General features: G+C 40.8%; 1 protein-coding gene across 4 annotated transcripts; it reads right to left on the reverse strand.

The window, feature by feature from the left end:
- Nucleotides 1-11712: 11712 nt before the first annotated feature.
- LOC109901012 (serine/threonine-protein kinase STK11) lies at nucleotides 11713-60579 on the reverse strand. Of its 4 annotated transcripts, none has more exons than XR_002256670.2 (11): nucleotides 60397-60579; nucleotides 58873-59363; nucleotides 43568-43651; nucleotides 37124-37213; nucleotides 30433-30565; nucleotides 30132-30268; nucleotides 25519-25646; nucleotides 21706-21763; nucleotides 17117-17310; nucleotides 13683-13926; nucleotides 11713-13109 (listed from the first exon to the last, which is right to left on the reverse strand). XR_002256670.2 is itself a non-coding variant. In XM_020496981.2 (11 exons), exons 2-10 carry the CDS (start codon nucleotides 59154-59156, stop codon nucleotides 13733-13735), a joined length of 1302 nt encoding a protein of 433 aa, XP_020352570.1. In that variant the 5' UTR covers nucleotides 59157-59363; nucleotides 60397-60579; the 3' UTR covers nucleotides 11713-13109; nucleotides 13711-13732. The 4 variants fall into 4 exon arrangements, 3 of the variants coding, with proteins under 3 accessions (XP_020352570.1, XP_020352571.1, XP_031663235.1); XM_020496981.2 differs by having other exon boundaries at nucleotides 13711-13926; XM_020496982.2 differs by having other exon boundaries at nucleotides 13702-13926.
- Nucleotides 60580-60835: the final 256 nt, after the last annotated feature.

Here is a 60835-nt window from a genome sequence, read left to right on the forward strand (position 1 = left end):
ATGTAAAGTAACTTTTTGCAAAACTGTTTATCCTAAGCTGGTAGGAACACTGTGGACAATTTTCAGCAAGTTGCAAGATTTGAAATGCAGAAACAAACACTTTTCCATAAACAAGCACTAAATTATGTTTGATGCACTCTGGATGTCCAATTTCTGCTGTGCTGAACACTGTAGAGTGTTTTCAGCAAGTTGCAAGATTGAAATACAGAAATAAACACTTTCCATAAACAAGCACTAAATCATGTTTGATGCAATGTAAAGTAACTTTTTGCAAAACTGTTTATCCTAAGCTGGTAGGGAACACTGTGGACAATTTTCAGCAAGTTGCAATATTTGAAATGCAGAAATAAACACTTTCCATAAACAAGGTCTAAATCATGTTTGATGCAATTGTAAGTAACTTTTTGCAGAACTGTTTATCCTAGCTTGTAGGAACATCGTGGACAATTTTCAGCAAGTTGCAAGATTGAAATACAATAATAAACCATTTCCATAAACAAGCACTAAATTATGTTTGATGCACTCTGGATGCCCAATTTTTGCTGTGCTGAACACTGTAGACTGTTATCAGCAAGTTGCAACATTGAAATACAGAAATAAACACTTTTCCATAAACAAGCTCTAAAATCATGTTTGATAGACTCTAGATTAAAACATTTTTTGTTACGTTTATTCGAGATGTTATGAACTCTGTAGACTGTTTTCAGCAAGTTGCAACATTGAAATACAGAAATAAACACTTTTCCATAAACAAGCACTAAATTATATTTGATGCACTCTGGATGTCCAATTTTTGCTGTGCTGAACACTGTAGAGTGGTTTCAGCAAGTTGCAACATTGAAATACAGAAATAAACACTTTCCATAAACAAGGTCTAAATCATGTTTGGTGCAATTGTAAGTAACTTTTTGCAGAACTGTTTATCCTAGCTTGTAGGAACACTGTGGACTATTTTCAGCAAGTTGCAAGATTTGAAATGCAGAAATAAACACTTTTCCATAAACAAGCACCAAATTATGTTTGATGCAGTCTGAATGTCCAATTTTTGCTGTGCTGAACACTGTAGAGTGTTTTCAGCAAGTTGCAAGATTGAAATACAGAAATAAACACTTTCCATAAACAAGCACTAAATCATGTTTGATGCAATTGTAAGTAACTTTATGCAAAACTGTTTATCCTAAGCTGGTAGGAACACTGTGGAAAATTTTCAGCAAGTTGCAAGATTTGAAATGCAGAAATAAACACTTTCCATAAACAAGGTCTAAATCATGTTTGATGCACTCTGGATGTCCAATTTTTGCTGTGCTGAACACTGTAGACTGTTTTCAGCAAGTTGCAACATTGAAATACAGAAATAAACACTTTTCCATAAACAAGCACTAAATTATATTTGATGCACTCTGGATGTCCAATTTTTGCTGTGCTGAATACTGTAGACAATTGTCAGCAAGTTGCAAGATTTCAAATGCAGAAATAAACACTTTCCATAAACAAGCACTAAATCATGTTTGATGCACTCTGGATGTCCAATTTCTGCTGTGCTGAACACTGTAGACTGTTTTCAGCAAGTTGCAACATTGAAATACAGAAATAAACACTTTCCATAAACAAGCACTAAATCATGTTTGATGCAATGTAAAGTAACTTTTTGCAAAACTGTTTATCCTATGCTGGTAGGAACACTGTGGACAATTTTCAGCAAGTTGCAAGATTGAAATACAGAAATAAACACTTTCCATAAACAAGGTCTAAATCATGTTTGATGCAATTGTAAGTAACTTTTTGCAGAACTGTTTATCCTATGCTGGTAGGAACACTGTGGACAATTTTCAGCAAGTTGCAAGATTTGAAATGCAGAAATAAACACTTTCCATAAACAAGGTCTAAATCATGTTTGATGCACTCTGGATGGCCAATTTTTGCTGTGCTGAACACTGTAAACTGTTATCAGCAAGTTGCAACATTGAAATACAGAAATAAACACTTTTCCATAAACAAGCTCTAAAATCATGTTTGATAGACTCTAGATTTTTTAAAAAATTGTTACGTTTATTCGAGATGTTATGAACACTGTAGACTGTTTTCAGCAAGTTGCAACATTGAAATACAAGAAAAAAACACTTTCCATAAACAAGGTCTAAATCATGTTTGATGCAATTGTAAGTAACTTTTTGCAGAACTGTTTATCCTAGCCTTGTAGGAACACTGTGGACAATTTTCAGCAAGTTGCAAGATTTGAAATGCAGAAATACACACTTTCCATAAACAAGCACTAAATTATGTTTGATGCACTCTGGATGTCCAATTTTTGCCGTGCTGAACACTGTAGACAATTTTCAGCAAGTTGCAAGATTTGAAATGCAGAAATAAACACTTTCCATAAACAAGCACTAAATCATGTTTGATGCACTCTGGATGTCCAATTTTTGCTGTGCTGAACACTGTAGACTGTTTTCAGCAAGTTGCAACATTGAAATACAGAAATAAACACTTTCCATAAACAAGGTCTAAATCATGTTTGATGCAATTGTAAGTAACTTTTTGCAGAACTGTTTTATCCTAGCTTGTAGGAACATCGTGGACAATTTTCAGCAAGTTGCAAGATTGAAATACAGAAATAAACACTTTCCATAAACAAGCACTATATCATGTTTGATGCAAATGTAAAGTAACTTTTTGCAAAACTGTTTATCCTAAGCTGGTAGGAACACTGTGGACAATTTTCAGCAAGTTGCAAGATTTGAAATGCAGAAATAAGCAATTTTCCATAAACAAGCACTAAATCATGTTTGATGCACTCTGGATGTCCAATTTTTGCTGTGCTGAACACTGTAGACTGTTTTCAGCAAGTTGCAAGATTATTTCTGTATTTCAATCTTGCAACTTGCTGAAAACAGTCTACAGTGTTCAGCACAGCAAAAATTGGACATCCAGAGTGCATCAAACATGATTTAGTGCTTGTTTATGGAAAATTGCTTATTTCTGCATTTCAAATCTTGCAACTTGCTGAAAATTGTCCACAGTGTTCCTACCAGCTTAGGATAAACAGTTTTGCAAAAAGTTACTTTACATTTGCATCAAACATGATATAGTGCTTGTTTATGGAAAGTGTTTATTTCTGTATTTCAAACTCTTTCCATAAACAAGCACTAAATCATGTTTGATGCAATGTAACTTTTTGCAGAACTGTTTATCCTAGCTTGTAGGAACATCGTGGACAATTGTCAGCAAGTTGCAAGATTTAAAATACAGAAATAAACACTTTCCATAAACAAGCACTAAATCATGTTTGATGCAAATGTAAAGTAACTTTTTGCAAAACTGTTTATCCTAAGCTGGTAGGAACACTGTGGACAATTTTCAGCAAGTTGCAAGATTTAAAATACAGAAATAAACACTTTCCATAAACAAGGTCTAAATCATGTTTGATGCAATTGTAAGTAACTTTTTGCAGAACTGTTTATCCTAGCCTTGTAGGAACACTGTGGACAATTTTCAGCAAGTTGCAAGATTTGAAATGCAGAAATAAGCAATTTTCCATAAACGAGCACTAAATCATGTTTGATGCACTCTGGATGTCCAATTTTTGCTGTGCTGAACACTGTAGACTGTTTTCAGCAAGTTGCAAGATTGAAATACAGAAATAAACACTTTCCATAAACAAGCACTAAATCATGTTTGATGCAAATGTAAAGTAACTTTTTGCAAAACTGTTTATCCTAAGCTGGTAGGAACACTGTAGACAATTTTCAGCAAGTTGCAAGATTTGAAATGCAGAAATAAACACTTTCCATAAACAAGCACTAAATCATGTTTGATGCACTCTAGATGTCCAATTTTTGCTGTGCTGAACACTGTAGACTGTTTTCAGCAAGTTGCAACATTGAAATACAGAAATAAACACATTCCATAAACAAGCACTAAATCATGTTTGATGCAATGTAACTTTTTGCAGAACTGTTTATCCTAGCTTGTAGGAACATCGTGGACAATTGTCAGCAAGTTGCAAGATTTAAAATACAGAAATAAACACTTTCCATAAACAAGCACTAAATCATGTTTGATGCAAATGTAAAGTAACTTTTTGCAAAACTGTTTATCCTAAGCTGGTAGGAACACTGTGGACAATATTCAGCAAGTTGCAAGATTTGAAATGCAGAAATAAGCACTTTTCCATAAACAAGCACTAAATTATGTTTGATGCACTCTGGATGTCCAATTTTTGCTGTGCTGTGCTGAACACTGTAGACTGTTTTCAGCAAGTTGCAAGATTTGAAATGCAGAAATAAGCACTTTTCCATAAACAAGCTCTAAATGATGTTTGATAGACTCTAGATTAAAATATTTTTTGTTACGTTTATTCGAGATGTTATGAACACTGTAGACTGTTTTCAGCAAGTTGCAACATTGAAATACAAGAAATAAACACTTTCCATAAACAAGCACTAAATTATGTTTGATGCACTCTGGATGTCCAATTTTTGCTGTGCTGAACACTGTAGACAATTTTCAGCAAGTTGCAAGATTTGAAATGCAGAAATAAACACTTTCCATAAACAACCACTAAATCATGTTTGATGCAAATGTAAAGGAACTTTTTGCAGAACTGTTTATCCTAGCTTGTAGGAACACTGTGGACAATTTTCAGCAAGTTGCAAGATTTGAAATGCAGAAATAAACACTTTCCATAAACAAGCACTAAATTATGTTTGATGCAAATGTAAAGGAACTTTTTGCAGAACTGTTTATCCTAAGCTGGTAGGAACACTGTGGACAATTTTCAGCAAGTTGCAAGATTTGAAATGCAGAAATAGACACTTTCCATAAACAAGGTCTAAATCATGTTTGATGCACTCTGGATGTCCAATTTTTGCTCTGCTGAACACTGTAGACTGTTTTCAGCAAGTTGCAACATTGAAATACAGAAATAAACACTTTCCATAAACAAGGTCTAAATCATGTTTGATGCAATTGTAAGTAACTTTTTGCAGAACTGTTTATAGCTTGTAGGAACACTGTGGACAATTTTCAGCAAGTTGCAACATTAAAATACAGAAATAAACACTTTCCATAAACAAGGTCTAAATCATGTTTGATGCAATTGTAAGTAACCTTTTGCAGAACTGTTTTATCCTAGCTTGTAGGAACATCGTGGACAATTTTCAGCAAGTTGCAAGATTGAAATACAGAAATAAACTCTTTCCATAAACAAGGTCTAAATCATGTTTGATGCACTCTGGATGTCCAATTTTTGCTGTGCTGAACACTGTAGACAATTTTCAGCAAGTTGCAAGATTTGAAATACAGAAATAAACTCTTTCTATAAACAAGCACTAAATCATGTTTGATGCAATGTAACTTTTTGCAAAACTGTTTATCCTATGCTGGTAGGAACACTGTGGACAATTTTCAGCAAGTTGCAAGATTGAAATACAGAAATAAACACTCTCCATAAACAAGGTCTAAATCATGTTTGATAGACTCTAGATTTAAAAAAAAAAATGTTACGCTTATTCGAGATGTTATGAACACTGTAGACTGTTTTCAGCAAGTTGCAACATTGAAATACAAGAAATAAACACTTTCCATAAACAAGGTCTAAATTATGTTTGATGCAATGTAAAGTAACTTTTTGCAAAACTGTTTATCCTAAGCTGGTAGGAACACTGGACAATTTTCAGCAAGTTGCAAGATTTGAAATGCAGAAATAAACACTTTCCCATAAACAAGCACTAAATTATGTTTGATGCACTCTGGATGTCCAATTTTTGCTGTGCTGAATACTGTAGACTGTTTTCAGCAAGTTGCAAGATTTGAAATGCAGAAATAAGCACTTTTCAATAAACAAGCTCTAAATTATGTTTGATAGACTCTAGATGAAAACATTTTTTGTTACGTTTATTCGAGATGTTATGAACACTGTAGACTGTTTTCAGCAAGTTGCAACATTGAAATACAAGAAATAAACACTTTCCATCAACAAGGTCTAAATCATGTTTGATGCAATTGTAACTTTTTGCAGAACTGTTTATCCTAGCTTGTAGGAACATCGTGGACAATTTTCAGCAAGTTGCAAGATTGAAATACAGAAATAAACACTTTCCATAAACAAGGTTTAAATCATGTTTGATGCAATTGTAACTTTTTGCAGAACTGTTTATCCTAGCTTGTAGGAACATCGTGGACAATTGTCAGCAAGTTGCAAGATTTAAAATACAGAAATAAACACTTTCCATAAACAAGCACTAAATCATGTTTGATGCAATGTAACTTTTTGCAAAACTGTTTATCCTAGCTGGTAAGAACACTGTGGACAATTTTCAGCAAGTTGCAAGATTTGAAATGCAGAAATAAGCCATTTTCCATAAACAAGCACTAAATCATGTTTGATGCACTCTCGATGTCCAATTTTTGCTGTGCTGAACACTGTATACTGTTTTCAGCAAGTTGCAACATTGAAATACAGAAATAAACACTTTTCCATAAGGTTCATGTTTGATGCACTCTGTAGTAGGTGCCATTTTTGCCTTACTGTTTAAACTAGCTTAAATGTTTAAATCACGTTTAATGTATTCTGTAAGTCTACTTTTTTGAAGTACTGTTTAAATTGTTCTCTTGACCCACTCCACTGCAGCCCTGTTGATGTGGATGGTGGCTTGTTCTTCCCACATTCTCCTCTAGTCCACGGTCTTACTGATGTTGAGGGAGAGGATTGTTGTCCTTGAACAACACAGCCAGGTCGCTGGGTTTAAGCACACACCCCTGGGGGGCCCACTGTTTTGAGGGTCAGAGCGACAGAGGGGCTGTTTGCCTACCCTCACCACCATTGGCTGGCCCGTCACGAAGTCAAGGATCCAGCTACAATAGGGTTTTGTAGGCTACAGTACAAGCTATGTCTTCCAATGGTGCGACTGCTGTCGATATCCAAAGATTGTTAAACTTGAATAAACGCAAGGAGGCAAGGATGACAGCAGTGGTGTAGTCTCCTGCAATACAGGATAGCGATACAGATAGCGCAGATATCTACATATCGCATTGATGTGAATCACACTCTCATTTAGCTATTTTGCACCTTACGGATTGTGGTCATTGTGGATGGCTGTTCACAAGTGTGTATTTGAACCCAATAATTTTTTTAATCAAAAAGTTTAAGATGCCTATCAATCATTGTTTTGAAACCAGTGGACAAGACAGTGAAAAATGCGTTCTTGCAACATCTGCATAGTGCGGATCCCAGCCTATGGGATAAAAGTGGGGATTTAATTGCTAAATGTAATTCATGCTGATAAATAAAATAAAAAATCCATAGGCCTAATGGACACATGCTCAAACTCGCAAACTTTTGATATACTTACTATTCTGTAGTTGCTACATATATTTTTGGATTTATACAATATCTATATGTAAAGAAATAACACATGTGGCTTGAAGACTGAAGAAGCCAGTGAGAGAATCTACAGTCTTAACTTTTTGTCTTTCTTTTAATTTTTATTATTATTATTTTTATTATATGTAGTAGAAAGTGTTGTGAGTTATAGACGAAGCTCACATAACCAACCCATAAAGTAAAATGTAACATCCATATGGCCAGCTATGTAAACTTTAACATTGATTTATCTTGAAATATAGATGTCGTTCAACATTTGTCTTATCTAATGCCTCTTAATTAAGGGGAAAGTAAATCTAAAAGTAACGGAATATTACGTTATGGGGTTTGGGTAATCCAAAAGTTACATTACTGATTACAATTTGACAGGTAAACTAGTTAACTGTAATGAATTACATTTACAAAGTAACCTACCCAACCCTGGTCATCTTTGGATATGTTGGGGTGGTTGGCAAATTGGAGTGAAGGGTAAAGGGTGTCTGGGATGAAAATGTTGATGACCAACCTTTCATAGCACTTCAAGATTACAGATGTGAGTTCTATGTGACGATAGTCATATTTAGGCAGGTTATCTCGGAGTACTTGGGAACAATGACAATGGTGGTCAGTTTGAAAACATGTTGGGATTATATGGACAGGGCCAAGGCGAGATTGTAAAAACACTGTAAAGACACTTGACAGATGGTCTGTATATGCTCTGAGAATGCGGGGTGGCAGGTTAGCCTCGTGGTTAGAGTGTTGGACTAGTAACCCGAAAGGTTGCAAGTTCAAATCTCGAGCTGACCAGGTACAAATCTGTTTTACTGTTCCTAGTCCGTCATTGAAAATAAGAATTTCATTGAGCCACAAACCATGTTGTCTGGAACAGTAGTCTGGAACAGCAGGGGCGGCTAGCATGCATAACTCAGTGTTTCTTTCTTTCGAGTGAGCACAAAAGGCATTTAGTTAGTTTGGGAGTTTGTCACTGGGCTACTCTAGACTGGGTTTCCCTTTGTAAATCGTTATCGTCTGCAAGCCCTACCACAGAACAATTAAGCATCAGAGCCACTGTAATGAGAATCCACCCTCCTCTTTTATTCTCCTTTTTTATGTTTGATGGCTCGTTGGAGGTCGTAGTAGAAGTTCTTGTATATACATCCAGGTCTGTGTCCGTTCCTTGTAAAGGAATAGCTCTAGCCTTTAGCCCAACGGAATTATTGCCTGTAAATCCATGTTTTTTAGTTTGGATACATTCGCACGGTGGAGACGATGTCGTCGATGCACTTATTGATGAAGCCTTTGACGAATATAGTAAACTGCTCAATGCTATCAGATGAATCCTTGAACATATCCCAGTCTGTACCACAAAAATAGTCTAGTAGCTTCGTGTATGTTTCATCGGAGCACTTCTGTACTAAACGCGACACCGTTTGTGCTTTTGTTTGTAAACAGGAAGCATGAGGATAGAGTTGTGGTATATATTCCGAAGGGAGGGCCTTTGTCTGCGTTTCTGTGGGTAGAATAAAAGTGGTCCAGAGTTTTAGCGCCCCTTGAGGCGCAAGGAGACGGGTTGGTAGATTTAAGGTAGATTGGATTTCAGCCTCCCCGCATTAAAGTAAGTAAGTTCCCCTCAGGGAACTCCACCCCCCCATTCAGCTGAAAAGGTGGAGTAAATATTCTTTACTTTAACTTTAAATTGAACTTTCACACATTAACAAGTCCAATACCTCAAATGAAAGATAAACATCTTGTCATCTACCCATCATGTCCGATTTTTAAAATGTTTTACAGCGAAAACACAACATGTATTTATGTTAGACCACCACCAAATCAAAGGGAAAACGCAGCCATTTTTTCCAGCCAAATAGAGAGTCACAAAAGCAGGATTAGTGATAAAATGAATCACTAACCTTCATCAGATGACACTCATGACTGGTTTACACAATACATTTATGTTTTGTTCGATAATATGCAATTTATAACCACAAATCACGGTTTACATTGACGCCATTGACGCCGTTCAGAACTGCCTCAAAACTTTCCGGAGGAATTATAGAAAGCTACGCCAGATAACAGAAATACTCATCATAAACTTTGACTATGTTCTACATATAATTAAAAATACACTGGTTCTTAATTGCTTATAGTGTCAGATTATTTAAAAACGTTACGGAAAGAGCCTGACTTTGCAATAATCTGAGACAGACGTAAAAATATTTCTCCGCGATGTTGGAGAAATACGAAATTACAACATAAATACCCTTACCTTTGATGATCTTTCATCAGAATGCAGTGCAAGGAGTCCTAGTTCCACAATAAATCGTTGTTTTGTTCCATAATGTCCAATACTAGTGTCCAATTAGCTGCATTTGCTATCACTTTCAGCTCACATGCCCAAAAACTGACTGCTGGTCCAGGATAACTCGCACGAAAACTTCAAAAATATATATTCCAGGTCGAATAAACTGGTCAAACTAAGTAGAGAATCAGATCTTCAGGATGTTATTATCATATATATCCAATAACGTTCCAACAGGATCATACGTTTTTAGCTGCATATTCTTATTAAATGTTTTTTTCTTTACATAGTTGAATGTGCTTACAACAAAATCACACAAAAATGATCAATGGAAAGGTCAAGAGGGAATTAATGATCAATGGAAATAGTAGTTTTTCTGTAATAGGGAATTAATGATTTATGGGTCAGAGACACGGGAGGAATTTCAGTCCCGGATGCATGTTCCGAATTGTCTATATTTGTCTATACAGTAATCTAACAATTCCCAACAACTACCTAATACACACATCTGAAGAGATGGAATAAGAATATGTACATATAAATATATGGATGAGCGATGGCAAAGGCATAGGCAAGGTGCAATAGAGGGTATAAGGTACAGTATATACGTATGAGATGAGTTTAATATGTTAATATTAAAGTGGCTAGTGATCCATTTATTAAAGTGGCCAGTGATTTGAGCCCATTGTAGGCAGCAGACTGAGTGAATGATTGCTGTTTAGCAGTCTGATGGTCTTGAGCTGTTTTTCAGCCTCTCGGTCCCAGCTTTGATGCACCTGTACTGACCTTGCCTTCTGGATGGTAGCGTGGTGAACAGGCAGTGGTTCAGGTGGTTGTTGTCCTTGATGATCTTTTTGGCCTTCCTATGACATTGGGTGCTGTAGGTGTCCTAGAGGGCAGGTGGTTTCCCCCCAGTGATGTGTCGTGCAGACAGCACCGACCTCTGGAGAGCCTTGCGGTAAAAGGGTGGTGTAGTTGCTGTACCAGGCATCGATACAAGCTACATTTCTTCAGCCTCCTGAGGTTGAAGTGGCTCTGTTGCGCCTTCATCTGTCCACTGGGTGGACAGTTTGATTGTGATGTGTCCATCGGCCAGTTAACTTTCCACCTTCTCCACTACATCTTGTGGCTGAATGGAAGCAAGTCTCTGAAGCAATGTTCCAACATCTTAGTGGAAACCCTTCACAGAAGAGTGGAGGCTGTTATAGCAGCAAAGGGGACCGACTCCATATTAACGCCCATGATTTTGGAATGAATGTTCGAGAAAGGACAAAGGACAGAGAAAGACAGAGAAAGAGGGGGAAATCTCAATTGCATACTTCTTGCATCCTCATCTTCTTAAAACCCATTGGAGAAGGGACCTCTGGCTTCCTCATCCAATGAGTTTTGAGGAGACAAGGAGAGAGAGGAATCAAGGAGTAATGCAACAGATCGTCCCAAGGTGAGGGGAGAGAGAGGACAGGGAAAGAAATGAGAGAGCAGGGGACTGGGGGAAGGAGAACTTGGGATTTGGTTTGGTTTCTAACCTGTCATGTTAACTGCTTCTACTAACAGTATTAGTCATTAGTTCAGAATATAATTCTAAGTATTAATCTACTGTTTCTAATCTAATTTTTGACTGAACTAAATGCTTGGAATTGATTAAATGCTTCCAGTACAGTAGTTTGACCCTGCATATGCTAATGCAGGGATGGGTAAACTCAAGTAGCCTTCCACGAGCGAATCTGTACAGAGTAGAAATCCTTAACGTTTTGTAAATGCCCGTGATTCCTAGACTTCCAGGGACTAAGCAATGTACATATTTCTTTGAGAGAAAAAAAAAGACAGAAAGAAGAACCTGTGTTCACTTCACTTCCGTCATTGTATAAATTCAAGGTGGCTTTGCAGGGGAGCAGACTGAACGTGGAAACAAAATAGCGATGACAGCAATAGATGACTGGTAAACCACAGAGGATGCAGGGCAGACATACACATTGTCAGAGATGCTATCAGCACAATCATGGGGATGGGTTCATTCCAACAGTTAAGAAATAAACTAAGAATGAGGTCAGAAAAGCAGGAATTCTTTATTAATCAAAAGGTATATTGCTGAGGATTCCCCACTGAGTTTTGCCTGGTCTGGGCTCTGCCAGAGATTCTCTCAGTGCTGGGCTGACGTAGACAGTGTTTGTCTCTCTCCATCTTACGCAATTAGCTGCCCCCATCAGGCCAGCACTAAGAATAGAATACAGAGCAGGTGAGTCATAGCACAGGGAGGGAGGAGAGGGGGCGCAAAAGAGAGAGAGCAGAGGAGATGAGTTGGAGGGATGGAGAGAAGGGGAAAGAGGGGGATGGAGGGCAAAGGAGATAGCAGGTAAGTCAGAAGAGAGAGGGAAAAAGAGGGCGAAAGACAGCAGAGGAAAGTGCAGGTGAGTCAGACCAGAGAGCAAGGGAGAAATGGAAAGATGGAGGTGGAAGAGAAGTTTCCAGGGATGTGATCAGGGAACAATAAGACGAACAGAGGGGAAAAAAGGCTAGCAGTGCATCTTTTAACACACAGATGCCCGACAACATATTACTCCAGTTTTTCTGTGGTCTGAAGAATCCCATTTGACATTTTCTGATCCCCTCTTCAGTTTTAAAGTTTCAAAATCGCCCTCGATCTCCCTTCCCCCTCCATGGAAATGTAATGTTCCCACTAACATCGTGTTGGTATGAAATAAAACCACAAGGGTAATTCATATGTATAAATAAAACCCTGCAGTATAATGACCATGTGCACCGTCAGAAAAGAAAAAAATGGGAGCCAGACAACAAATAGGGTTTGGTTGGGACATGTTTTACATAAATAATTACAAAATATTTATTGGAAAAAAAAATCAAAACAAAAACTCATGGAAACAAAACACCCCCCCCCCCCCCCAACTCACCATCAGCGGTGGTTGTCAAGGTTTTCGTCCATTTGTCTGTCCTTAACCAAGTAGTTTTCCTTACTCAAAGCTCCGTACAGCATGCAGTTTTACATGGGTAGCACTATCATCATCGTCACCATAGTTTAAATATATACGTGTTCTTTATCAACGTCATTCTTTTTACACATGTGCATCTTTAAAAACTGCAGTTAGGTTCTGTAAAATAAAAGATGGTCTATAAACTAAAACAAACTGGGGCAGGACTCAGAAAAGGTGGGTCTCACACGGCCAGGCCACGCCTCCTCTGGGACAGCCAGACAACGGAGGGAGTGAAGGGAAACACAAGCACTTCACACCAAGACCCTCGAGGGTAGTCTCTGAGCGGTCTCCATTTCTCTCCTTCTCCCCCTTTCCCGCTCTCTGTCAAGCGCATGGCATCCTTGAAGAAGAGTTTGTAGCCGAATGGTTCAGGAGGAAACGTGGGGCACCGCATCAGCAGGCTTCTCTCACCATTGCCAAGCACTCCAAAAACAGAAGGACGGGAAAGATGAACCTGGGAGGACAGAGAGAGAGAGAGAGAGTTAAAGAGAGGAAGGGCAAGCTTCATGTAGTTCATTTTATTGTACGAGACTATGGCATGACAAATAGGATTATTTATGACATACGGCGACTTAAATATCCTTTTTAAGGGCACACTTTTCCTTATATGAGCATCAAAGGCTTATTTGTCAAACCCGCCCGCACACACAAAGTGATCGAGACTTCCCTCTGCCTCCAGCAGCACACAGATAAAGCAGCTGAATGATGGCAGACCCTACATGGAGAATGAATAGGGGTTATTTAGGAGAGAGCCGGGCAGGCGGGATCACAGAGAAAATACAGCTGACAGGGAGAGAGGTAGCGACGGACAGAGGGAAACAATATCCTGCCTGCACCCCACTCCATCTAGACCAACGTGAGTCATCTCTGGAACAAATTAATACAGACACTGCTGCACATCCTACCAAGTAGCTCTGCAGTCTGTGTGTGTGTGCCCCCCCCCAGCACACATGTCTCATTCACAATTCTCTCCATCACTCAGAGGAGTAAATGCTTTTTGAGAGAGTGCAAAAAATATTACACCTACCACATCCAGAATGACATACCCTTCTCACCAGGTGGGTTGTTGAGGTGCAGTCATTGCTGTTTGCAGTTGGAGAGCTTGCGTATCTTGCTGGCTGTGGATACTCCTTTGCGGGAGGGGTTGGATGAGGACGAGGACCTGCACTCTGGCTTGGCCTTGCTCTCTGTTCCATTCACACAAACAGGCTTGGCCTGGGCCCGGCTCCGATCCACCTCACCCTCGTCTAAGTCCTCCTCTGGCACCTGGCCTGTTGGACAGAGAGAGAGAGAGGGAATAGAGACTGGTCAACACAGAACACCGTGACAGTCACAAACACATAGTTCCAGACACACACACAGAGAGACATATACAGACCAAGAGCGCTTCTCTTTGTAAACAGCCGATAGGCATTTTCCTAATATTTGAGACTTGTTATAGATTTTTTTACCCGTTACATTCTGAAACTGTCGTAGTTGTACTGAGCCACGTAAAACTATGGAGGCCCATCCCCACCACAAAAAACGTTAAAACTATTTTATCATACAAATAGGATATGTTTTTTTATTTTGTAACATTGTGTGGTGATTTCAGAGGTGGCAACACAGGTCCCACAGAGGCCGGGGGATGGGAATTGTTTTTCTAGGGCCCAGAGTTTCCTGGTGTGGTACTAGGCTAAACTAACAAACTCAGGACCCTAGCTGTAGGGTATGACATAGTAATCAATCAGCTGAAGAAAAAAAAACTGACGGGCTATGATGGGACCAGATTATTTGTGTAATCAGGTCATATGGTTTTAAAAATTCCTTGCTCATATGAGATGAGTAATGTAGGGTATGCAAACATGATATGAAGTGGTACTGTTTAAAGTGGCTAGTGGTACATTTATTACATACATTTTTGGAGTTGAGTCAGTATGTTGGCAGCAGCCACTTGATGTTAGTGATGGCTGTTTATAGAAGCTGTTTTTCAGTATCTCGGTCCCCGCTTTGATGCACCTGTACTGACCTCGCCTTCTGGATGATAGCGGGGTGAACAGGCAGTGGCTCGGATTGTTGTTGTCCTTGATCTTTTTGGCCTTCCTGTGACATCGGGTGGTGTAGATGTCCTGGAGGGGAGGTAGTTTGCCCCCGGTGATGGTAGTGAGGTCTGCACAACACCTCTGGAGAGCCTTATGGTTATGGGCGGTGCAGTTGCCATACCAGGCGGTGATACAAACCGAAAGGATGCTCTCAATTGTGCATCTGTAAAAGTTTGTGAGGGTTTTAGGGGCCAAGCCAAATTTCTTCAGCCTCCTGAGGTTGAAGACGCGCTGTTGCGCCGCCTTCATCACACTGTGTGTGTGGGTAGACCAATTCAGATCGTCAGTGATGTGTACGTCGAGGAACTTGAAGTTCTCCATCTTCTCTACTGCGGTCACGTCGATGTGGATAGGGGCGTGCACCCTCTGCTGTTTCCTGAAGTCCACAATCAGCTCCTTTGTTGACGTTGAGTGAGAGGTTATTTTCCTGGCAGCAATCTCCCAGGGCCCTCACCTCCTCCCTATAAGCTGTCTCGTCATTGTTGGTAATCAGGCCAAATACTGTTGTGTCATCTGCAAACTCCTCTTGTACAGGGAGTACAAGAGGGGGCTGAGCACGTAACCTTGTGGGGCCCCTGCGAAGAGGAGGTGTTGTTTCCTACCTTCGTTTTTAGTCGCAGTTTGCTTTTACCACATGTAATGATTTTCAAAATATTGATACAAATTTCAACCACACCCGTTGCTGACAGGTGTATAAAATCTAGCACACAACCCTGCAATTCATAGACAAACATTAGCAATAGAATGGCCTTACTGAAGAGCTCAGTGACTTTCAACTTAACACCTTCATAGGATGCCCCTTTTCTAACAAGTCAGTTCATCAAATTTCTGCCCTGGTCAACTGTAAGTGAAGTTATTGTGAAATGGAAACATCTATGAGCCACAACGGCTCAGCCTGCGAAGTGTTAGGCCACACAAGCTCACAGAATGGGACCGCCGTGTGCTGAAGAATGTAAAAATCATCTGTCCTCGTTTGCAACCCTCACTACAGAGTTCCAAAACATCTCAAAGCAACATCAGCACAAGAACTGGAGCTTCATGAAATGGGTTTCCATGGTTGAGCACCAGCACACATGCCCAATATCCCCATACACAATGCCAAGCGTCGGCTGGAGTGGTGTAAGGCTTGCAGCCATTGGACTACAGAGTGGAAATGGCCCCTTAGCTCCAGTGAAGGGAAATCTTAACGCTACAGCATACAATGACAATCTAGACAATTCTGTGCTTCCAACTTTGTGGAAGGCCCTTTCCTGTTTAAGCATGACAATGCACAAAGCGAGGTCCATACAGAAATGGTTTGTCGAGTTCGGTGTGGAAGAACTTGACTGGTCTGCACAGAGCCCTGACCTCAAACCCACCAAACACCTTTGGGATGAATTGGAATGCCGACTGCGAGCCAGGCCTAGTCGCCCAACATCCGTGCCTAACCTCACTAATGCTTGTGGCTGAATGGAAGCAAGTCCCGCAGCAAAGGGGGACCAACTCCATACTAATGCCCATGATTTTGGAATGAGAGGTTTGACGAGCAGGTGTCCACATACTTTAGGTCATGTAGTGTATTATTAGATAAAGTCAATCACCGCCATTCAAGTTCTCTGCGGCTCCATTGAACAATTAGATTTTTGTAGGTCATCATACTTCAGTGGCAGGGAATACGGCAGTTATATTATCAGTCCCTTTGTTGCCAAGCAAGACTTTAATGAAAATAAAGAGAAAAGTCTAGCTAACAAAATCAGAATTCTTCAAGCACTAGGTTTAGGTCCTCTTAAGCCATTATAACCAAGACTCAGGAAAGATGTGTATTTATTGATTTTCGAGTATAACAACTGTCCAAACTGTGAGGCTTGCCCAACCTACAAAATGTCTTTAGTGCAGTAAATTAATGGTAAATTAATTACCAGTTGAATGGTCCCCCCGAGCTTTGAACGTTTAACAGTCTAAACTGGTAGCATCAACTTAAAAAAGGACATGGTTAAGCCCCGTCTTTGTGGCATACAGTATTCGAAAAACAACTGAAACATGCAAAGAGATGGCTGCAACACTGTTCCCCCAAAGCCTTTTAAAAACAAACTATAGGCACTTGTGAAGTTCTGATCTATTTTGCTTCCTACTGACTGTAGTCTATCCTCCATCTGAACTCCCCATGCCTTTCCTGAGCCCGCCACCAATCCATGTGTGTGCCTGTTTCTAACTCGCTCCCTCTACTTGGCACAGGGAAGTCCTATACAGTGTCTTCAAAAAGTATTCACTCCAACTATTTCCACATTACTTTGCGTTACAACCTAAAATTTTTAAATGTAATTAAGTTGAGAGTTTTTGTCACTGGCCTACACACAATACCCCAATAAAGTGGAATTATGTAGGGCTCCTCCCTTCTTACCTGGCACAGTGAAGTCCTGAGTGTAGATGATTGTGTCCTCCTGGTCGTAGAGCTCGTCGTCGTCCTCCTCGGTGTACCCGTGCAGGTCCTCCAGGTAGGGCACCACCGTCATGCTGCGCCACACGTCCCGGCTCTCCGCGCTGGCAGGGATCGGCACCGGTGGTTCTGTTGGCGGGTGTTTTTTACGTACCCAGCTAAGGGCAGAAGGCAAAGTGGGTGGGGGGGGGGAAATTGTATGACTAGTTACTAAACACATCTTGGCAAAAGGTAAGCCAGTATAGCCCGATACCTCTCCAATAGGCTGACCGACATGTTTGTATCACAACTTAAGTCAGTTTTCATATGCTGACATTTAGCTACATTTTAATGCAACCCAACCAGATATAGAAAGTGTATTTCATGTATGCTTCACTGCTTATATACCCAGCACCATGCTGCTATAAAGAGTTTAAATGAGGCACCATCAGAGTCAGTTGTGGAGAATGTTTCAGCAGGAGGGCTACTGAGGGGGTGATTAGGGTTTCTTTCTCTCGCCCCTCTTGTTCTCTCCCTAGGGTTACTTTTCTTTCCCTTTCTCACGCACTCTTTTTCTCTCCCCAAATTGCAAGAGGACCAAGGACCCCCTTGTAGAAAAAGGATGACTTATTAGTAACCATGGAAACTGAGTCAAAGTCATTGGAGTTTATTGTCAGAATGCACGTTGAAAATACTTCTCTCTTCCGGTCTCTTTCACACACACAGAAAAGGAGAAAATTGATTTCAGCTTGCCTGTAGACCAGCTAGTGTTGAAATATTGAATAAAATGATACTTGATCTTACTCTGCCGATTGTCCGTGGTGTCGGTCCTTCAGCTGCTAGAAACGTGAGGCAATATCTAAAAGAAAGTATTGTTTACCTTTTCAGAGCACCGGTAAGAAAGAAGAAATTGCAATAACCTGGAACATGCCCAAAACCAAGAAAACATCTGCAAGACTTCAGTGAGATGCATGGTTCGAATGCGTGTACTTCAGTATTGTACATGTGTTTTGCTTATGACTGAAGGCACATCTTGCTTGCTACACACATAGACCCACTTTTGAAATCGGTGTAGTATTACTTTCCTGTTGATATATTGATCTCAAATTTTGACCAGCTGAGGGACCAGACAATCAGATTAAGTTTAAATATAATTTTATTAAACATCCGTTACAGATAAGTTGAAGGCACATTTGGTAACTAGACTTCAGCATGCTTTGGCCAGCCTCTCTCCCTCTATTCTTCCTCTCCCTCCATACCGTTTATACTAGAAGTCGACTGATTAAAATCGGTATGGCCGATTAATTAGGGCCGATTTCAAGTTTTCATAAACTTGAACTGCTGCTGCAAACATAACAATCGGTAACCTGCCTTTTTGGACACCGATTTATGGCCAATTACATTGCAATCCACGAGGAGACTGCGTGCCAGGCTGACCACCACTACACAAGTGCAGCATCAAAAGGACCTTGTGGCTGCAAGGAGCCAAGTTAAGTTGCAAGGAAGCTTTAAACATATCTAATTAAAAACAAAACAATGAATTTTCACATAATCACTAGTTAACTACACATGGTTGATAATATTGCTAGGTTAACTAGCTTGTTTCGCATTGCATATTATCAATGCGTAGCCTGTTAATTTATCATCGAATCACAGCCTACTTCAACTTCGCCAAACGGGTGATGATTTAACAAAAGTGCATTTGCGGAAAAAGCACATACATTGCACAAATGTACCTAACCATAAACATCAACGCCTTTCTTAAAATCAATACACAAGTATATCTTTTTAATCCTGCATATGCAGTTAAAATAAAGTCATGTTAGCAGGCAATATTAACTAGGGAAATTGTGTCACTTCTTGCTTTCTGTGCAAGCAGAGTCAGCAGCAGTTTGGACAGCCTGGCTCGTTGCCAACTGTGTAAAGACTAATTCATTTGCCAGGATTTTACACAATTATGACAAAATTGAAGGTTGTGCAATGTAACAGCAATATTTAGACTTACGGTTGCCACCTGTTCGATAAAATACGGAACGGTTTCGTATTTCACTGAAAAAATAAACGTTTTGTTTTCGAAATGATAGTTCCTGGATTTTATCATATTAATGACCAAAGGCTCATATTTCTGTGTGCTTATTATATTAGAATTAAGTATATGATTTGATATTTGATAGATCAGTCTCACTGAGCGGTGGTAGGGAGCAGCAGGCTCGTAAGCATTCATTCAAACAGCACTTTACTGCGTTTGCCAGAAGCTCTTAGCAATGCCTGATGCACAGTGCTGTTTGACTTCAAGCCTATCAACTCCCGAGATTAGGCTAACAATTCTAAAGTGCCTAATAGAACATCCAATGGTCAAAAGGTATATGATATACAAATGGTATAGAGAGAAATAGTCCTATAATTCCTATAATAACTACAACCTAAAATGTCTTAACTGGGAATATTGAAGACTCATGTTAAAAGGAACCACCAGCTTTCATATGTTCTGAGCAAGGAACTTAAAACGTTAGCTTTTTTTTAAATGGCACATGGTTAAATAAAGGTAAAATATTGCACTTTTACTTTCTTCTCCAACACTGTTTTTGTCATTTAAACCAAATTGAACATGTTTCATTACTTATTTCAGACTAAATTGATTTGTATGTATTATATTAAGTTAAAATAAAAAAGTGTTCATTGTTCACTCAGTATTGTTGTAATTGTCATTATTACAAATATATATATATTTTTTAAGTTGGCCAATTAAAATCGGTATCGGCTTTTGTTGGTCCTCCAATCGGTATCGGCGTTGAAAAATCATAAATCGGTCGACCTCTAGTTTATACTTTCCTAGCCCACTGATGTCGTCGGAGCATCTTGTCGGTATCAACGAGCATGCAACAAATAATAATATTAAGCATATGTTTGGAGGTCTAATAATTTCAAGGCTATTAATTTCACAGAGGAAAATACAACCGTATGCACACGCACACACGTCACAAGGATGAAATAGACCGTATTACAGGGCTTGAAATAAACTTTTTTGGGCCAATTTGGAAAAGTAGGACAGAGTTCTGACTTTTCCAAAAGCTCAAGTTTCTTGTCCCCCAACAACAAATGGTCCAACACTGAGCCAAAAAGGTGACTGAAAATTGGAATTATTATTACGGATATTGACTTCAACGCAAGGTAGCCAACTAAGACATGTTTGTTGATCTATTTGTATGCTAAAATATTCTGTTTTCATGAAGATCTTGACAACATAGTTGTCAAGTAGGCTATTGTAAAAATATTTCCGTTAAGGCCAGTATTGCATAGTGGAGAATTCCAGCTTTCCAATAGTGTCAGAATTATTTCTCGACACCAGATTTTCAGCACTTGAGACAGTTTACAACCAGAGTATGCAGCATTGGTTTCATCAACTACACACTCGTAACAACTGAGTGTCTGCCATTTGCAGTTATACACAAGTGGTGGTGGAAGTTTTTTTTAGGACATCAGACATGACAATGATATTAATACATGCTAATAGCTAAATAGTTAACTATCAAGATAACCAGCCAAACTACACAATGTTTTGAATTTGTTATCTTGATAGTCTGTTGTATAAATCATTATTTTACCTGCTACTGCAATGTCTCTTTCGCTCTCTCTTTTGGCAACACACAGGTGATGCACACACCATTACTTTTTCATTGCTGACCAAACATTTGCTATAACTGGTCAACTAACTCACTAACTAGCAATGAATATCAACAAATGTGCACACTTTGATCTAGACTAACTGACAATAAAACCCATCTTGAGACTTCATATCATTGATAGACCGCTCGTGCCTATCAATGCTGGCCTATTCTACTCCGATAAGCTCTGGAGAGATTGGGAGGACAGTGCGCAACACATTGCATCCAGAGGACACTATGATCGAATTGTGATTGGAGCAGCCTAATTGTTTGATATTGTGATTCTTGAGTGATTTATTTGATTTGTTCATTCTGACAACTTAAAATCTATAATTTGCTTGTCCCAAAGAAATTGTACTTTCCCTGGACAAGTGTTATTGTCGAGCCTGCTTATTGCATACTAATAAAAACAAAGATCTATGACTTCTCGGTTTCTAGCGTACCATTACTTGTTTATTTCATTTCGAAGCATCTAGACTGCACCATAAGGTGTGCTAACATTCCTATTTTCTGAAGAAGATATCTCCATTTTATATCTGAACTCTCCCCAAGGCAAAAAATCTAATTGTCTGAGGTTCTTAGAGAAACTCATAGCTTGAGATGTGTGATATAAAGTGCCCATCCCTTTGCCTCCTCAGGTCTCAGGCAGTCTGTCTTTGATGCTGGAGCAGTAGAACCAGAGAACCACAACAGAATCATTCTAATTCTCTGTGTGGAACACTAGAACAGTCTGGATGAACAGTGACAGACTTCACAGCATAGCTGAGGGCAAAGAGGGCACATGGACTGGAGTATTTCAGGGTCAATTCCATTTCAGTTCAATCGAATCAGAAGATGAATGGAATCGAACTGAAGACATGCAAGGTGTCATTTGGGCTATTTTCAACATGGATTACTTCAGTCACTTACTTGTGTTGCCTTATGTGCTGTATTGAAAACCTCTTGACAGGATCATATTCAAGCATTCCTGGAGAAGACAAAGAAGCTAAATGTAAGAACACAGGAGTGGAAAAGGGAGATGAAAAGGGGGAAATAGGAATAATTATAATACAGAGGAAGAGTACACATTTACAGTGCATTCGGAAAGAATTCAGACCTCTTCCCTTTTTCCACATTTCCTTACGTTACAGCCTTATTCTCAAATGGATCACACACACACACACACACGATACCCCGTAATGACAACGCGAAAACAGAATTATACATTTTTGCAAATTTATTAGCTTATTTAGATACATTTTCAGACCCTTCGCTATGAAACTCGAAATTGAGCTCATGTGCATCCTGTTTCCATTGATCATCCTTGAGATGTTTCTACAACTTGATTGAAGTCCACCTGTGGTAAATTCAATTGATTGGACATGATTTGGAAAGGCACACACCGGTCTATATAAAGTCTCACAGTTGACAGTACATGTCAGAGCAAAAACCAAGCCATGAGATCGAAAGAATTGTCCTTAGAGCTTCGAGGCAGGATTGTGTTGAGGCACAGATCTGGAAGAAGTTTGGAACCACCAAGACTCTTACTAGAGCTCGCCCGCCCAGTCAAACTGAGCAACTTGGGGAGAAAGGCCTTGGTCAGGGAAGTGATCAAGAATCCGATGGTCACTGACAGAGCTCCTCTTTGGAGATCTTCAGAAGGACAACCATCTCTGCAGCACTCCACCAATTAGGCCTTTATGCCAGAGAGGCCAGCAGGAAGCCACTCTTCAGTAAAAGCACATGACAGACCGCTTGGAGTTTGCCAAAATGCACCTAAAGTCTCTCTGACCATGAGAAACAAGATTCTATGGTCTGATGAAACCACGATTGAACTCTTTGGCGTGAACGCCGGAGCGTCACATCTGGAGGAAACCTGGCACCATCCCTACAGTGAAGCATGGTGGTGCCAGTATCATGCTGTGGGGATGTTTTTCAGCAGCAGTGACTGGAAGACTAGTCAGGATCGAGGGAAAGATGAACGGTGCAAAGTACAGAGAGATCCTTGATGAAAACCTGCTCCAGCACGCTCAAGACCTCAGACTGGTGCTAAGGTTCACCTTCCAACAGTACAATGACCCTAAGCACACAGCAAAGACAATGCAGGAGTGGCTTCGGGACAAGTCTCTGAAAGTCCTAGACTGGCCAAGCCAGAGCCCAGACTTGAACCCGATCAAACATCACTGTAGAGACCTGAAAATAGCTGTGCAGCGATGCTCCCCATCCAACCTGACAGAGCTTGAGAGGATCTGCAAAGAAGAATGAGAGAAACTCCCCAAATACAGGTGTGCCAAGCTTTTAGCTTCATACCCAAGAAGACTTGAGGCTGTAATCGCTGCCAAAGTTGCTTCAACAAAGTACTGAGTAAAGGGTCTGAATACTTATGTAAATGTAATATTAGTTTTCTATTCTTAATACATTTGCAACCATTTCTAAAAACCTGTTTTGATTTGCCATTATGGGGTATTGTGTGTAGACTGATGAGGGGAAAAAAAACAATTTAATACATTTTAGAATAAGGCTGTTAGGTAACAAAATGTGGAAAAGGTCAAGGGGTCTGAATACTTTCCGAATGCACTGTAGGCCTGCCTAAGTTACGGTATTAAGACTAAACAGGATGGGCTCTTAGGCCTACCGCCGAATTTGTGAAATTGTTGCGTGAGGCTCGGCGCTCACGGGATCAGTAGGCTATTAAAACAAACCACTCAAACAGGCAACAGAAGCAGGATCCGTCTTACTTCTGTAGATATGGATGGTTTATAAAGCCAGGCACATTTAACAGTTAGGCTGTTCATTACAGACCTAATTAAGTTGGGGTTTCCTCTCTCCTCACTGTTCTTAGACAATTAAGTCAAGGGCTGTTTTCTCATCTCCCAATTCTGCTGCTGCTGCTTCCACCGCATCGTTCTCAACGCCAATATGCTGGGTAACTTTGCTATTTTGCACTTGGCAACAAGGTCTAGGAAAAGGCAACAATTTAACAGCGCACTGATGCGTGTCAGAACAGCAACCACTATCCAATGCGGGAGAAAGCGCATTTTATAAAATAATATTGTTTTTATTTTGTGTTGCACAATTGTTCGTACATAATCACCACATACAATTTCAATAGCACATCTCTTAGACTGATGGACTGTGCCATCCCCATGGCCTCCACTCAGACAGGTGTCTTGTACACCATGATTAATATTTTGTTTTTTCTACTACTGCTTGACTAAAAAAATCTCGGTCGACCAATAGCCTATCAGCCAAACAAACGACCAGCCGACAAAATGGGGTCGGCCCTAATCTTGCACATCCCTACTATCCATCTCTCTGTCCTTATTACTTCCAAAGCAAGGGGGGGGGGGCTATCAGAGGACAGAATGACAACGATGAACTGCTCATAATACAAATACTATGACAAAAAGGTCAGACTAGAGCATCGCAAAATGTGCACAATGCTGCAATAAATGTGATAATATATAGTGCCAAAACATTTATCAACCTACACTAACACAGTCATTCCAATTAGGTCCCAAAAAATAACTAATGCTTTTTCAATGCCATATAGCCGTGCAGAGCTATCAGCATGACTACGTTAATGGGTTCTACTTTCTACAGGTTGGTCGGAAGGTACGCCATGTGTGCTGATGGCTTTCATGGGCGTGCTGAAGGACACCTTTTTGCCAGGCAGCGAGTTTATTTTAGAGACGCTAATTGCAGGCTGGCTCTTAGAACTGGGCTGCGTCACCATACACATACACACACACCACTACATATCTAACATACAAGCAGGCATGCGCACAGACACATCAAGAGGAAATGGACAGTCAGCTAATGGTGGTCTGCATTAATGACAGTGCTGACTAGAGAAATATCAAACCAATTTCTATGACTATTTTTCAGCTTGCATTGCTTTGACATAAAAAGAAGTTTAACAAAGGGGGAAAAATATACTTCTCTTCTGAATCTAGTCTCGTTCACAAAATGCGTGTGGGTCTTTTGCGAAAGCTATGATGAGCTTGCAGACAAACCTCTACATCAGAGATAAACCTTTGACCTGTCCTACACTACCCATTGCCATTAAATTAATTGCCTACACCCTTCAATATCAATCAGATCAACTTTGAATGTCACAGAGGAAAACACTACTGTATACGCACGCACACGTGAACTTACACACACCCCGGGGATGAAATCATTTTGAAGTATCTAGACTGCACCACAAGGCGTGCTAACATGCCTCTTTCTGAAGAAGATATCTCCCTTTTATATCTTAAGTCTCCAAGGCCAAATCTCATTGTCTGAGGTTCTACCATATGCGTAGTCCACTTCTGTTCCTATGTCAATTGGAAAGTGATAGCGGCAGGGTTGTTCAGAGGAATTTCAATAGAGTGTATGATAGCTTACAGGCCTCTGATGCAGAGGAGACAGATGGAGTCAACGTCATGGTGCCATCTACTGGTCAAGCTCAGAAAATACCACAGGGCATTTCTCAATGTATTCCAGTGATTCCCTAACACACAATGGTGGCCAACTCCTGTCCGGGATAGATAGCGGGTGCAGGCTTTTGTTCCAGCCCAGCACTAACATTCAATTTTAGGCCATTAGTAGTTGAAATCGGGTGCATTTGAGTTGACCTGGAAGAAAGCTCTCACTTTACATGACCGGAGTAAGCCACTGACTGACTAACGGCTGTGTAAAGCCTCGAGTTAAATCAACCTTTAATTCAGAGATGGTCTTCATCATGGTCATCCTCACCTTGCAGTAGGTCTGACAGGGCAGGCCCGCACTCTTCTGGAACACTGTAGTCTCCCTTCCCAATGTTTTCAAATAGCTTATAGATGTTGTCCCCTTCAAACGGATAAAGACTCGTTGTAATGTTGTATCTACGGCATAGAAAAAGGGAAATAGGCAAGACATCACATATTATGAGTTTGAGACTTCATATCTGAGATCTGTTAACTTGCATGGTCTATGACCTGGTATAATTACCTCTCAAAATGATAATACAAAGAATGCCGTTGAAAATACACAGTGTAAAAAACATTAAGGACCCCCCTGCCCTCAGAACAGCCTCAATTCATCGGGGCATTTGTATTTACTAGGGATCCCCATTTGCTGTTGCCAAGGCAGCAGCTACTCTTCCTCGGGTCCAATCACATTAAGGCACTTATACCACACATAAAACAAAAGACAAACAGTAAATCATAACAATATTACACCACTACAATATAATACCACTGTGCGTGTGCTAGTGTGTGTCTCTTTAGTCCCCGCTGTTCCATAAGGTGTATTTTTATCTTTAAAAAAATTTATGAATCTGATTCTACTGCTTGCATAAGTTACTGGATGTGGAATAGAGTTTCACGTAGTCATGGCGCTATGTAAAACTGTGCATCTCCCATAGTTTGTTCTGGACTTGGGGATTGTGAAGAGACCTCTGGTGGCATGTCTTGTGGAACATGCATGGGTGTCAGAGCTGTGTGTTTGTAGATTAAACAGACAGCTCGGTACATTCAGCTGGTAAAAACTTCTTACAAAAACAAGTAGTGCTGAAGTCATCTCTGCTCCACTTTAAGCCATGAGAGATTGACATGCATATCATTAATGTTAGCTCTCCGTGTACATTTAAGGGCCAGCCATGCAGCCCTGTTCTGAGCCGATTGTACATTTCTTAAGTTCCTCTTTGTGGCACCTGACCACATGACTAGTCCAGGAGCGACAAGACTAGGGCCTGCAGGACCTGCCTTGTTGATAGTGTTGTTAAGGCAGAGCAGCGCTTTATTATGGACAGACTTCTCCCCGTCTTAGCTACTGTTGTATCAACATGTTTTGACGATGTCCGTTTACAATCAAGGGTTACTCCAAGCAGTTTAGTCACCCCAACCTGCTCAATTTCCACAACACTTGGTTGAGGTGTAGGGCTGAGTGAATGAGTTGTCCCAAATGCAATGCTTTTAGTTTTTAGAGATATTTAGGAATAACATATTCCTGCCACCCATTCTGAAACTAACTGCAGCTCATTAAGTGTTGCAATAATTTCAGTCGCTGATGTGTATAGTGTTGAGTCATCTGCATACATATATTATTTTACTCAAAGCATGTCATTAGTAATGATTGAAAAAGTAAGGGGTTAGACCACTGCCCTGGGGAATTCCTGACTCTACCTGGATTATGTTGGAGGCTTCCATTAAAGAACACCCTCTGTGTTCTGTTAGCTGTCTAACTCATTATCCAGAATAAATCAGGGGGAGTAAACCAAAACACATGTTTTTCCTGCAGCAGACTATGATCGATAATGTCAAAAAGCCACACCGATGTCTAACAATCTCCAGCAAAAAATTGCTTTTTATTAAAGGCTTGAGTTTGGAAACCATTTCATACTTTGTAAGGATTATTTTATTTAACAAGCTCCAGCAATCTTTTAATCATCAATTTCTCAGTCATTTGTGTAAGTACTGTGCTTGTTGAATGTCCTTCCCTATAAGCCTGCTGAAGTCTGTTGTCAATTAAAAATGTACTGTAAAATAGCATTGTATCTGGTCAAACACTATTTTTCCAAAAGTTTACAAAAACGTTGGTAATAAGGCTGATTGGTCAGCCTTTTGAGCAAGTAAAGGGGGCTTTACTAGTCCTGGGTAGCAGAATAACTTTTGCTTCCCTCCAGGCCTGAGGGCACACACTTTCTAGTGGCTTATATTGAAGATATGGCAAATAGGAGTGGCAATATCGTACGCTATTATCATCCGTAATTTACCATCCAAGTTGTCAGGTGGCTTGTCATTGTTGAAAAACATCAATCATTTTTTCACCTCTTCCACACTCAACTTACAGAAATGAAAATGACAATGCTTGCCTTTCATAATTAGGTCAGTTATACTTGGATGTGTAGTGTCGGCGTTTGATGCTGGCATGTCATGCCTAAGTTTCCCAATCTTGCCAATGAAAAATCATTACAATTAGTTTGCAATATCAGTGGGTTTTGTGACTCTACAGGGTGTCGAAAGTGTTTCACAGGTATGCTAGCCCATGTTGACTCCAAAGCTTCCCACAGTTGTGTTAAGTAAGCTTGATGTCCTTTGGGTGGTGGACCATTCTTGAGACACACTGGAAACTTGAGTGTGAAAAACCCAGCAGCGTTGCAGTTCCTGACACCTGGTGCGCCTGGCACCTACTACCATACCCTGTTCAAAAAGGTACTTAAATCTTGTGTCTTGCCCCATCACCCTCTGAATGGCACACTCCATAGCAGTGATTGAATACCCATACTAACATACTGTATTGTTGATAGTGTTGTTAAGGCAGAGCAACGCTTTATTATGGACAGACTTCTCCCCATCTTAACTGAGTATATACTACAAGTACATTTTTGTATACTGTAAATGAACAGTATGCTTTCAGTTGAGCGTATTAGCTCTTCACATGTCTACTGGAAGTTGATGCTGTTGCTATGCAACCTTTTGGTAGCTAGTTAGCATAACAAATGACGAGTTAGACATTTTATTTATTCAATCTGGAGTGCCAGAGTGCGCTCATATTCAGAGCGTTGTCAGATTGTCAGTTTGTAAATTCAGAGCCTTTCCCTGTCGGAGAGCACACTGGACGCTCGGGCTGAGAAGTAGAGTTTATTTGAGCATTCTGACCATACAATGGCAGTCAAGCACCCAAGCTAACGTTGGCTAGCTTGCTAGCTACTTCCAGACACAAACGAGACCACTCTGACCATTTTACTCGCCCTAGCAGAACTGGTAGTTTCATGTTATCCTGAGAGTTGGTGACTGTGCTCCTGGCAACAATTTAATTACTTTTCCCCCAACGTTTAGTGACACCGGCTATATTCAACGGGTGTTGAGCGCTCGTAATTTAATTATTCTGCGCTCTGGTACACTCAGACGAGAGTCCTCTGAAATTGTAGAAGATAGCCAGAGCAAATTTACGAAAGCACCCGAATGTCAATTGCGAACACACAGACTATAAAATTTAGCTAAGCTAAGAATGATGGGAATAATCAAGTCAATAAACGTTGGGGAGTTAGCCTTTAGTTAACATACTGGCAAGTTCGATGTATAAGTAGCCAACTAACGTTAGGTAGCTAGCTAACAACATACCAATACATCCAGCTGTAACACTATGTGGTTCATAAGGACAGCGCAGCTAACAAATTGTCAGCCAATATAACATGTAAGGCATTACTTTATTACATTGCTCAACACATCTGTCATAATTAGTTAAAGCAACTCATTTGTATCCTCTCTCGTATTTCGACTGCCTATTTTCCGATATTTTCCTCAAATCTGGAAACGATGTGAAGTGTTGGGGAATAATCAGAATTGGTTGGTAACATAGGTAAGATGTTTTATATTCATCAAATGTTTGTAAGTTACTTCTCAGAATGTTATTTTTGTATAATACTGTGGCGGGGTTGCAGTATCTGTTCTATGTCAAGACTAAGTTGTTTGGGCCGGAGAGAGGGGAGAGGTCAAGCGTGTATCTCTTGGCTCCACAATGTCTGTGTGTCTCTGTGATCTTGTCAAGATAGGATGGATTTGATATATGCCTGTTGATATGGAGGATTGGTTTATGGTTCTGAGTTTGAGAAAATAACAGTTTAGGAGACAAAGCTGAATGATTTATTATGTCTATGCTGTCTGACTATGTGTGTTTTTTGCTATTAAAGGATCTCAGCTGCAATGTGTAAGGAACTCAGAGAATTCATTGATAGACACTGAATTGATCTGAGAGTCACAGGGCTGTGATAGAGCTCATATAATTAAAGATGGACTTTGATAACTAACTGACTTGTGTGTGGTTTGCTCTCATCATTTGGTAAATAGAGGAAATTTCCACGACAGAAGCCACGCCCATTTCCTGAATTATGGGCCCTAAAGTACGGAAATAGTGTCCTCTGCGTGTATACTTCATATTTTGGCGAATTTAGTACGACATCCGGGAACTTTTGGCATACTAACTATATCCATACTATGACCAAAAAGCATACTAAATACTCAATTCACGTCACAAATAGTATGGTTCGTGCAGTTAGTACGAGTATTTGAACACAGTTCATGTTTCAATTGCCTAAAGGCTTAAAAATCCTTCTTTAACCCGTTCCCTCCCCTTCATCTACACTGATTGAAGGTGATTTAACAAGGGACATCAATAAGGATCATAGCTTTTACTTGGATTCACCTGGTCAGTCAATGTCATGGAAAGAGCAGATCTCTTGTACACTCAGTGTATGTTGGACAGATAGGTAATCAAAGCGCTCGGTGGAGCTATTTTCATTACCATTGATTAACCTTCCAGATCAACAGAAGGTGCTGAAACTAGGTGTCAGGGTGGACTTGGACATTGCAATGGCTATTACTCACAGTGTGATGCCTGCGGACCAGATGTCCACTTTGAACCCTGAAAAGGTGTCCAGGCCATTGGCGATCTCGGGGGGCTGGAACGCCGGCGAGCCCTGACTCGTACGACACGTGTCATCCTCTGCAAACGGGTGCAGAGCCTGGTGGTGGTGGGGGGGGGGGGAGAGATAGGGAGAAAAGGCTCAAAATCAGCACACTCAGAGGGAAGAATGATATCTGCATAATATAGTTAAGAACATGCATATCCCTAACAATAGGTAATATACAGGTAAAGGTGACTGAGGTAAGCGAGATGACATCTCACCTCTGCCACGCCCAGGTCGGAGATCTTGAGTGCCCCGTCGGTAGTCAGAAGCAGATTTCCTGGTTTAATGTCCTTGTGAACGATTCCCTGGCTGTGCAAATATTCAAGGCCATCTAACAGCTGTAAAAAGTACCTGAGAGGGAGGGAGGGAGGGTTAATAATAAAATCCTACAAGACAAGTCAGTACACCACATTAGCTCTACAGTGAATACTAACTTGAGATCTGTGCACACCACAAACAAATTGATATTTTGCATAAATCAAAACATCAGTGCATAATTTACACGACACAAGTGTGAGCTCAGCCATACACGATGTATCGATCCAAGCAATCTAATAGGTCTTTTAATCAAGTGTGACTATAAATTAGTGTTTAAAGGCCCAATGCAGCCGTTATATATCAACTCATTTCTGGGTAACAATTAACCCTCATACAACCGACTGGGGTCATTTTGAACCCAGAGGCATATTTTATATCATAGCCAATAGGTGGTTTATTCAATTCTTCAAAATGTTAATGACCTTGTCAATGAACTTGTTCTTAATAAATATACATAAATTGCTTAGTGTTTCTGTATAAAGACTTCAAATGAAATAAAAATCCAGTCCTTTGGGGTCATTTTGACCACAGCCAAGTGTTCTCCTCGGGCCTGAAAATTAGATACTGTACTGACACCACAAGCTGACATCACCAATAATATGCAGAAAGAGATGGGGAACCTGGGCATGATTCTCCCCGTGGTGTCAGAAATAAACTGCTGACTACCCTGTCTCAGGCCATAGACGTCGCTGCTTTTGCAGAAACAATCAGCCCTCATCATGGCCATGAATTTCTCTGGCCCAGCCTGGTGAGCTGAAGCCTGAGCCCAGTATGACATCATAGAAATGTAAATGAGCCCAAACAGCCTGATTTCTAGAAAACAGTATATTGATTTAAACTGGTGTTGAGAACAATGAAGCAGGCAACAGTGGAGTGAGGAGACCAGGAAACCGCCAATCTTAGAAAAGCACAAAGAGAGGAAAGAAGTTGCTAGAATGTTATGTAACTTAAGTGGATTTTGCCCTTTACAAAAAAAAAAAAAGCCTGTCTGATAATCAATGTGATTTTGTTTCACTGAATCTCCATCTATATATTTAGTTAGGCTAATTGATCTCTGGCTGGGAAAATAAGTTGTGGTAGCTCATTTATTAATCTGCTTACAGTGCAGTCGGAAAGTATTCAGACCCCTTGACTCTCAAAATTGTTACATTACAGCCTTATTCTAAAATGTGTTAAGTCATCCCCCCCCCAATCTACCCCCAATACCCCATAATGACAAAGCAAAAAAACAGGTTTTGGGAAATTTTTGCAAAAAAATACAAAAACATATTTACATAAGTATTTAGACCTTTACACAGTACTTTGTTGAAGCAGATTTGACAGAGATTACAGCCTTGAGTCTTCTTGGGTATGATGCTACAAACTTGGCACACCTGCATTTGGAGAGTTTCTCCCAAATAACTAAGGGAGAATGGGAAGGGATGTGGTATTCTGCAAGTGAAGCTAAACCAGGCTACACACCGCCTATATATAGCACGGCCCTGCAAGAAATGGAAGCCAATTTGAGAACTATTGCAGCTAGGTGATGGTTTTGATTTGTGTCAATGACATTTGGACTAGCTGAAAGGGACACTGTTTCCTGGGGATTGTCGCCAGTGTCATTGACGGAAACTATCAAGGACACATAGTGTTGTTGAGCTGCGAGCACATACAACAAACACCACACAGCAGAGGGCATTTACCAAAAATAGTGTCCTGAGGAACTGGAACGTGCAGCGACAATTAATATGAGTGGTGACTGACAGCGCAAGCAACATGGTCGAAGCCTTCAACCTACCTTGTTTTGAGGAGACCAATGATGATGGACAGGAGGAAGATGAGGCAGCCGATATGGAGGGCGCACCACCTGCGATCTCAGTTCCAAACTGACCATATAGCCAACAATGTGGACATGATGGTAAACCAGTACTTCAGAGTCAAATCTCCATTTACGGTGCCCAATTCACATGCTTCAGTTCGCAACAAAGGATGCCATTAACATGCATGATGGGGTTAGCGGACTGATCCAGAAAGTGGAAAAACTTCTGAAAGGTGTTAGGAAGTGTACATTGAACACAGAAGAAGTGACAGATTGGGAGTGCATCCCACAACAGCATGTATGACAAGAACAGCCAATTACGCATGATTGAGTCTGTATAAAGATGTTCTAAAAGAGACCCACTGTGGCAAAACAAACTGAAGTCTACCTCTGATGATGCAAAACTCACCCTAAACGAAATGAGTTGGTACAGGTCCTGGTGGAGGTACTGACAACACAAGCTGACCTCACCGATAATATGCAGAAAGAGATGGGGAACCTGGGCATGATTCTCCCCGTGGTGTCAGAAATAAACGGCTGACTACCGTGTCTCAGGCCATAGACATTGCTGCTTTTGCAGAAACGATTAGATAACATTTCCACTCAGTACAGGGGGTATTATAATGATAAACATCTTGTCCTAACTGCCAACCTGGACCGCAGGTTTAAAACTGAGCGGGTGATAAGGGATGAGCTGGTGCGTAACCAGCTTGGAGAGATACGCAACTTCCTTGTGAAGGAAACAGAGGCTATCAATGTGCCTCCGGCAGGTGCATTTGCGTACCAGCAGCACCCAAACCTGCCCTTGAGCAAAACGAAGTGCCCATGTTCAGCTCGTCATTGTACAGAGGACCGCTGCTGCTGAATCAAAAGCAGAGGTAAAGGAGTACATAACGGTCATGAGAAGAAACGCAGACGTTATCACCTTTTGGAAAGACATCTCCTCATCCCTGCCCTGCCTGGCAAGAGTGGCCAAAGGTTTTTTAGCATCCCCAGTGGCTCTGCAAGCACAGAGAGGGTATTTTCCACTGCTGGCCTTACTCTCAAGGCACCATCGCATAAGCCACAGACACTGGCCAAAATCATGTTTCTCAAAGTGAATTCAAAGGCACGGTAGACTGAGCCAAATAAGGAATTTTTCCATTTCATTTTCATTTAATTCTAAGTTAAGACACAGCCTATGTGCCATTTATAGACTAAGGATTTAATACAACGAAGTGTTGTTTAAATGCTGAGGAGCTTAATGTTCCTGCCAGCTTAGTTCGTCACAATCGCTTCAAAGTATTTATTTGTAGTCTATAGCATTGATATAATAGACTAATAATATAGCCTAAATAATTCATTTTCATTGCTTCTTAGGCCATCTGTCTGGCTCATGACCTATTTAGAGTGTTTATGTGCAGCTTATATGACATATGGCTTTTTTGAAATGATGAGTGCTTCTTAAAGTCACCTTTGTTATTTATGAAAATACTTTCCATTTAAATCATATGGTTTGCTTTCAAAACTTCAAACCCAAAATGGTAGGTCCACTTAGTCAAAGAAATTAGGTGTTGGTTAAATGGTGATTTTAAACAAAACATTTATGAAGCTAATTTGAAGCAAGTTTTTTTCCCCCTTCCTGTAAGCGTGTTAACGGTTTTTAGCGGAGTGGCTGGAAAGGACGTTGAGCTCAACTCCGCTCACATACTGTGGCTAGGCTGTATCGGCATTAATAGATGCCAATGGAATATGGGCTTCTCCTGATTCTGAGATGAGCTGTCTGTGGTGGTCTTGTGGATCATCATTCTATCGAATGCACTCCAACCTATTCGTATTGCAATATGAAACATTTTAATGATCAGAAAAAAGCTTCATCATGGCCACGAATCTCTGGCCCAGCCAATATCGGAATCCTGACGCCGCTAGTGCCTGCTGCTCAGAGAGAGCAGTAGTGAAAGGTGCACAGACACGCACAGTTAAGAAAGATTAACACAGCACCGCAAACCCAAAACACAGAATGAGGCCCAGCAGCAGTCGGGCCCCATCGGGTTCGGACTGAGAATGAGAACTCTTATATGTCTGCTAATGGTATACAGTGCCTTCGGAAAGTATTCAGACCTCTTGATTTTCTACACGTTGTTACGTCAAAGCCTTATTCCTCATAACTCTACACACAATACCCCTTAAATGATAAAGAAACAAGTTGAATTTTTTACAGATTAAAAAAAATATTTTTAAAAACTGAAATATCACATTACATAAGTATTCAGACCCTTTACTCAGTACTTTGTTGAAGCACCTTTGGCAGCGATATCAGCCTCAAGTCTTATTGGGTAGGACAGTACAAATCTTGGCACACTTGTATTTGGGGAGCTTCTCCCATTCTTCTCTGCAAATCCTCAAGCTCTGTCAGGTTGGATGGGGATCGTCACTGCACAGCTTTTTTCAGGTTTCTCCAGAGATGTTCGATTGGATTGAAGTACAGGCTCTGGCTGGGCCAGCCTAGGACATTCCGAGACTTGTCCCGAAGCCACTCCTGCAATATCTTGGCTGTGTGCTTAGGGTCGTTGTCCTGTTGGAAGGTGAACCTTAGCCCCAGTCTGAGGTCCTGAGCACTCTGGAGCAGGTTTTCATCAAGGATCACTCTGTACCCTCGATCCTGACTAGTTTCCCAGTCCCTGAAAAACATCCCCACAGCATGATGCTGCCACAACCATGCTTCAACGTAGGGATGGTGCCAGGTTTCATCCAGACTTGGCATTCGGGCCAGAGTTCAATCTTGGTTTCATCAGACCAGAGAATTTTGTTTCTCATGGTATGAGAGTCCTTTAGGTGCCTTTTGGCAAACTCTAAGCGGGCTGTCATGTGCTTTTTACTGAGGAGTGGCTTCCATCTGGCCACTCTGGCAAAAAGGAAATGATTGGTGGATTGCTGCAGAGATGGTTGTCCTTCTGGAAGGTTCTCCCATCTCCACAGAGGAACTCCGGAGCTTTGTCAAAGTGACCACCGGGTTCTTGTTTATCTCCCTGACCAAGGCCCCTCTCCCCTGATTGCTCAGTTTGGCCGGGCGGCCAGCTCTAGGAAGTGTTGGTGGTTCCAAACTTCTTCCACTTAACCTGTCTACGACCCCGTTCCGCTAGCGGAATCCTTCGCCAACAGGCAATGAAATTGCAGGGCACCAAATACAGAAATCTCAAATCAAATTTCTCAAAGTATTAGGCTCCATTTTAAAGATACAATTCTCATTAATCCAGCCACAGTCTGATTTTTAAACTAATATAGCTAATATAGTTTTTCTGTGAGTTGGTGGTGACCTAACGTAATTGTTTGTGGAGCTTTCGCTGTAAAGCATTTTTTAAAATCAGACTGTGGCTGGATTAATGAGAATTGTATCTTTAAAAAAAAAAATATATATATATATATATATATATATATTAGCATCTGGGACTGAGTAGGAGGCAGTTCACTCTGGGCACGCTATTCATCCAAAAGTGAAAATGCTACCCCCTATCCCAAAGAAGTTAAGAATGATGGAGGCCACTGTCTTCTTGGGGACCTTCAAAGCTGCAGAGGCGTTTTGGTACCCTTCCCCAGATCTGTGCCTCGACACAATCCTGTCTCGGAGCTCGAAGGACAATTCCTTCAACCTCATTGCTTGGTTTTTGCTCTGACATGCACTGTCAACTGTGGGACCTTATATAGACAGGTGTGTGCCTTTCCAAATCATGTTCAATATATTGAATTTACAACAGGTGGACTCCAAACAAGTTGTAGAAACATCTCAAGAATGATCAATGGAAACAGGATGCACCGGAGCTCAATTTCAAGTCTCATAGCATAGGGTCTGAATATTTATAGGTATCTTTTTCATTAATTTGCAAACATTTCTAAAAACCCGCTTTGTCATTATGGGGTATTGTGTGTAGATTGATGAGGAAATTGTTTTAGTTAATCCATTTTAGAATAAGGCTGTAACGTAACAAAATGTGGAAAAAGGGAAGCGGTCTGAATACTTTCTTCCTGCACCGAATGATGCCGTATAATGAGTACATACAGTGCCATAAATGTAATGACAGAAAAGTAAATGCTTCATGTCAAACGATTTCGGACAGATCCATCAAAAAACCAACCATGAGAAAGGGTTAAACAGAAGTTAAATCAACTTGTGAATTTGATTGAATATAGCCTTCCCCCATATCTTAATGTAATGACATGAAACAAATTAGCCGATTATTATCAATCACTTAACAGATGTAACAAGTAAAACAAAAAATAGATAACCCTATTTCCATGTCTAATGATGTTTTAATGAGAATTAAGTTGATATTTTGCTAACTGCTTTTTCCAACAGTTTCTTCTTGGGGTCAAAATGACTCCAGTTGGTAATCCATGTATGTTCAATATGGTGGTAGTATGAGGGTTAAGTACCTTAATACCTTACTGTAATAGAACGCTAAGAGCTCCCTAAAAGTAATAGGTAAAAATGATTTAGCAAAAAAACTCAAGCAATAACAAAACAGTCTTAGCTTTATCAGCAATGGAGAGCTCTGCAGTCCAGGGCCTAAACTTAGTCTTTGAGTAGACTATGAACAGAAGCTCAGACTAATAAAATAAAAATAAGAGGGAGAGGGAGATGGTGAATTTGAACAAGAGGCTAGATGCAGAGAGGGAGAGAGAGAGATGGCGAGAAAGATTGCAAAATAGATAAAGGGCGGGCGAGAACAATAGAGAAATGGTGAGCGAGAGATGTTGAGCTAGGGAGCTGCCGAGAAAAAGAGCGCGAGAGAGAAAGAAGAGAGAAAGAAACTTACCCGTGAGCTTGAAATACTGGAAATCTTTTCTCTGGGACGCTGTCCAGCATTTCTTGCATCCCACATACGCAATACTCCATCACCATATACGTAAGATGGGCAGTCAAGGGAATACTCAAAACACAAACAGCGCAATGAGAAGCATTTACACATTAAAAGTTCCATATTAAACAGGCATTAAAATACAACAGAAAGGGAAAGACATTTTCCTCTAACACAATGCATATAGGTAACGGGGACGGCAGGTACCCTATTAGTTAGAGCGTTGGGCCAGTAACCGAAAGGTTGCCGAATCGACAAGGTAAAAATCTCTCGTTCTGCCCCTGAACAAGGCAGTTAACCCACTGTTCCCCGGTAGGCCATCATTGTAAATAACAATTTGTTCTTAACTGACTTGCATAGTTAGATAAAAGGTTAAATTTATTTTTTTATTTTTTTAAGAAACTGTTAAGGGAATTTTTATCAATGACTAATTATGTATACATTTCAATCAGGACTGACTAATCAGAACACTATTATGTTACTGTATATGTATGAATTTTCTTTCTTAATCTTAGTACTGAATATAATGTTTGTGAATGTATCAAGGATTAGAACAATGACGGTCTGTTCCTGGGTAGAAATGAATGAACTAAATCTTCAGACTGGCTAGAATGCTTATCTACACCGGAAAACCTTGGCTCAGCCATAAATTATATTGAATTGGTAGGGAGACGGATGTGGGAAGGCTTGAGATACATCCTTTGTACTGGAATGGAGATGGCACGGGTTGGTACTGGAACTAATGACGTCATTTTCAGTTTATAACCTGTGGTAACCTGTATCGTGTTCAGTACTCTCGTGAATAAACTCTGCTGTTTGACTTTAAGACTGGGATCTGTCCATTATTATAGAATAAGGTTCTAGTGTTTAATTTTAATTGGGTATTAAAACAGAGCAATTTAATTCCTTTAAACAGAAACACTGTCTCAGAGTGGGAAATTGATTAAATATGGCATTTGTTTTACTTTAGGTGAGTTTCTCCAAGGCTTTGAACCAGCAGCAACGCGGGTTATCTTGGAACTACAAGATAAATTGATAAGGCAAAAACTAGATATAAACCAATTAGATATTATCTTCAAGAAAACCTAGAGGTCGGGGATGGGCAACTTTGATGGGGGTCACAAAAAAAAGATATATTCTACATATTCTGGCTGTAGAGAAAATGCTGCAGTTTTAAAGCAAGTTTGCGGCAATTCTACACATTCTGCCATGGGGCGAAGAGAAGATTTTGTAGTTTATATATATATATGCGAGAGCGAGAGAGGCCTGGGGATGACGCAGAGCTAACTGCGAAGTCATGTCTGCGTCAGGAGTCTCTCCACTGCTGCAGGGTAGAGAAGGGAACACACTAGAGTCCTGCATCGGGTCAGATAGCCACAGTTCCCCACAATTAACCCGCAAATAAGTGTATACTAGCTACAGCTTCTCAATATGGATAAACAGTGCTATGGCCAATTTTTTCTCGCACTTTTATAAGCCCAGTTATGGTACATTGTTTAAAAATACATAAAGCTGACAAATAAAAACTGTATAAAATATCCAGATGAAAAGTCTTCCCCAATTGCATTCATCTCTCTTACTCAGCCCGTCTGCCACCCTTTTTATTTGTCTTGATGTGCACCATTGCTAGTGAAGCACAGCAATTGTATCAACAAAGGTCCAGCTGAAGAAGTTGCTTGCTAACTTGCAACATTGTATCAACTAGCCTATTCCTGGCCCTTGTAGTTTCCCATGTCAGTGAGTTCAGGTATTATTTCCACTGGAGATATGGGATGATCAGATAATGATTGGTCTTTTTTACAGAGACTTGGTGATTGAGGCCAGGAGATTGTCAGAAAGATTTTTGAAATAATGTGAGGAACTATTATCATTTGCAAAAACTCAGCTTTTTAAATGGTGGTTGTGGTGAGTTAAGAATATCAGAAATCAGATATCCCAAATTGGCACTTTCCTACATTTTCATTCAGCAAGCCAAGTACTTCTATGCATACTCAGGCACACGCTCCCTCATCATGAACAGGACAGTGAAACCAAACATGCTCATATGGAGCACTCAAAACAAGACAATTAAAAAACAAACTTGTAAACGATGGTCATTAAAATAAAACTTGTCTCTCACAAGTGTAGCTTGAGAACGGTCATTTACTGTAATTAGTACATGCACGAACAGAAATTAATGTAACCAAATGGGGATTAACGGTACATTTACTACTGGTGACATGCAGTGCCTTCAGAAAGTATGTATACCCCTTGACCCATTTCACATTTTGTGTTATAGCCCGAATTCCAAATGTATTAAATTGTTGTTTTTTTCCCACATCTACCCGCAAAACCCAATAATGACATCGTGAAAACATGTTAAGAAATTCTAGCTAATTTATTTAAAATGAAATACAGAAATACCTCATTTACATAAGTATTCACACCCGAGTCAATACTCGACCACTGCTACTCAAACTTCCGGGAAGCCTACAAGGCCCTCCTCCGCCCTCCCTTAAGCAAATCTTATCACAACTCCATTTTGCTCCTCCTTTCCTAAAGGCAGAAACTCAAAACAGGAAGTACACGTGCTAAGGACTATTCAATGCTAGTCTGGCCAATCGGAATCCACGCTTCAAGATTGTTTTGATACCGCGGACTGGGATATGTTACGGGTAGCCTCTATGAATAACATTAACGAATACACTGATACAGTGACTTTGTTTATCAGGAAGGGTATAGGAGATGTTGTACCCACTGTGACTATTAAAACCTACCCTAACCAGAAACCGTAAGATAGATGGCAGCAATCACACAAAATGGAAAGTGTGATCCACCACATTTAACCATGGCAAGGTGACTTTGAATATGGCCGAATACAAACAGTGATGTTATTCCCTCTGTTAAGGCAAACAAACAGGCAAAAAGATCAGTAGAGATAAAGTGGAGTGGCAATTCAACGGCTCAGACACGAGAAGTATGTGGCAGGGGCTACAGACAATCACAGACTACAAAGGGAAAAGGGAGTGTGTTGCCAGGAAAATAACCTCTCACTCAATGTCAACAAACCAAAGAAGCTGATCGTGGACTTCAGGAAACAGCAGAGGGAGCACGCCCCTAGCCACATCAACAGGACCACAGTGGAGAAGGTGGAAAGCTTCAAGTTCCTCGGTGTACACATCACGGACAAACTGAAATGGTCCACCCACACAGACAGTGTGGTGAAGGCAGTGCAACGGCACCTCTACAACCTCGGGAGGCTGAAGAAATTTGGTTTGGCACTTACAACCCACAAACTTTTACAGATGCACAATTGAGAGCATCGTATCGGGCTGTATCACTGCCTGGTACCTCTCCAGAGGGTGGTGCGGTCTGCCAAATGAATCACCGGGGTCAAACGGCCTGCCCTCCAGGACACCTACAGCACCCGATGTCACAAGAAGGCCAAAAAGATCAAGGTCAACAACCACCCGAGCCACTGCCTGTTCACCCCGCTGTCATTCAGAAGGCGAGGTCAGTACAGATGCATCAAAGCGGGAATCGAGAGACTGAAAAACAGCTTCTATCTCAAAGCCATTAGACTGTTAAATAGCCATCAGTAGCACCTTAGAGGCTATTTATCTGCCAAAGGGTGCTCTTTTAAGAGTTTTACAGACTTGAAATCACTGGGCACTTTAATAATGTTTACATATTTTGCATTACATCTCATATGTATATACTGTATTCTATTCTACAGTATTTTAGTTTATGCCGCTCTGACATTTCTCGTCCAAATATTATTCCATTGCTTTAGATGTGTGTATCGTTGTGAAATTGATTTTTATTATTGCACTGTTGGAGCTAGAAACACAAGCAACACACGCAATAACATCTGCTAAACACGTGTTACACTAGAAAAATTCTACAAGCTCTGTCAAGGTGGTTGTTGATCATTGCTAGACAACCATTTTCAGGTCTTGCCATAGTGTTGACTTAAATATACTTGAAAACCTAACTCAGGAACATTGACTGTCTTCTTGGTAAGCAACTCAGATTGTAGATTTGGCTTTCTTTTTACATTATCGTCCTGATGAAAGGTGAATTGATCTCCCAGTGTCTGGTGGAAAGCAGACTGAACCAGGTTTTCCACTAGGATTTTGCCTGTGCTTAGCTCCAATCCGTTTCTTTTTTTATGCAGAGACTCCTCAGATTGGCCCCATAACATAACATGGATTGGCCCCAAACATATCACTTTGTATTCAGAACAAAACATTCATTGCTTTGTCACAATTTTTACAGTATTACTTTAGTGCCTTGTTGCAAACAGGATGCATGTTTGGAATATTTGTATTCTGTACAGGCTTCACTCTGTCAATTAGGTTAGTATTGTGGAGTAACTACAATGTTGTTGATCCATCCTCAGTTCTCCCCTATAAACAGCCATTAAACTCGAACCGTTTTAAAGTCACCATTGTTGTCATGGTGAAATCCCTGAGCGGTTTCCTTCCTTTCCAGAAATTGAGTTAGGAAGGACACCTGTTTTTGTAGTGACTGGGTGTATTGACACACCATCCACAAGGTAATTAATAACTTCACCATGCTCAAAGGAATATTCAATGGCTGTCTTTAAAAAATAAAAACGATCTGCCAATAGGTGCTCTTCTTTGCGAGGCATTGGAAATGGAGGGACTTTACAGATAATTGTATGTGTGGGGTATAGAGAGTCATTCAAAAATCATGTTAAATGTCCTTGCAACATGTGACTTAAGCATATTTTTACTCCTGAACTTATTTAGGCTTGCCATAAAAAAGTTGCTGAATACTTACTAACTCAAGACATTTCAGCTTTTTATTTTTAAGACGTAAAAAATAAATAATTCCACAGCCCCAAAGCATGATGTTTCCACCTCCATGCTTCACAGTAGGTATGGTGTTCTTTGGATGCAACTCAGCATTCTTTGTCCTCCAAACACAACCAGTTGAGTTTTTACCAAAAAGGTTATATTTTGGTTTCATCTGACCATATGACATTCTCCCAATCTTCTTCTGGATCATCCAAATGCTCTCTAGCAAACTTCAGACAGGCCTGGACAGGTGTCCCCCTGCTTAAGCCAGCACTGCAGGATTTGAGTCCCTGGTGGCGTAGTGTGTTACTGATGGTAGGCTTTGTTACTTTGGTCCCAGCTCTCTGCAGGTCATTCACTAGGTCCCCCTGTGTGGTTCTGGGATTTTTGCTCAACGTTCTTGTGATCATTTTGACCCCACGGGGTGAGATCTTGCATGGAGCCCCAGATCAAGGGAGATTATTTCCTAATAATTGCTCCCACAGTTGATTTCTTCAAACCAAGCTGCTTACCTATTGCAGATTCAGTCTTCCCAGCCTGGTGCAGGTCTACAATTTTGTTCCTGGTGTCCTTTGGTCTTGGCCATAGTGGAGTTTGGAGTGGGACTGTTTGAGGTTGTGGACAGGTGTCTTTTATACTGATAACAAGTTCAAACAGGTGCCATTAATACAGGTAACGAGTGGAGGCAAGAGGAGCCTCTTAAAGAAGGTCTGTGAGAGACAGAAATCTTGCTTGTTTGTAGGTGACCAAATACTTATTTTCCACCATAATTTGCAAATAAATTCATTAAAAATCCTACAATGTGATTTTCTGGATTTTTTTCTCATTTTGTCTGTCATAGTTGAAGTGTACCTATGATGAAAATTACAGGCCTCATCTTTTTAAGTGGGAGAACTTGCACAATTGGTGGCTGACTAAATACTTTTTTGCCCCACTGTATTAGCCACACACCCTTCCCCTTCTTTTAAATAATACTCAAGACACATCTTCACACATATTTTAGTCACTTTTCACAGACAGCTAATCAGCTAGGCCTATTGCCATGCGCCCTGCCCAATTAGGCATAGGCAAATACGCACTATTTTTTAAATAATAAAAATAATATTTTATTCCTAAATCATGCTCTCTGGTGAAATATTTTGAATGAGTTCATTCATTTCTGTATAGACAGGAGTAATTATATACATTTTGGCAAATGTATTTCAATGTACTTTAGGGGAAGTTACTAGACACCCCCGTCTATGAAATACCTCGTATGCCATTTCTCTCCTCTTCTATTTGTTTTCATATCAACTTTCTTTGTCCAGAAGCCAAGTCCTAGTTGTTACATCTTCAGATTCCCCGTTTCTATGTTTCTAAATAAGATTTTTATGTTTGAACATTTTGTATTATTGGTTTCTTCATTAGAGGAGTTATATGTTCTGTTAAGATGCATTACAATTGTCTAAATGTGATTTGTCATTCTGAGCACAGTGGGTGGACTCCCTAAATGAGATACAATCCAATGCCTATGGTCAAATTTAAATCTCCCAGGTCACGTTGGCCAGTGTCACATTTTCCTAACAGAAACCCTGGTGTGCACACACAGAAGAAAGGATATATTTTCTGCTTCTCTTCATTGTACAACACATCCACCAAATGGATCACATTTTTGTGCTGGAGTCTCCGTAGCAGCTGGATCTCCCTGAAACACAAACAAACCAACAGACAAAAAAGGTTAGAGATGCTACAAATGAAACTCCCTCACAGGCATCACAACTGAAACATTGGTGAAATTGAAAAATAAATAAATAGCACATCGTAAAAGAAATGATGCGTAGACTTCAGGGGGAATGAAGCATTAAGGTGAATATAACAGCAGAATAAAGGGTGAACGACACATTGGGGTGGCTAAGCTCATTGAGACAGCTCTATAAACTGGCGCTGGAGGGGGAACTTTAAATCACCCCAAGCACCACCATGTCAAACCCCCAGGAGACTCCACATTCATCTGCTACAGAGTAGCCGGCCTGCCACTAATGACTACAGCTACTGCATGAAGGGAGCAAACACAAACGAGGCAGGCCAAAAGTGTTAGTGTATTCATGCCTCAGTCTACGTCACAGAGAAACATCCCCTTTCAAAACAAGCATCCTTGTTTTTAAAATGACTGGGTTTGAATTATCCATGTCATTCAACTGGATGGGAAGGAATTCTCCGCTACATTTGAAAGTGCATTTTCATGAGTAAATGTTGTCATAGTAGGCTAATCTTAAGTGTTGTACAATAATAGGTTAGTTTACAGAAGGGCTGAACTTACTGATTTGGCCTAGTTTTTCAGCTTGGTCATTAATAAGAAATGAAGCAGCCATGACCGAAGCCAAACGAGAGTTGTCTTTGGGGGGGGGGGGGGTTAATGTGGGTTTCGTACGTGGCAAGAGTTTATACATTCTCTCTGCCAAAACAGTACACAGTCACAAACTATTCTAGATAACCGTCTAACCAAGTCCTGTCTTGAAGTCGCAGAGCAAACTTCTTTCGGCTATTAGCTTCAGCCAACTGGGGTTCCGACCGTGGCAAAGTTGGTTTGACATTGGATAGCCCAGCTCTGGGACAAAGGGTCGGAAACTTTCCGGGAAATTTCCGGAAATTTTCCATGGGAAGTTAAGCCCGGGAATTTTTCTTAAATTCATCAAATAAAGTTAGCTTATAACAGTGAATCTTTTTTGTGGGATACACAAGGCAACATATTTTGGTTAAACTATCCCCAATTCAATGGATTTGCAACCCTCTGCATGCACATTGCATTTTTCCATCACATGTACAGCTAATTCTCAAGATCTTACACACTAATGAGATGCTATTGAGCCCACACTACTACATTGTCTGAGCCAAGGACTTCATGCTTTCTGGTAAGTTTTGATTACAATATTGGGTGGGGTGAATATATTTTATGACATACATTATTTTTTGTTAACTAGTAAGTAGTAGCCTACAGCAAAGTGTGTTTAAATAATTTCTAACTTGTTAATTTCTGCGAGTTAGTTTTTGATAACATGGGTTTTAGCCTGCTAACTGAGGAGTGTTAATTCACCTGTTTCCATACAGGTTTAGTTTTATAACATTAATTTTATAACATTTATCTTACAAAGGAGTTGTTTAAACTAACTGTTTAACTATTTATCTGTACATGGAATTGAATTTTGTTTTACTCATTTTTTCTCATCTTTACAGGAAAATGCCAGGGGCACTATCTGATATGTGTGGAGACATTTCACTGCAGCTAATGTAGAAGGAAAAGCTGTGTACATTTGCAAATGTTGTGCCAAATCATATGTGAATAATGCAACAAAGATGCAGAATCTGGCCAAGTGCATGAAGTTCCCTTCGCGCTCACAACAAGCAACTTCTGACAAAAGTATGTGAAAGGTCATCAAGTTATAGCAGCAATCTACCTCACCAAGCAAAGTGAGAGGAATAAGAGAACCACATTGAAGCTGGCCAGCAACACCCGCTGGGTGGTGTTGTCATCATGTTTAACGGTCTTCTGGAGGGGAAGGAGTCTCTCCAAGAAATGGCATATCACAGTCTGCCGATATGGACAGCCCCATCAAGAGGATCCTCCTGGATGATGTATTTTGGGAGAGTGGTAAAGCAACCTGAAACCTATAGCAGTAGCCATTGCACAGATTGAAGGAGACAATGCCATCCTGTCTGATATTGAGACTTTGCTTGCAGATGTAAGAGAAGAAATCCATACAACCCAGCCCACTTCACTGTTGCTCAAAACAGAGGAAACTGCAGTTCTGAAAATAATCAAAAAGCGTGAAAACGTCTGCCTGAAGCCCATACACGCCGCAGCGTACATGTTGGACCAAGCATGTTGGCGAGAGCATCCTGTCTGGTGCAGAGATCAACAAGGCCTATGGTGTCATCACTACCATGTCTCGCCACCTTGGCCTGGGCAAGGTTCTTGGCAGTCTGGCGAAGTACACTTCCAAGCAAGGGCCTTGGGATGCAATATGGCAGTCTTGCCAACATATCTCATCAGCCACCTGGTGGAAGGGACTTTGTGGATCTGATGCGCTTTCCCGTTGCCTCCATCATCCTCTAAATCCCACCAACATCAGCCGCCTCAGAGTGCAACTGGTCCTTGTTTGGGAGCACACACACACACACACACACACACCAATACAAAGGTTGAAAAATTGGTGGCCATCCTGGCAAATTTGAGGCTTTTTGAGCTTGACAACGAGCCATCCTCAACAAGGTTGGAAAGTGAAAGTGAAGATGAGGCCTCAGAGTCTGATGTTCAAGAGGTGGACATTGAGGAGGTTCAGGGAGAAGACATGGAGGCATGAGAGGAAAACAACCAAAGCTTTATACTATCATTTTACAGATGCATGTTGGAAACATTTTTTGGGAGATGTGATGGATCATTGGGGATTATTCTAGATTTTATTTATTTTGTTGTTCAGTGAAATCATCCCATGTGAAGAGTCAACTCATGTAATTAAAGTTCAATTCCTAACTACATTTTTATTTCTATTGGAAGGACTTAATCATTTGCAATTATGTCAATTGTGATAAGGTAAAAGGTTTATGTTTCTGTCTCCATATGGTAAATATATGGCAAATACATCCAATGGGAAAAAAAAAACCTACATTTAAAATGGTATTAATATTAATTCCCATGTTAAACTTTAGTTTCCACCTCTGAATATTCCCCAAAATGTCCAACCCTACGGACCATCAATAAATTACAATGTAAATGGGACAATATTTTCATGGTGCACATCTTCTAGGTATCATTAAATGCTTTCAATATATGTATAGTTGTTTTGAAGTTAATTCATGGAAATTAGGCACTATTGACCTTATAAAATATTGTCCCATGTACAGTCGCCATTTACTGATGGTCCCTAAGGCTCCAAAAGGATATGGACTGTCAAACTAAATTGACCATGGGCATTAAGAGTCGGGTCTCCTGCAGCTGCTCTCTGAATTGATGATTACTTGGGTGCTGCCAGCTGTGTGAATGTGTGCAGGATTGAAATAAACCCAAGAAAGAAGAAGAAAAAAAAAAAAAAAAAAAAAAGTTCCAGTACCCTTCATTTCATGACAAAAAAAAAAGTATAATCTCGTAAATCTCAGTTTAGGACGAGACTGACTTTATGACGAAAATTATTCTATTTACACGTTGTAGCCAATTTTGGCACTAGAATACATGTTTCTGACTCAGACGCCACATAGGCAGTTATACTTTTTAGGGGCAGTCGGTCTTTAAGCCAGTAGTTCAGTGCACAGCGTTGGGGTGCCTGCATTCTGCACACAGCTTATTGAAAACACCATGTAGGGCAGGAACGCGCACACACCCTCTTTCGCTAGTCTAAGTCGCCAGTCTCTCACACACAATCTACACACTGTACTGTAGCTCTCCCTCTGTGGTGTGCCCGTTTCACTCACCATACTAGCCTGCAGTCACAGGCTGGCCCAGTCCTTTGCTATATACCCAACAATTACTGCCTGCATCACAACTGACTGAGTCAGAGAGACATCCCGCCTTCAAGCAGCCACACACACAGCAAAAGGGACAAACACTGCTGCAAGGGATAATGCATACATCCCAGACCATTTAAAAAAGCCAGGGAAATCATACTAGCACAGAGCAACACCACAAAAGAAAAATGTGTTATTGTTTTGGGATACCATCTTTGATGTAAATATAGGCCTATGTTTATCAGAATTGTGGTCACTTCACTTCCTAGTACTGAAAAGGCAATTGATAAACCTTTGCTGCATCATCACTCTCATTCAAGGGTAAAAACATTCCGCATTCAAGTTCAACAAGAGCAGTTAGCAGCACTGCTGTTCTCTAGGACAGAAATTAGAGTGTCAGCTTTGTGACGTCTAAAGCGCTGGACTGTGTCCGCTGCGTAGTGAGAGTATCTGCTCTGCAGTGGATCAAATGTCTCTGTGGGATGCTGTCCAGGAGGACGGACACCTGCAGTTTTTACAATTGATCGACTGACCATCAGTGACCACCATCAGTGGTCACCAACCCTTTGAGTCACTTTGCAGTCAAAAACCAAGCAGGGATCTACTGCTTTGATTCTTTTAAACATGACTTCAAAGAATTTAACATTAACCCATAAAAACAGTTCTGTATGAATGAGGCTTGTGCAGGGGGGGGGGTGATCTTCAGGTTGGAAAGTCAGAGCTCTAGAAAAGATGCCAGAGTTCCGACTTGAACTTACGAGTTGGATGACCGTTCCAAACTATTTTTTCCAGTCTTCCACCTGATGGCGAAACTTCTGCCTCAGGCACGAATTTATGTTGTTCCTTTGACCAGAAAATGTGAAATATTTTGTAGTAGTGTTGAATAAAAACTTAGACATGAACTCATTCATAAAAACAGCAGCTCTTTGCTGTATTCTTTAACAGTCTCTCTCTGGTCATAGTTTCAAAAGTGATAAAATGTCATGCCGGCTAGTATCAAACTTTGCTGTGGCTGGGGTCCTGGAAGCTGTGGGCATGGTGATTTGAGCTATCCGGTCGGCCAGCGCAGTAGGCACACTCGATTTAGCCACAGATCTCCTGGTCTGCTGGGAAGGGGGAGTTTGTCTTTTCAGACAAATGAAATGGTTCAAAATGGGAACATTTTGCCTACCTCATACACAGGGCTTCTGAATCAAGTGCACCTACTGCCAACAGCTTAACACACACCAAAAAAGAAGAGCGCAAGCCTTTATAGTTGGCTTTTCGACAGAAATGTTAGGTGATCGACTAGGAATGTCTTGAAGATCGACCGGTTGGTGACCACTCCTCTATACATGTAGCTTAAACTTGGCTACATTCTACAGCTGTCGGTGCACTAATTCTAGGCTTATTCATTATGATGACAAACTTCTTAAAATGTTACCTGCTAGAAGTCAAATGAAATCAATGGACATGACCCCACACACAAACACACCTCCCTATCTCCCCCACTCAGGAGTGTGCGTGCGGCATTCCAAACCATGGCTCGGAATTTCGGAGGCATCGCCCAAGCAACAGGAATGGTCATTGCGCAACGGCAGAGTGTGAGGGTGTCCATCCCCGTGGCAACCCCGGGCAGTGAAAGCAGGAAGTGTTTGGCAGACAGGAATGTTAAGCGATGGCTGCTGTGAGTGTGAATGGAGAGAGAGGGGCTCAGGGTAGTACTGTACTATGGCATCCAGGGCCAGGCCTTATAAGGCTAGGTATGGCTCTCACACATGCTTAAAAAAATAAGATTGGGCCCACCAACACAGACATGCACAAACATATTACAGACACTGTTCCCACCAAAAGTGTGAGAAACTCAGGCATGTGCACAACAGCACATAGGACACACTGGTGTGCTTAGTACTAGACCGTAATAATTAGAGGGTGTGAGTACAATACAAGACAGAACATTGCATCACTGCAAATGAATGCCCCATCCACAACAACACTGGTGGCTGGTAGCCTAGACAGAAACACTAACATAATCAAGTCAATTTAAAATCACATTCGAAATGGGCTAATTGAATCTAACCGAAATAGAACTTGCAACAAAAATCAATAGAAAAATGTACAGAGAAAGTGTTCTACAAAATGCCTAGAATCCCAGACCCTGCAAGCAAAGCAGCCTAAACTGAGTTGTTCCTCCATCTCTCTAAATACTTCCCACGGTGAGAACTCACTCATTTGACAGTTGCATTAGCTCGATCCTCTATATTTAGACACGCCTGCAGCTCATCACAAGATTATTAAATAAACTCCACTGTGTGATTAAAACCTCAGCTGTGGTTCGAAAACTGCCATTTTATAGAAAGAGAGAGATGGTTACAGTAAGGCATGCATGCATTTTATCATATGGGTGGCCACAGCGGGAATCAAACCCACAACCCTTTGCATTGCAAGCGCTATGCTCTACTGACGGAGTTACACAGGACTGTGGACGATGTGGGTCTGGGTCATCCAGTTCATGACACCTATTCAAGTGATCATGGTGATGCTCTGAACAAAACCAGTGGAGTGCCAAGGGCTTAGCCTATGGTAGAGCCAAATGTTTAAAATTAGGTTAAGTGTACCTATAAAATCAACCAAAATCTAATTTGACATTTCTAACATATACTGCCCTAATTCTTGTAATAAGAGATAATGAAAAATTACCCTCTTGAATTTGTATGACTTTACCATATAACACACACTATCGTTCAAAAGTTGGGTCACTTAGAAATGTCCTTGTTTTTTAAAGATAAGCTCATTTTTGGTCCATTAAAATAACATAAAATTGATCAGCAATACAGTGCAGACATTGTTAATGTTGTAAATGACTATTGTAGCTGGAAACGGCAGATTTTGTATGGAATATCTACAGTGCCTTGGAATATCTACAGTGCCCACTTGAACTTTGCGACCTTCTGCCACATTTCAGGCTTCAAACATAAAGATATAAAACTGTATTTTTTGTGAAGAATCAACAACAAGTGGGACACAATCATGAAGTGGAATGACATTTATTGGATATTTCAAACTTTTTTAACAAATCAAAAACTGAAAAATTGGGCGTGCAAAATTATTCAGCCCCTTTACTTTCAGTGCAGCAAACTCTCCAGAAGTTCAGTGAGGATCTCTGAATGATCCAATGTTGACCTAAATGACTGATTATGATAAATACAATCCACCTGTGTGTAATCAAGTCTCCGTATAAATGTACCTGCACTGTGATAGTCTCAGAGGTCCGTTAAAAGCACAGAGAGCATCATGAAGAACAAGGAACACACCAGGCAGGTCCGAGATACTGTTGTGAAGAAGTTTAAAGCCGGATTTGGATACAAAAAGATTTCCCAAGCTTTAAACATCCCAAGGAGCACTGTGCAAGCGATAATATTGAAATGGAAGGAGTATCAGACCACTGCAAATCTACCAAGACCTGGCTGTCCCTCTAAACTTTCAGCTCATACAAGGAGAAGACTGATCAGAGATGCAGCCAAGAGGCCCATGATCACTCTGGATGAACTGCAGAGATCTACAGCTGAGGTGGGAGACTCTGTCCATAGGACAACAATCAGTTGTATATTGCACAAATCTGGCCTTTATGGAAGAGTGGCAAGAAGAAAGCCATTTCTTAAAGATATCCATAAAAAGTGTCGTTTAAAGTTTGCCACAAACCACCTGGGAGACACACCAAACATATTGAAGAAGGTTATCTGGTCAGATGAAACCAAAATTTAACTTTTTGGCAACAACGCAAAACGTTATGTTTGGCGTAAAAGCAACACAGCTCATCACCCTGAACACACCATCCCCACTGTCAAACATGGGTGGCAGCATCATGGTTTGGGCCTGCTTTTCTTCAGCAGGGACAGGGAAGATGGTTAAAATTGATGGGAAGATGGATGGAGCCAAATACAGGACCATTCTGGAAGAAAACCTGATGGAGTCTGCAAAAGACCTGAGCTGGGATGGAGATTTGTTTTCCAACAAGACAATGATACAAAACAAAGCAAAATCTACAATGGAATGGTTCAAAAATAAACATATCCAGGTGCTAGAATGGCCAAGTCAAAGTCCAGACCTGAATCCAATCGAGAATCTGTGGAAAGAACTGAAAACTGCTGTTCACAAATGCTCTCCATCCAACCTCACTGAGCTCGAGCTGTTTTGCAAGGAGGAATGGGAAAAAAATTCAGTCTCTCGATGTGCAAAACTGATAGAGACATACCCCAAGCGACTTACAGCTGTAATCGCAGCAAAAGGTGGCGCTACAAAGTATTAACTTAAGGGGGCTGAATAATTTTGCACGCCCAATTTTTCCGTTTTTGATTTGTTAAAAAAGTTTGAAATATCCAATAAATGTCGTTCCACTTCATGATCGTGTCCCACTTGTTGTTGATTCTTCACAAAAAATACAGTTTTATATCTTTATGTTTGAAGCCTGAAATGTGGCAAAATGTCGCAAAGTTCAAGGGGGCCGAATACTTTCGCAAGGCACTGTACATAGGCATACAGAGGACCATTATCAGCAACCATCACTCCTGTGTTCCAATGACACATTTGTATTAGCTAACACAACGTATCATTTTAAAAAGGCTATTAGCAAACTATTTTGCAATTATGTTAGCACAGGTGAAAACTGTTGTGCTGGTTAAAGAAGCAATAAAACGGGCCTTCTTTAGACAAGTTGAGAATCTGGAGAATCAGTATTTGTGGGTTCGATTATACAGGCTCAAAATGGCCAGAAACAAAGAGATTTCTTCTGAAACTCAGTCTATTCCTGTTCTGAGAACAAGAACCAAGCCAGGAGGTTGAAGGAATTGTCCGTAGAGCTCCGAGACAGGATTGTGTTGAGGCACATATCTGGGGAACGGTACCCCCCAAAAAAAATGCGGCACTGAAGGGCCCCAAGACAGTGGCCTCAATCATTCTTAAATGGACAAAGTTTGGAAAGACCAAGACTCTCCCTAGAGCTGGCCGTCCGGCCAAACTGAGCAGGGGAGAAGGGGCTTGGTCCTGTCTCGGAGCTCTACGGACAATTCCTTCAACCTCCTGGCTTGGTTCTTGTTCTGACATGCACTGTTAACTGTGGGACCTTATATAGAAAGGTGGGAAGAAGTCTGTCCATAATAAATCGCTGCTCTGACCAAGGACCCGATGGTCACTGACAGAGCTCCAGAGTTCCTCTGTGGAGATGGGGGAACCTTCCAGAAGGACAACCATCTCTGTAGCACTCCACCAATCAGGCCTTTATGGTAGAGCGGCCAGATGGAAGCCACTCCTCAGTAAAAGGCCCAGGATAGAACGCATAGTTCTCCAAAAGGCACCTCTCATACCATGAGAAACAACATTCTCTGGTTTGATGATTGAACTCTTTGGCCTAAATGCAAAAAGTCAAGTATGTGTTTTAATCAAATCAACTATATTCACTGAGCTTGTCTGATGCTTCAAGCACACTATGATTAAATAATTAAGGCACACAAATAACTAGAGGGAGTCCGACCAGCAATTGATTTGATTGTGCCGCACCGGAGTCATATTTGCTGCACTGCTAAAAAATAAAATAAAATAAAAAATGTTTTTGAAGTATGACTGACTAGCGCCCTTTGTCACCCTCTCCTCCCTGCTGCAGCAACCACCACAGAACATTTGTGTTTCCCCACACTGTCCGTGTTGCTACATATGCAACATAAAGCCATTTTTGACTAAAAAGTTCAGTTACCAAAATTCCTAATTTGTTTAGAAAGAAAAAAAAACATTCCCTACTCACTCAACCCTTGCTCTCTTTACGTGGCACATGTATGCATGTGACCAAAGACCTATTTGCATGGGACTAGCATTACTAGAGAACGTTGGTTATGTAATTAGTACTTCAGAAAGTCCGTTATTCCAGAGGATGATTCGGACGGGATTCGTTTTTTCCAAACTGCCCCCTGTAATTCTTTAAGAATACAGACAGACAGTTGAAGTCGGAAATTTACATACACCTTAGCCAAATACATTTAAATTCAGTTTCACAAATCCTGACATTTAATCCTAGTAAAAATTTGCTGTCTTAGGTCAGTTAGGATCACCACTGTTTTAAAGAACTTGAAAATGTCAGAATAATAGTAGAGAGAATTATTTATTTCAGCTTTCATTTCTTTCATCACATTCCCTGTGGGTCACACACTCAATTAGTATTTGATAGCATTGCCTTTAAATTGTTTAACTTGGGTAAAACGTTTTGGGTAGCCTTCCACAAGCTTCCCACAATACATTAGGTACATTTTGGCCCATTCCTCCTGACAGAGCTGGTGTAACGGAGTCAGGTGTGTAGGCCTCCTTGCTCACACACGCTTTTTCAGTTCTGCCCACAAATGTTCTAAGGGCTGAGGTCAGAGCTTTGTGATGGCCACTCCAATACCTTGACTTTGTTGTCCTTAAGCCATTTTGCCACAACTTTGGAAGCATGCATGGTCATTGTCCATTTGGAAGACTTATTTGCGACCAAGCTTTAACTTCCTGACTGATGACTTGAGATGTTGCCTCAATATACCCACACAATTTTCCTTCATCATGACGCCATCCATTTTGTGAAGTGCACCAGTCCCTCCTGCAGCAAAGCACTGATGCTGCCATCCCCGTGCTTCACGGTTGGGATGGTGTTCTTCGGCTTCCAAGCCCCCCTTTTTCCTCCAAACATAAATGGTCATTATGGCCAAGCAGTTCTATTTTTGTTTCATCAGACCAGAGGACATTTCTCCAAAAATAATGATCTATGTCCCCATGTGCAGTTGCAAACCGTATTATGGCTTTTTTTAATGGCGGTTTTGGAGCAGTGGCCTCTTTCTTGCTGAGCGGCCTTTCAGGTTATGTCGATATAGGACTCGTTTTACTGTGGATATAGATACTTTACTTGTTTCCTCCAGCATCTTCACATGGTCCTTTGCACCAAAGTACATACATCTCTAGGAGACAGAACACGTCGTCTTCCTCAGCAGTATGACAGCTGCGTGGTCCCATGGTGTTTATACTGGCGTACTATTGTTTGTACAGATGAATGTGGTACCTTCAGGCGTTTGGAAATTGCTCCCAAGGATGAACCAGACTTGTGGAGGTCTACATTTTTTTCTGAGGTCTTGGCTGATTTCTTTTGATTTTCCCATGATGTCAAGCAAAGAGGCACTGAATTTGAAGTTAAGCCTTGAAATACATCCACAGGTACACCTCCAATTGACTCAAATGATGTCAATTAGCCTATCAGAAGCTTCTAAAGCCATGACATTTTGGGGAATTTTCCAAGCTGTTTAAAGGCATATAGTGTATATAAACTTCTGACGCACTGGAATACATTGTGATACAGTGAATGATAAGTGAAATAATCTGTCTGTAAACAATTGATGGAAAAATTACTTGTGTCATGCACAAAGTAGATGTCCTAACCGACTTTCCACAAAATACTTGAACAAACTATAGTTTTGGCGTGGTTGAAAAAGCAGTATTAATGACTAACCTAAGTGTATGTAAATTTCAACTGTATGCACACACACGCATCAGTCAAAAGTTCACACCTACCCATTCAAGGATTTCTTTAGTTGTGTTGTGACAAGGAAGGGGTGGTATACAGAAGATAACCCTATTTGGTAAAAGACCAAGTCCATATTATGGCAAGAACAGCTCAAATAAGCAAAGAGAAACAACAGTCCATCATTACTTTAAGACATGAAGATCAGTCAAAATCTGATCATTTCAAGAACTTTGAAAGTTTCTTCAAGTGCAGTTGCAAAAGCCATCAAGCGCTATGATGCATCTGGCTCTCATGAGCAACGCCAAAGGAAAGGAAGACCCAGAGTTACCTCTGCTACAGAGGATAAGTTCATTAAAGTTAAAGCCCAAATAAATGCTTCAGAGTTCAAGACAATCTCAACATCAACTGTTCAGAAGAGACTGTGCGAGTCAGGCCTTCATGGTGGAATTGCTGCAACAACAAACAAAAAAACACGAATAAAAGGACGCCAATAAGAAGACGTGCTTGGGCCAAGAAACACGAGCAATGGACATTAGACTGGTGGAAATCTGTCATTTGAGTCCAAATGTGAGATCTGCCGTGTCTTTGTGAGATGCAGAGTAGGTGAACAGATGATCTCTGCATGTATAGTTCCCACCGTGAAACATGGAGGTGTGATGGTGCTTTGCTGGTGACACAGTCAGTGATTTATCCAGAATTCAAGGCACACTTAACCAGCATGGCTACCGCTGCAGGCTACCGCAGCATTCTGCAGCGATACGACATCCCATCTAGTTTGAGCTTAGTGGGAACTATCATTTGTTTTTAAACAGGACAATGACCCAAAACACCTCCAGGCTGTGTAAGGGCTATTTGACCAAGATGGAGAGTGATGGAGTGCTGCATCAGATGAGCTGGCCTCCACAATCACCCGACCTCAACCCAATTGAGATGGTTTGGGATGAGTTGGCCCAGAGAGTGAAGGAAAGGCAGCCAACAAGTGCACAGCATATGTGGGTACTCCTTCAAGACTGTTGGAAAAGCTTTCCCCATGAAGCTGGTTGAGAGAATGCCAAGAGTGTGCAAAGCTGTCAAGACAAATGGTGGTTACTTTTAAAAATCTCAAATATAATTTGATTTGTTTAACACTTTTTTGGTTTCTACATGATTCCATATGCATTTAATTAAAAATCAATGTCCTCCAAATCAGAGTTTCACAATTAATGGCACCCATAAAGATGACTATAAATAACATCTACCATAATTTAAGCCAGGAATTAAATTCCACTTAAATAAGTTTCTCTAACTCTTAAGCAACTATATTGAGCCATTACATCTCTTCCTGTTTTACTCAGGCATAAAAAAAATTTTTTTTTAAATGAGGTAACATGCATGCAATATCCCTTTGTCATCCAACACCATGAAGAAAACAAAAGAACTGACAGAGAGAACAAAAGAGAGAGATGGTCGTTTGACCTTTATAAATCTGGTAATGGCTACAAGAAGATTCACAAACGACTGAATAGACCACTGAGCACTGTCAGGGCAATTATTTTAAAAAATTTAAAGACATGGAACAGTTGAAAACCTCACGGGTAAAAGACGCATTTGCCCCCCAGGAAGGGAGGATGATGATGGTGAGAGAAGCAACAAAATCCCCAAGAATCACAGTGAAAGAATTGCAGGCCTTGGTGGCGTCTTGGGGTCACCAGGTTTCAAAAAGCACCATCAGACGCCAACGTCATTTAAATTATGACTGGAAGAAGGTGCTCTGGTCAGATGAGACCAAAATTGAACGTTTTGGTCAGATACAGCATTGGCACATTTGGCGTCGAAACAGAGATGCCTACAAGGAGAGGCACCCCATACCCATGGTGAAATATGGTGGTGGGTCAGGGATGTTTTAATTCCAGAGGTCCAGGGGCACTGGTTAAGATTGTGCCATCAATGAATTCCACCAAGTATCAGGCCATTTTGGCTGACAATCTGGTTACCTCTGCCAGAAGGCTGGGCCTTGGCCATAGGTGGACTTTCCAACTAGACAATGACCCAAAACATACCTCAAGATCTACACAGAAATGGTTCTGTGACAACAAAATCAATGTTGTGCCAAGGCCATCTCAGAACCTCAATCCAATCGATAACCTGTGGGCTGAGTTGAAGAGGGCAGTTGATAAGCACAAACCCAAGAATGTGAAGGATCTTGAAAGGATCTGCATAGAGGAATGGTCCAAAAATCCCTCCAAATGTGTTCCTTAACCTTGTCAAACATCACAGGAAAAGACTCCATGCTGTTATCCTTGCCAGAGGTGGTAGCACTAAGTACTAAATGAGGAGAGCCAATCATTTTGAAACCTTGATTTTAGTGAAATGTACTTTGTATTAAATAATTGTATGATTTTGGTTGGTTCCATTGAAACATTAATAAAGTACAGTATTTCTCAAATGTTGGTATTTTGAGTTTCTCTATAATTATATTGTTTATATATTTTTTAAGTATAGTTTGTGCATTGCCAGTCAGGGTTGCCAGTAATTTTGGAGCCCACTGTGCGTGATATATATAAATAATTATTGCTACTGCTCGACTAAAGAAGTCTCGGTCGACCAACAGCCTGTAGACCAAACAAACAAACCAGCCGACGAAATGGGGTCAGCCCTAAAACAAAATTGAAGTAGTTGGCAATATCAGTGGGTTTTGTGATGAATGAGACATCTGATTCAATGAACGAAAGAGCAGAGTAGAGCATTTCATTTAAGGTGCTCCAAAGCGTTTTACTATCATTCTTATATAATTTCTTTGTTTCATAGTATAGTTTCTTCTTTTTACTTAGTTTGGTCACATGATTTCTCAATTTGCATTACATTTGCCAATCAGTTGTGCAGCCAGACTTATTTGCCTCATCCCTCAACCGTAACCTTTTTCATCAATCCACAGGGATTTAACAGTTGTTATACCTCAGTGGGCCTACAAAAGGGGGGGCAGGCCCAGCAGTTACACATCCCTGCTTTAAACATACGGCGACAATTTCAGAATAAACCGTCTTTTCCTGTAAAAAAAACAAAAATTTGTATAATAAGGAAAATGACTATACATTTCGGCGGTTTCAAAAACGTCACTCGGCTATGAGTGTTGGGCTCAACGAGACAATTCTGTTTATACTGACCTGCTTGGAGGGGGCAACTGTCAGGCGAGTGTAGTGCTCTAGATGTGGTCTAGATGTGACAATGTGTAATTCCCATTACCGAAAAAGGTCTGGCCGAGGGTATTTTCTCAAAATCTCTAGGAAATCTCTCATAGTCAGAAAAGGCCCTATGGTGCTGCCATGTAGGGAAAGGGACTTATTTGAATAGGAGAGCGAAATGCAAATGAAGATCCAAAGTGTTGTTGTGCACTTTAGACAAGGGGGACGATGGCGAGTCATATATAGGGAAAACAGTTCATGAGACACTGTAGGCATCAACACAGTAATAGACTATGCACACGCTAATGATAATCACAGAGACGCAATCTTAAGCGTTACCCAGGCAATCATTCTATATAGCAGTGACATTTAAGCAATAAGGACTAAGGGGGTGTGGTATATGGCCAATATATCATGGCAAAGGGCTGTTCTTACATACAACGCAATAAGGAGTGCCTGGACACAGCCCTTAGCTGTGGTATATTGGCCATCTATCACAGACCCCCAAGGAGCCGTATTCCTATTATTAACTGGTTACCAACACATTTAGAGCAGTAAAAATAAATGTTTTGTCATACCCGTGGTATACGGTCTGATATACCATGGCTGTTAGCCAATCAGCACTCAGGGCTGACAGTGCTTGACCAAGAGTGTAAACCAGAGGGAAGAAAAGAGCAAAAAGAAAGATAGGGAGAGAAAAAAATGAAAGAAAAATCCACCACCACACAAACTCCCATCCCCAAAACTTACTTCTTCACATTAGCCTCTCCGTTGGGGATCCGCCTCAGCTTCTTCTTCTTGAGGATCTTGACGGCCCTGCGACACAGCGTGTCAGAGTCCAGCATCTCCTTCACCTTACCGTAGGAGCCCTCCCCCAGCAGGTCTCCCATCAGGTACTTCCCAATCAGCTTGGCCCTCTTCCTGCGTGGCTGGTATATCACCTCGGTTGAGTCGATGCGGTGAATGAACGTGTCCATGCCCATCAGCTCATTCTCAGTCAGATAGTCCAGGTGCTGCAGCTCCCCGTCACTCATGTTTAAATCAACTTAGTTAGAGCTTAGTCACTGCAGTGTGCTCCAGACAGTCCAATGCAACTGCACTGTGACCTCAAGCTTTTGGCCTGGCTGTGTGTCGTGGTGGCTCAGGGATACAGTTCAATTAGAAAAAATGAAGGGACATGGGAGGAGGTGTGGCCAGGTCTGGGCATTGAGAGAAACTGTTGACGTTGGGATAGAGTAGGTCTGTAAACATGAAGGGGTTAGTATTGGTTTGTGGGAAACTGTAGGCTAGCTGTAACAGTTACCAGAGAGATGTAGGGCAGTTAGCTAAGACCCAATGAGTTCAAGGTCCAGGATGAAAATATTTGTGGAGAGTTCAGGCTGTGACAGGTGCTACTGAGCAGAGAGCGGGATCTCTGGCCGAGATTATATTTCACTGCTTAGCTCCATGTCACCTCCATCTGTGATCTGATATGGGATAGTGACAGGCAGGGGGATGTTCATTTTGTAGAAAGCGAGTGACTGCTACAGGATAGGTCCACAAGGCTGGCTGGCTATGCGTTTTACGCTACTTCTGCCCGGTCTGCTGTCAAAATACTAAATTATAAGATCAGCGTTTCAGAACGCAAGCAAGCAAACAAGGAAAATCGATTATGAAATGTTCTTGCCAGACAACTAGCTGTCGCACGACTCAGTAAATGTGTGTCGCACATAGAAAAGCTTGCAACCCAAAAATCTGCGCATGCTTATTTTGTGTACAACAAAAAAAGTCTGCGCATGTTTATGTGTTGGCTTGAGCTAGCTAACTAGTGAACGTTAGCTAGCCTCGGGTATTTTGCTGTTTGTTTCAGTACAGTACCATAGTTGCCTTCCTCAACTGACCAGAGTAGTTTTCCAAACAGATAGTTTCGGTGTGACTTCACCGGGTAACATGCTTTTAACACCTCAACTCCTATCGTTCCGAACCCCAGCACAAATGTAACGTTACACTTTCATTCAACTAGCATGTCTGTAGCTAGCTAACGACGTGCTAGATAACGTTAGCCATTTAATCGGATAAGTAAATCGGTGTTTAGTTAGTTTTGTAGGCTATTCTCAGAATCAGATAAAGTTACTAACAAACAAGACGAGTACAGTAACAGTAAGTTAGCTACATCATCCCTACAGTGTTTACAAACTGCAAAAAGCTACAGTAGTTAACGGCTAACGTTAAATACAGATCATAGACCCCCAAGCTAGTTAGCTAAACGTCGGCATTTTGGTAAACAAGTCTCACCTTGACATTCAGACTGAATCGAAGTCGATGGATGTCCTGTTAGTTATGTAGTCTTCCTCTGTATTTTTTTTTATTTGTGTCTGTTTGCACAAATATGTGAGGTTTGCTATTTTTGATGCAGCTGCTATCAGGTTGCCGCCATGTTGTTGCTCCAGATGAATGAAAGCCAACCTCTCACTTGCGTCAACGCCGAGTCAAAACGGGGCGTGGAAAAACGAAATTGCCGTTTTTCGTCTTTCATTTCTGAATTTTACAAACTAAAATCTACTTGTTTTCTCATTTATTGTGTCAAAATTGGACATGGAATAACATAAAATAAATACAAACAACATGTATTACATTTTTAGGTTTAAGTTTTGAATTTTGTTCATACCTGGAAGTACACACCCCCTCCTATAATATTCAAGAATTTAGGGGAGGTGTTTACAGTGTAGGTTGG

Source organism: Oncorhynchus kisutch, linkage group LG27 (genome assembly GCF_002021735.2).
Source record: "Oncorhynchus kisutch isolate 150728-3 linkage group LG27, Okis_V2, whole genome shotgun sequence".
Classification (NCBI taxonomy): domain Eukaryota; kingdom Metazoa; phylum Chordata; class Actinopteri; order Salmoniformes; family Salmonidae; genus Oncorhynchus; species Oncorhynchus kisutch.

Excerpts from the sequence above, each read along its gene's own strand:
- LOC109901012 (XM_020496981.2), bottom strand. The coding sequence starts at position 59,156 with ATGAGTGACGGGGAGCTGCAGCACCTGGACTATCTGACTGAGAATGAG. Across the intron at positions 25,647-30,131 it reads TGGTCCGCAGGCATCACACT|ATACAACATTACAACGAGTC; the intron begins GTGAGTAATAGC and ends TCTATGCCGTAG. Across the intron at positions 17,311-21,705 it reads CAGCACATAAGGCAACACAA|CTGGGTACGTAAAAAACACC; the intron begins GTAAGTGACTGA and ends TTCTGCCCTTAG.